This window comes from Eschrichtius robustus, chromosome 1, assembly GCF_028021215.1.
Source record: "Eschrichtius robustus isolate mEscRob2 chromosome 1, mEscRob2.pri, whole genome shotgun sequence".
Taxonomy (NCBI): domain Eukaryota; kingdom Metazoa; phylum Chordata; class Mammalia; order Artiodactyla; family Eschrichtiidae; genus Eschrichtius; species Eschrichtius robustus.
The window spans coordinates 21030373-21102461 of NC_090824.1; positions in this window are offsets into that span (position 1 = coordinate 21030373).

Genomic DNA, 72089 nt, shown 5'->3' on the forward strand with positions numbered 1-72089 from the left:
TAGAGAATGTTCCATGTGCACTTGAATGTGTATTCTGCTGCTTTCAGATGGAATGCTCTATAAATAATCTGTCCCATGTTTTGCTTCCTCAGGATCTTCCATGAGATGTCTCGGCCATAAAGCAGGCAACCAGACATCAAATCCATGAAGCCAAAATTTCTGTTCTTTATAAGCCACCCAGTCTATGGCATTCTGTTATAGTAGCTCAAATGCACTAAGATACTAGCCCTAAGTTGTATATATATGTTTCCATTTATGTGCAAGAGAATTAACTGTCTTATTTGTGTCACTGTAATTCGTATTTTCCATCAATTACAAGCCATGCTAATGTTTTTAAAATGTAAAATGACAGAGTAAATGATAGGAAAAAATCATAGTAATGATATGGATTTACTGCTTCTTGCCACTTTGAGCAAATCCCTGCATGAGACATGAACTTTGGCTTGAGCTACCTAGAATTGTATGTGGTTTCTGCATTTGGCCTAAAGTCTGAGTTAACTGAGAGTTTGTTACATTTGAATTCTCATGGAATTAAAAAGGTCAACTTCTTTGTCACCCAAAGCTGAAACAGTTTAAGCAGAATGCCTTGAAGAAATACTTTGAACAGAAGATAAAACTGTGGCCCCGGGCTCGGGGAGAAGGTGGCGGAAGAGTAAGACACGGAGATCACCTTCCTTCCCACAGATACAGGAGAAATACATCTACACGTGGAACTGCTCCTACAGAACACCCACTGAACGCTGGCAGAAAACGTCCGACCTCCAAAAAGGCAAGAAACTCCCCCCGTACTTGGGTAGGGCAAAAGAAAAAAGAAATAACAGAGACAAAAGGATAGGGACGGGACCTGCACAAGTGGGAGGGAGCCGTGAAGGAGGAAAGATTTCCACGCACTAGGAAGCCCCTTCAAGGGCAGAGACTGCGGGTGGCAGAGGGGGGAAGCTTCGGAGCCACGGAGGAGAGCGCAGCCACAGGGGTGCGGAGGGCAAAGCGGAGAGATTCCCGCACAGAGGATCCGTGCCGACCAGCACTCACCAGCCCGAGAGGCTTGTCTGTTCACCCGCCGGGGCGGGCGGGGCTGGGAGCTGAGGCTCGGGCTACGGTCGGATCGCAGGGAGAGGACTGGGGTTGGCGGCGTGAACACAGCCTGAAGGGGTTAGTGCACCACAGCTAGCCGGGAGGGAGTCCGGGAAAAAGTCTGCAGCTGCCGAAGAGGCAAGAGACTTTTTCTTGCCTCTTTGTTTCACGGCACGCGAGGAGAGGGGATTCAGAGCGCCGCCTAAACGAACTCCAGAGACGGGCACGAGCCGCGGCTATCAGCGCGGACCCCAGAGACGGGCGTGAGACACTGGGGCTGCTGCTGCCGCCTCCAAAAAGCCTGTGAGTGAGCACAGGTCACTCTCCACACCGCCCCTCCCGGGAGCCTGTGCAGCCTGCCACTGCCAGGGTCCCGTGATCTGGGGACAACTTCCCCGGGAGAACGCACTGCGCGCCTCAGGCTGGTGCAACGTCACGCCGGCCTCTGACGCCGCAGGCTCGCCCCGCCTCCTCCGTACCCCTCCCTCCCCCTGGCCTGAGTGAACCAGAGCCCCCGAAGCAGCTGCTCCTTTAACCCCGTCCTTTCTGGGCGGGGAACAGACGCCCTCAGGCGACCTACACGCAGAGGCGGGTCCAAATCCAAAGCTGAACCCTGGGAGCTGTGCAAACAGAGAAGAGAAGGGGAAATCTCTCCCAGCAGCCTCAGAAGCAGCAGATTAAAACTCCACAAACAACTTGATGTGCCTGCATCTGTTGAATACCTGAATAGACAACGAATCATCCCAAATTCAGGAGGTGGACTTTGGGAGCACGATATATTAATTTTTCCCCTTTTCCTTTTTTTTGTGAGTGTATATGTATATGCTTCTGGGTGAGATTTTGTCTGTATAGCTTTGCTTTATAATAGCTTTATTTTACTTCACTATATTATAGCCTCTTTCTTTCTTTCTTTCTATTTTTTCCCCCTTTTACTCTGAGCCGTGTGGATGAAAGACTCTTGGTGCTCCAGCCAGGCATCAGGGCCGTGCCTCTGAGGTGGGAGAGCCAACTTCAGGACACTGGTCCACAAGAGACCTCCCAGCTCCACGTAATACCAAATGGCGAAAATCTCTCAGAGATCTCCATCTCAACATCAAGACCCAGCTTCACTCAACGACCGGCAAGCTACAGTGCTGGACACCCTATGCCAAACAACTAGCAAGACAGGAACACAGCCCCATCCATTAGCAGAGAGGCTGCCTAAAATCATAATAAGGCCACAGACATCCCAAAATACACCACCAGACGTGGATGTGCCCACCAGAAAGACAAGATCCAGCCTCATCCACCAGAGCTCAGGCACTAGTTCCCTCCACCAGGAAGCCTACACAACCCACTGAACCAACCTTAGCCACTGGGGACAGATACCAAAAACAACGGGAACTACGAACCTGCAGCCTGTGAAAAGGAGACCCCAAACACAGTAAGATAAGCAAAATGAGATGACAGAAAAACACACAGCAGATGAAGGAGCAGGGTCAAAACACACCAGACCTAACAAATGAAGAGAAAATTGGTAGTCTACCTGAAAAAGAATTCATAATAATGATAGTAAGGATGATCCAAAATCTTGGAAATAGAATAGACAAAATGCAAGAAACATTTAACAAGGACGTAGAAGAACTAAAGAGGAACCAAGCAATGATGAAAAACACAATAAATGAAATTAAAAATACTCTAGATGGGATCAATAGCAGAATAACTGAGGCAGAAGAAAGGATAACTGACCTGGAAGATAAAATGGTGGAAATAACTACTGCAGAGCAGGATAAAGAAAAAAGAATGAAAAGAACTGAGGACAGTCTCAGAGACCTCTGGGACAACATTAAACGCACCAACATTTGAATTATAGGGGTCCCAGAAGAAGAAGAGAAAAAGAAAGGGACTGAGAAAATATTTGAAGAGATTATAGTTGAAAACTTCCCTAATATGGGAAAGGAAATAGTTAATCAAGTCCTGGAAGCACAGAGAGTCCCATACAGGATAAACCCAAGGAGAAACACGCCAAGACACATATTAATCAAACTGTCAAAAATTAAATATAAGGAAAACATATTAAAGGCAGCAAGGGAAAAACAACAAATAACACACAAGGGAATCCCCATAAGGTTAACATCTGATCTTTCAGCAGAAACCCTGCAAGCCAGAAGGGAGTGGCAGGATATACTTAAAGTGATGAAGGAGAAAAACCTACAACCAAGGTTACTCTACCCAGCAAGGATCTCATTCAGATTCGATGGAGAAATTAAAACCTTTACAGACAAGCAAAAGCTGAGAGAGTTCAGCACCACCAAACCAGCTTTACAACAAATGCTAAAGGAACTTCTCTAGGCAAGAAACACAAGAGAAGGAAAACACCTACCCCAAACAACCCCAAAACATTTAAGAAAATGGGAATAGGAACATACATATCGATAATTACCTTGAATGTAAATGGATTAAATGCTCCCACCAAAAGACACAGGCTGGCTGAATGGATACAAAAACAAGGCCCATATATATGCTGTCTACAAGAGACCCATTTCAGACCTAGAGACACATACAGACTGAAAGTGAGGGGATGGAAAAAGATATTCCATGCAAATGGAAATCAAAAGAAAGCTGGAGTAGCAATTCTCATATCAGACAAAATAGACTTTAAAATAAAGACTATTACAAGAGACAAAGAAGGACACTATATAATGATCAAGGGATCGATCCAAGAGGAAGCTATAACAATTGTAAATATTTATGCACCCAACATAGGAGCACCTCAATACATAAGGCAAATACTAACAGCCATAAAAGGGGAAATCAACAGCAACACAATCATAGTAGGGGACTTTAACACCCCACTTTCACCAATGGACAGGTCATCCAAAATGAAAATAAATAAGGAAACACAAGCTTTAAATGATACATTAAACAAGATGGACTTAATTGATATTTATAGGACATTCCACCCAAAAACAACAGAATACACATTTTTCTCACGTGCTCATGGAACATTCTCCAGGATAGATCATACCTTGGGTCACAAATCAAGCCTTGGTAAATTTAAGAAAATTGAAATCGTATCAAGTATCTTTTCCGACCACAACGCTATGAGACTAGGTATCAATTACAGGAAAAGATCTGTAAAAAATACAAACACATGGAGGCTACACAATACACTGCTTAATAACGAAGTGATCACTGAAGAAATCAAAGGGGAAATCAAAAAATACCTAGAAACAAATGACAATGGAGATACGACGACCCAAAACCTATGGGACGCAGCAAAAGCAGTGCTAAGAGGGAAGTTTATAGCAATACAAGCCTACCTCAAGAAACAGGAAACATCTCGAATAAACAACCTAACCTTGCACCTAAAGCAATTAGAGAAAGAAGAACAAAAAAACCCCAAAGCCAGCAGAAGGAAAGAAATTATAAAGATCAGGTCAGAAATAAAGGAAAAAGAAATGAAGGAAACAATAGCAAAAATCAATGAAACTAAAAGCTGGTTCTTTGAGAAGATAAACAAAATTGATAAACCATTAGCCAGACTCATCAAGAGAAAAAGGGAGAAGACTCAAATCAATAGAATTAGAAATGAAAAAGGAGAAGTAACCACTGACACTGCAGAAATACAAAAGATCATGAGAGATTACTACAAGCAACTCCATGCCAATAAAATGGACAACCTGGAAGAAATGGACAGATTCTTAGAAATGCACAAACTGCCGAGACTGAACCAGGAAGAAATGGAAAATATGAACAGACCAATCACAAGCACTGAAATTGAAACTGTGATTAAAAACCTTCCAACAAACAAAAGCCCAGGACCAGATGGCTTCACAGGTGAATTCTATCAAACATTTAGAGAAGAGCTAACACCTATCCTTCTCAAACTCTTCCAAAATATTGCAGAGGGAGGAACACTCCCAAACTCATTCTACGAGGCCACCATCACCCTGATACCAAAACCAGACAAAGATGTCACAAAGAAAGAAAACTACAGGCCAATATCACTGATGAACATAGATGCAAAAATCCTCAACAAAATACTAGCAAACAGAATCCAACAGCACATTAAAAGGATCATACACCATGATCAAGTGGGGTTTATCCCAGGAATGCAAGGATTCTTCAATATACGCCAATCAATAAATGTGATACACCATATTAACAAATTGAAGGAGAAAAACCATATGATCATCTCAATAGATGCAGAGAAAGCTTTCGACAAAATTCAACACCCATTTATGATAAAAGCCCTGCAGAACGTAGGCATAGAGGGAACTTTCCTCAACATAATGAAGGCCATATATGACAAACCCACAGCCAACATTGTCCTCAATGGTGAAAAACTGAAACCATTTCCACTAAGATCAGGAACAAGACAAGGTTGCCCACTCTCACCACTATTATTCAACATAGTTTTGGAAGTGTTAGCCACAGCAATCAGAGAAGACAAAGAAATAAAAGGAATCCAAATCGGAAAAGAAGAAGTAAAGCTGTCACTGTTTGCAGATGACATGATACTATACATAGAGAATCCTAAAGATGCTACCAGAAAACTCCTAGAGCTAATCAATGAATTTGGTAAAGTAGCAGGATACAAAATTAATGCACAGAAATCTCTTGCATTTCTATACACTAATGACGAAAAATCTGAAAGTGAAATTAAGAAAACACTCCCGTTTACCATTGCAACAAAAAGAATAAAATATCTAGGAATAAAACTACCTAAGGAGACAAAAGACCTGTATGCAGAAATCTATAAGACACTGATGAAAGAAATTAAAGATGACACAAACAGATGGAGAGATATACCATGTTCCTGGATTGGAAGAATCAACATTGTGAAAATGACTCTACTACCCAAAGCAATCTACAGATTCAATGCAATCCCTATCAAACTACCACTGGCATTTTTCACAGAACTAGAACAAAAAATTTCACAATTTGTATGGAAACACAAAAGACCCCGAATAGCCAAAGCAATCTTGAGAACGAAAAATGGAGCTGGGGGAATCAGGCTCCCTGACTTCAGACTATACTACAAAGCTACAGTAATCAAGACAGTTTGGTACTGGCACAAAAGCAGAAATATAGATCAATGGAACAGGATAGAAAGCCCAGAGATAAACCCACACACATATGGTCACCTTATCTTTGATAAAGGAGGCAAGCATATACAGTGGAGAAAAGACAGCCTCTTCAATAAGTGGTGCTGGGAAAATTGGACAGATACACGTAAAAGTATGAAATTAGAACACTCCCTGACACCATGCACAAAAATAAACTCAAAGTGGATTAAAGACCTAAGTGTAAGGCCAGACACTATCAAACTCTTAGAGGAAAACATAGGCAGAACACTCTATGACATACATCACAGCAAGATTCTTTTTGACCCAGCTCCCAGAGAAATGGAAATAAGAACACAAATAAACAAATGGGACCTAATGAAACTTAAAAGCTTTTGCACAGCAAAGGAAACCATAAACAAGACCAAAAGACAACCATCAGAATGGGAGAAAATATTTGCAAATGAAGCAACTGACAAAGGATTAATCTCCAAGATTTACAAGCAGCTCATGCAGCTCAATAACAAAAAAACAAACAACCCAATCCAAAAATGGGCAGAAGACCTAAATAGACATTTCTCCAAAGAACATATACAGATGGCCTACAGACACATGAAAGAATGCTCAACATCATTAATCATTAGAGAAATGCAAATCAAAACTACAATGAGATATCATCTCACACCGGTCAGAATGGCCATCATCAAAAAATCTACAAACAATAAATGCTGGAGAGGGTGTGGAGGAAAGGGAACACTCTTGCACTGTTGGTGGGAATGTAAATTGATACAGCCACTATGGAGAACAGTATGGAGGTTCCTGAAAAAACTACAAATAGAACTACCATACGACCCAGCAATCCCACTACTGGGCATATACCCTGAGAAAACCATAGGTCAAAAAGAGTCATGTACCAAAATGTTCATTGCAGCTCTATTTACAATAGCCAGGACATGGAAGCAACCTAAATGTCCATCGACAGATGAATGGATAAAGAAGATGTGGCACATATATACAATGGAATATTACTCAGCCATAAAAAGAAATGCAATGGAGGTATTTGTAATGAGGTGGATGGAGTTAGAGTCTGTCATACAGAGTGAAGTAAGTCAGAAAGAGAAAAACAAATACAGTATGCTAACACATATATACGGAATCTAAGAAAAAAAAAAAAAAAAAAGGCTATGAAGAACCTAGTGGCAAGACGGGAATAAAGACACAGACCTACTAGAGAATGGACTTGAGGATATGGGGAGGGGGTGGGGTGAGATGTGACAGGGTAAGAGAGTGTCATGGACATATATACACTACCAAATGTGAAATAGATAACTAGTGGGAAGCAGCCGCATAGCACAGGGAGATCAGCTCAGTGCTTTGTGACCACCTAGAGGGGTGGGATGGGGAGGGTGGGAGGGAGGGAGATGCAAGAGGGAAGAGAAATGGGAACATATTGTATATGTATAACTGATTCACTTTGTTATAAAGCAGAAGCTAACACACCATTGTAAGGCAATTATACTTCAATAAAGATGTTAAAAAAATAAAAAAAACAAAAACAAAAACAAAAACAAACAAACAAAGAAAAAGAACATTAACATTCTCAGAAAAATCTTGTATGAACTCACTTCCACATTATATTAACATGTATTGGTTTACCAATAGTATGTGGAATATTTGCATTTCGGAATCATCCATTGTATCACAGAAACTGTAGTGTATTTCTTGACTTGTTCAGCAGCTGCTACATGAATAGCAATATACTGAGTACTGTGTAGGGTACAAAGATGCATAAAAGGGAGATCCTCTAACCACAAAAAAAAAAAAAAAAAAAGAGTCATGTACCAAAATGTTCATTGCAGCTCTATTTACAATAGCCAGGACATGGAAGCAACCTAAATGTCTATCGACAGATGAATGGATAAAGAAGATGTGGCACATATATACAATGGAATATTACTCAGCCATAAAAAGAAATGAAATGGAGGTATTTGTAATGAGGTGGATGGAGTTAGAGTCTGTCATACAGAGTAAAGTAAGTCAGAAAGAGAAAAACAAATACAGTATGCTAACACATATATACGGAATCTAAGGGAAAAAGAAAAAAAAAAAAAGGCCATGAAGAACCTAGTGGCAAGACGGGAATAAAGACACAGACCTACTAGAGAATGGACTTGAGGATATGGGGAGGGGGTGGGGTGAGATGTGACAGGGTAAGAGAGTGTCATGGACATATATACACTAACAAATGTAAAATAGATAACTAGTGGGAAGCAGCCGCATAGCACAGGGAGATCAGCTTGGTGCTTTGTGACCACCTAGAGGGGTGGGATGGGGAGGGTGGGAGGGAGGGAGATGCAAGAGGGAAGAGATATGGGAACATATTGTATGTGTATAACTGATTCACTTTGTTATAAAGCAGAAGCTACCACACCATTGTAAGGCAATTATACTTCAATAAAGATGTTTAAAAAAAAAAAAAAAAAAAAACTGTGGCCCCAAGATTTTCCAGCATTTTCTGTTAAGAATTCTTTGCCAGACAGCAGAAGCCATCTAAATTATAAAGATCAGATTAAAGAAATTGCCTTACCAATAATGCAACCCATTATTGCAGATGATATAATAGTCATAGCACTGTTCACCTTAGATGCACATAGTAGGCTTGCACTTCTCCATTCTTTGTGAAGTTAGGTGGCCTTGAGTTACTTTGGCCAGTGCAATGCGAGTGTAATTAACATATGTCATTTCTGACATAATCATTAAAACCAGTCAGTGGTTCAGTATATTTCCTTCCTTCTCCAATGATCCTGGAAGCATGTGTTAAAAAGCAACTCTGCTGGCCCAGGTCCCTAAGTTACTATTATGATAAGAGTTTCCTGCCAAACCTTTACTTTTCTAGGCTACTGATTTTAGGCTTATCAGCATCAATCAGCATAAGACAGGAATGGACATCTTCAGGAGCCATTACATGAAGGTGCAGCGGAATGGGTAAAGCTCAGATACTAATAAATCAAAGACCAGAGTAATTTACTTTAAAAACTATGTAGAGGGATAATCTGGCTATGGTTTACATGAAACAAATTGAAAGCCTACTAATTGTTTTTTCAAGGAAACTGCAAGCTTGACTTAAAAACCTGTCAGTATTCTATTTCCAATGGCATCCCTGGGCCCTCTCACCTGCACCAGCAGGAATTGGGATTTGCAAGCTGTGTAGATCTAAGAGACCGAATGTCTAATATCCACCCCAGATACAGTCAGGAAGAATGATATATAATGAAGGATCCCAAAAAGACACGGCCAGGGACTACAAAGATCCCTTCCAGAAAGCAGGATGAGAGTCTTCCAGAGAGGCTTATAAATCAGTTCTCAGAAAAAGGAATGGCTATTACTTTGGCCTAATGACCTGGTGATTGCTATGTACAACCTTTTATCCTCTTTTCTGAATAGAAATTTTTATGTTTGTGATTCTGTCCCTGTCCCACCATGGCATGTTGTGAGTGTGGGGGGCAAGTACCTCTTTTACTAGTTTCCAGAGCAGTAAGAGCCATATCTAAATAATCTCAAAAGGATTATATATCAGAGACCCCAGACTTTGAGATAGATGAGTGGTAAGATTAAGGTGTAGGTTTCTTTGGGGAAGGTGATGAGCAGCTCCAGGAGCAGGAAGAAGGGTTTGTAAGGCTATTTAGGAGCCAATGGGATGAACTGTGTCAAAGACACCAACTTGTCCCACAATATGTTATCTTCTGTTGTAATAAAAACTTTTAGCTAAGCTTGTACTTACCTAGAATGGAGACTTGAAGACTATAGAATATATTTTAGCTTCCCTTACAGCTATGGTAAGATTTGTGACAATGGAATATAAGTGGATTTCATGCAGCAGGATCTAGGAACTTTCATTAAAAGACAGTGGGTACTACTCTTTCCCACCTTCTTTTTTGTCCCTTTCTACATCAGTGTGCTTGGATACGGATACCATGATCTTGAACCATGAAGACAGAGACCAAATCCTAGGGATGATACAATGATAACCTAGGGAGTCTGGTCTGAATATTATGGAACAGAGCCATCATACTGGCCATGGACTGCTTACTTCCAGGCTTCATAAATGTCAGCAAAAAATCAACTTCTCTTATTTAAGCTAAATATTCTTTTAGGGTTTTCTGTCAGTTAAACCTAATCTTTTTGTAACATTTAATGACATTATGATTATAGAAGTCATTGCTATAGTAGAAGTTGTTCAATGCATGTGTTGAGTATATAAGGAAGGAAAAAAAGTGTTGCTGCTTGTATGCCTGACTTATCTTCTCTATAAGTAAAAAAATGTCTCATTAACATGATTACTCAAATTTCTACCAAATTCTGAATCTTCACCTGCTTGGCTTAACACTCTTCTACTCCCCCTTACACACAGATGCCTCAGAGTCTCCCCCACAAGAATTCAAGAAGTTCCTAGTGTTGGAAATACCTCCCATGAGCTCAGGACGAAGTCTGTCATTGTTCTTTCCATTTAATCCCATCCATTAAGAGGCCCAGTAACTGTGTCTACTCTCAGCACCCTTTCAGGACACTGTTCTACTGAATATAGCTACCCTCTAGCTTCTTTACCTCTCATTGTTAACCTCTATCTCATGGTAGCTCAGAAACAGTCTGTTGTTTTGTGGTATGTTGCAACACTTGACTCTGGTGTCAAAGAAAAATTTCACCAGTTAATACAGGCAAAGAGACTTTACTCAAGACTATTGCAATAAGAGTCAAGACACCTGAAACTAACAACATTGTAAATCAACTATACTCCAATAAAATTAAAATATTTTTTAGAAGGCTATTGCAATAAGAGTCAAAACCATTACAATAGGGTGTTAAGATTGAGTTCAACTTTGCTGAAACAAAAGATAGGAGAGTTTAAGTGCTGAGGTGAGCTAGTGGAAAAGTACTAGAGCACACTGGTGAGAAGGTTGATCGATGTGATTATGCCATCTGTGTTAGCTACTTGGCACTTATCTAAGTTAGGCTCCCACCCTCCAGCAGAGACTGGGAGATAGGGATAACATCTTTCTTGATAAAGACATTTCAAAGGGTTGGCTCCCAAGTCCTTAAGAAAGATACCCCATGGTTGTAAAACTGGCAAGAGACTGAGGGAAGATTTCTCTCTCAAAGGGGCAGAGAAAATTTTATAATTACATGTTTTCTAAAGTAAATTTCTAAGAAAAGTTAGGTCAGGGACCTAGAGTCAGGAAGAAACCTGACTGGCTGAGGAGAATGTTAAGTCCCTTCAGTCACTAGATTGGTTAGAAGAGTCCATATAACTACTTCCACTAAAAACTGGCAATGTATTTAGCCAAGGATACGTAAGTTTACAGAACATAAGTGGTCATATATAGTAGGAACAAGAGTTGCACATTGCAGAGGAGTTACTTTTGACTCCTCAGATCCCTTTGGGGGGTGGGAGAAGGGGGAGAAGACAGGTGGCACAGTTAATGGTGACACTGTTCCTACACATTAAGATTTTATCAAATCTAAGAAGAGGAACTTTGTGCTATAGGCTATAGCCCTTTTTAAAAGTAGCAGCTACATTATTATTCAGGAAGAATTTATACATCTAACTTATGCCTCAGTAAGAGATATTTATAAACATTTGGAACCATTAGGCTCCTAAGCCAAATACAGTGTCCATAATACTACGTATCCTACACCCCAGGAAGGAACGAACACTGTCAGGGCCCAGCCATCTCAGAATGGCATTGTGGACTCTGGATTTCAAATCATACTAAAAATTCCTTTCCAAACATGCCTTCACATCTCACCTGCTATGTTCTTTTGACATCTCACAAAAAAAGTAATTCTTAACTCTAGTAGTAAAATGCAAATCTCTCAACACTGGATCGCCCATGTAAACGAATACTTGGAGATGGGAGGGGAACTCCCTACTTTGCTCCAGGCCCCTAAATACAATCCAGCTGAATTGGTCAGCTAAAATATGTTTAAGAATCGCAGAATATCTGTGGCTTACATACAAGCATTCATTGATTCTGCCTTTGTGGATTGGCTAGAGTTTTGCTGATTTAGTTTGAGCTCGATTCTAGGATATGAGTTCAGTTCAGGCCAGCTCCACAAAACCTGTCTCACACCCCTTGGATGAAAGGCTAGCCAAGGCATTTCTTTTCACAGAGAGAAGCAGGAACGCAAAGGGACAGTCCAAACTTACTGGCATATTCCAAGCCTCAATTCAACTCCCATTTTCTAAGTTCCCATCAAGTAAGTCACATAGCCAAGGCCAACAGCAAGGGGGAAGGAAATGTACTCTTTCCACAGAGGTCAGGGAAAGGGAATGAGTATTTCTCAACAATAATCCAATTTACAATAGAAGCCAAGGACCCCAGTTGTATCTGAATTTTCTTCAAGGAGACAAACTAAGGTCCAGTAAAAGCTTTGCTGAGGCACCTCAAGTTGTAGATAGTGAGTTCCAATATTATCCTCTCTCATCCTACCCTACCTGGAGTAATCACTAGATTCAAAGGAGAATGAGATCTCTAAGAGTTTAGGGATTTGCCTATTATGAATATGAAAGACTCTGCCATAAATTCCTTCTTTCCAGAGACCAAAAGACAGGCCAAGAGGCATTATTTATGCCTTCCATGTCTGAGGGCTGGCTAATGTAGAGAAATAACACTGAAGATCACACAGGAAGAATTAACCACCCACCACTCCTGAACACAGGCCAACAGTCTGGATTAGATTAACATTCTTTATTGCTACTGCTTAGACTTTTCTCACAAATGCTAATGAAGTAATTTCAGAAGGCTGGAAGGTGATTGTTGGCACAGTGTAGGTAAACCTTATTTAGGGATGTGGTAAACAGAAACTAGATTTTCAGATTTGCAGACTCAATACTTGATGAATTGAAAGCAAAGTGCCTGGCTACTGGTTCTCTTCGGCCCACCTTTTAAGCAACCCTCTTCTGTCACCTCATTTATTTACTGTGAGAATTCCAGCAAATGTGATCTCTCTTCTGTTCATTTACTCATGCTGTTTGAATTGATGTCTCAGATGTGCTTCTGTGCCTGCTCTTCCCTTTAGCTCAAATCAAACTTTATTTCTTCAAAGCCAGAAGCTTCCACAGAGAGCTAAGCAACCATTTCTAAGCATCTAGAGAATTGTGTGTTTTTGTGCTGTAAAATTTGGGGAAGGGAGTTTAATTGGAACTGAAGGACTTTCAACTCAAAAAGTCCTATTCAGTTAGAACTTCACTCTTATGTTTCCTTTTGGAATATAAGCAGTAACGCTGAGCCAAACTCACTCTAATTGCAGTGACGTCTTTAGTTATAAGAATTCAAACTACCCACGACTTGGTTAATTGGAATTTAGGCTAAACTTAATATCAAGCAATATTTGCAAGTGGCAAGATCAGAAGTCTGTATTAAATTTTTTCAAAAATCCACTGGGAGCCTTAAGGTTAAGGCAGATTAAAATCTTATCCTTGTCAGCCTCTGGATCTGTTCCTACAAACAAGAGCTTAAATGATTCAGCTCTATACAAATGTTAACAGTTTATATATAAATGCATTTACAATAATATGCACTGGCAATATTTTTTCAAATATCCTGAAGTTGGATATATCTCCAGCAATAATTTCTCCTAGTTACTGTGGATACCACAAGCAACTTTCTCCAAAGACTCACTGATGAGGAGTATGCCCTTCAAGATGTTAAAAGATATTTACTTTCTCACTGATTGATGGTCTTTACCACTTATTTCTACCACCAGTTCATTCAAGGTTCTGACAGCTTCCCAACCAACATAAGAATTTCAACATCAAGCATGGTAGTCTTCCTTGAAAACTTTTATGCCACCTCTGCACAATATAATCTACACCCTTTCTCAGCCATTGTGAGTCACATCTGTACATGAGATAATCAAGTAACAGTCCAGTTAAATGAATGCTAAAGTGGAGCGAACTAGTGTAGTACATCAGCAGTGAAATCAAATGCAGAGACGTACAGCACTTAACAATGGCTCCTATTCTCCTGGCGTACAGGCTTGGAAAAATATACATTATAGTTAGAGTCTTTAATACTAAAATGGGAAATTATATATACATATATATGCACACATGTATATATCTCCCATATACTATTTCCAAATTAAACTTTATACCCCATAACTGATCCAGGGCAGTGGTAATCAAAGTGTGTTCTCACGAACTCCATCTGGTCTCCTAAACCGTGAAGATCAAAAGGTTAAGTGCCTCCTATTCCCTTGTGTCCCACCCATTGTTCCAGCCACTGCCCAGGGACCACTTTTATAAAGCCTTCAATCAGCTTCATACAGGCATTCTAGAAGTCTAGATTCTACACCCACATGATATAACTCTTGCTTTGCTTCAAGAATTGGGAAACTGCCAGGAACCTGCTACACATACCTGAGCAGCCCAGGAGTGCAGGTGAGCCGATTCCTTTGGAGCCACTGTTGACCAGTGAGGATGGAAACATTGGCTAAATGTTTGTTTCCCAGATAGACAGTTTTGAAATGCATTTCATAAGAGTCCTCAGGAGGTCCTGCAGAATCTGACACCAATCACCCATAGCAATGATCAGCTCAAAAACATCCTTGTATTGTCTTCCCTGCTTTCCCTGTTTTACCTTCCCACCCTGTTCGCCAAGATGGCTTCCTAAATAAACTCCTGCATGGAAGCCTGGGTCTTGGGCTCCGCTTTAAGAACACAGGCTAAGAGGTAAGCCTTTGGAATGAAGCCAAATATTGAAGACAGACCTAATGATATTCACCGCACTGCACTTGTCTAGGCAGCAACAAACCTTTTAGGATGGTTTTCAAATATTAAGAGATAAAACAAAAGTAGCATTTTTTGAGCCTCTCAATTCAATTAGATTTTCACTATTTAAGGTTTCACTTTGTAACAGATATTCTGTAGCAATTTGATAATATTTTATTCAGAATCAAATCTTTCTCTAAAAGGGTAGACTTGTAACATTATGCAGAATGCTAAAAGAATGTAACCCTGGCATCCATTTACCCCTTTTCTAACTGAACCCCATCCAGTAATTTGGAGATGATGTGCTCATATCCAGGACTACATTTCTGTCTTCTATGTAGCTAAGTGGAGCTGTGTGGCCAATTCTGGCAGGTTCTGGCCAATCAGATGAAAGTGGAAGAGTGTAGGACTTCCAGGAGTTCTCTTGAAAGGGAAGGGAAGACGGGCTTCTCAGACTTCCTTGCCTTTCCTCTTGATGCTTGTCTGTAAAATGACTCCGGACATCTGGTCAACACAAGCAATTCAAACTATGAGGTGACTTTAAGAAAGGAAGGCAAGGGCATTCTCTGGTGGTCCAGTGGTTAGGACTCCCCACTCTCACTACAGAGGGCCCGGGTCCAGTCCCTGATTGGGGAACTAAGATCCCACAAGCCGCGGGGGGCAGCCAAAAAACCCAAAAAAGGTGAGGTAAGAAATGCAGGAAGAGAAGTTTGAAGAACTCTGGGTCCCTGATGACCATGGCATTGCCATACTAGCTCCAAATTGCCCACCTTCAGATTTCTGTTTATATAAGGAAAAATAGTCTGTCTTTTAAAGTAATCATTATTTGGGTTTAATCTGTCACATGTAGCCAAAAATAATCCTAACTTATAAAACCCTGCATATAGAAATTACAGGCAAGTGTTCATTAAGGTTGTGGTTCTCACTAAGGGTGATACTGTCCCAAGGATCATTTGGAAATGTCTGGACATTTTGGTTGTTACAACTTGAGTACTGCTACTGGCGTCTAGTAGGTAGAGGTTACTGGTGATGCTAGCCATTCTATAGTGCACACAACAGTCCTCACAACAGAATCATCTGGCCCAAAATGTCAACAGTGCCAAAGTTGAGAAATTATGCATGAACTAAGCCAATTTACTCCCTCCTCTTAATACAGAATGAGTAGTCCATACAAGAAGTTGCCCAAGTAGTCTTGGATAAAGCCCCTTTATTCCTCTGGTTAGCTTTATTTGGAGTGAAAAAAGTTACACCATGTAGCAGGGTTTAAGGTTTCCAATATCATAAAGAACATATTCCCCTGCCTTTTTAACTTTAGAAAGATCTCAATGACAGAGCAAAGTGAGAATTTGATTTTAGGGCAGCTGGATGAAATACCAGATATAACCCAATTCCACCCACTTCACTGTTTTCTTCCTATAGCTGAAGACATTTGCCACTGTGGGAGGTGAGGTAACACATATTCAATTATTCTCCTTGCACTTCATTTAAACTTAAAGATATTTTCTGTTCACTTTCTTGTTAAAAAGAAATGAGAGATGTTCATCATAAGGGCATTTAGAAATTACTATTATTGAGCAAAGGGAAGAAAATTACAGCCATTCATAATCCCAACAGACCCAGAAAAACTACTAACTCTGCAATGTATAGGCTTCTAGATCTTTTCTATACACATATATTCATACATTAATGAGACCATATCAACCTATTCTTTATAACCAGCCCTTTTCCCCCTACTTAGAAGTATCACACTTTTATATCAATAATTATCCATCTATCTTTCAAAAGCCCAGAGCCCACCCGCCACCTTTTAGAAGGACAAAAATGACCTGTCACATTTTTAAATGTGAGAGTTACACACAGATTTACTCCGTTTCAAGGATGCCTCCCTGAAACTATGGGGAGTTCTCCTTACACACCAGCAATCAAGGCCATTCTTCCAATATTGTTTGTAGCATCTCTTATTGCCTTGAAAATTATACAATCTATCCATTTATCTCCCTCAAACACGCAGTCACAAGCACATGTGCATAATATCTTCCTAGATAAATATAAAACATGAAATTTTCTCTAATACCTTTCTCAGTGAAGCCTGGGAGAAGACATGCCTTAAAATATATAAGTAAAGCTCCAACTAGCAAGATAACATCCCAGTTTGCTACCAATTTAAAGAGTAAATTGAAAGCTGTTAACAGAGACAGCTTAGGAGAGGAGCTGCCTAGCCTGGAGAAACAGGAGGCTAGGAATATAACTGGCACTTAGCACACTGAAATGCTTCTTAAAGAAGAGAAAATCATAAGGTTCAAAACCTGTAATTTTGTGAACTAACATCAACCTCCAAAATATTTTGCATGAACTCACCAGGGGATGGTCATTGCAGTAAGAGAACTTCAGCTGGTCTGAACACTGCCCAACGAGCCGCTCAGATTTGCCTTCACTGGACTATAGTGACGAGCTACACCTATGTGTTCAGACAGTAAGTAGAGAGGATTTGAGTGGGTTCTGAGTTTACCTGAATGTGTTTAGTGAAGAAAGAATTGGGCTTACTCAAGCTCGAGTCTAGCCTACTAGCAAAGACTTAAAGCCAATATTGAATCATTTTGTTTTTTTCTATTTTGAAAGATATTAGCATCTATTTCCCTAAATGCCTGTGACCGATCACAGTTTATTCATGTGGAACAAGCACTTGTGACTTGTGAATTATGGTTTCACTTTCTGATGTGAACAAGGCCACAGACTTCTCTGGAATACGGTCTCTTCAACACCAGAGTAATGCTCTAGTCTACTAATCCTGAATGCAGAGGCATGTGTTATTTTTATGATTAACAGTACAAGATATACTAAAAGTGGTTGATTGAACAAAACCAATTTGCATTTAGATATAGGGAAAAAGTTGTGCTTCATTAGAAAGCTATGCATTGTCTCTAACATACTTTTCAATGTCATCTGATTCTATGGGAGCTATTTTACATCTAAGTTGTAGATAACTGATATCAATGGAAAATTGTGTATAAGCATGAAAATGAATCTTTTGGTGGAAGAACAACTTTTCCCTACCCCCATGGAAAAGATAGTTTTGACCCTTGAGCTGGAATGGGTTAACTGAGCAGGGCTGAGTTACCCAAACCCTGCACATTCCAAACAAAGACCTGTCTTTAGGACTGGCTCTTGGTCAGTTCCAGGGAGATAATCTCTGGGCCTTTTGAACATTCTTCCTGATAAGAATGTTCTGTGCACTTTTTTAATGCTTTGGGCCACTCTATACTAGATAAGTTTATCCTAATGGTGTGATATATGGTGAAAGCCTTTTTTGTTCTGGGGGGTGGGCTAGAGTCTGAATAGCTGAGGTCAGTTACATGGGCACTACATGTTTACATGACTGACACCCCTATAAAATCCATGGACACCAACAGTCAGGTGTGCTTCACTTCACACCTGTTGTCACATCATTACTGGAAGAATTAAATGCATCCCCGTGTGACACCACTGAGAGGAGACACCTGGTAGCTTATGGCTGGTTTCTCCTGGACTTTGCCCTATATGTCTATTACTTTGCCAATTTTAAAATGTGTCCTTTTGCTGTAATAATCCATAACTATGGGGTAGAGTCCTGTGAGTCTTCTACCAAATCACTGAGACTGAGGCGGGTCTTAGGACTCCCAACCTACCTCCATTTGCATATTCTTTTCAATACTCCATATTTGTGTGCCTGTTCCTAGGATTTTCCTTTGAACCAGTTATAACATCATCCTGATTCTCTCATTACATAAAATCTTTAACATGTGTTCATTTTAAAGCTATAAATTATGATTTTACCTTTAAAAAAGGTTTAGTAGAGCAAAATTTCTTTAAATAAATATCTGCTCTAGGAGAGGTTCCTAATAAGTATAAAAAGATATCCCTCCCTCTCACAACTTTGCAACCAGTATGTTAAAGCAAGTCTAAGACTAAACTCCTCTGTGTACTATATAAACACTTATTAGCAAGTGGCAACAAATGAGAGTTAGACCACATTTTCAGTAGCTAAGCTCTCCTGACTAGCAGGCTCATGAGAGGCTCTCCGGAAGCAGACTCAGTAAGACTCTGATGAAGAGTCAGTCTTTAGGAAGCCTGGGTGACAAGGTTCTCCATGAAATAAATGGTCACAGGATCCCAAAAAGTCACACTGATACTCCACTGTCATGTTTGCTCATTCAAGCAATTGCCAAATTCTTATACCTCATTCATGCAATTGCCATGGGGAATATACACTCTTCCTAAGCCACCATCCACATTTAACACCTTTATTTCACTGATGAAAAGTTATTTCTAACACTACTTATGCTAATAATAAACAACCTCTCTTGTGTAAATTTTCATACATGAGTGCTAAGGTACCATCTCTGAAGCTGTTGATTTCTGACTGGGGTACTTCATATGATGTGCTGTTCAACCACCTCTGAAGTGTGGATTCCTGAATAAGGTACTGTAAACAACAACTTACCTTAGGGAGTAAATTAGAGTTAACCTGCATACACAAACATGTATCGCACTGTTAATACTAAAATAGTCTTAAAATAAATTCTACACAAATAAAATAGGAGTGTTAGGAAGAACACAAATTCAGAACGATCATTATCTTCCTTTCGTTTCATCTTCCTTTAGGCACACTTTATTTCTTAAATAATTACTAATCAAAAAATCTTTTAGAGCATCTACTACATATGAATAGGATTGTGTAGGCAATTGACTGATTTGAACAGGATTAAGTCTTGATCTCTTCAAGTAGAATAGGAAAAAAACTTACCAAATGTCCTAGCATGTAGTACTGACTTTATAAATATTATATTTAATTTTCACAATAACCTTGAAAGCTTAGTCTTATCTCTTATCAACGGTGATAAAACCCAAGTCAGGAAGGTAACAAATTGCCACACAGTGAAACCGAGATTGTAACCAGAATGAACACCTCTTATACCCCATGCTCTTGTTCCTAGAGCACAGTAAGTCTCCCTCTTTCCTCTCAAGTGACCTTGGGCAAACACAAATACATAAGCATCAGTTCCTAGACAATTTCATTATGAAGACAACATTCAACAAGTGACTTTTATGGCAGCCACTATGTTAACTATTGTATATTCCTTATTTTCTCAATTTCCAAAAAGCTTTGATACAGTAATAAAGTTAGGAAGATTAAGTGGAAGATAAAGTAAGATTTGAACTAAACTTTTTCACATACTTTCTATATTCTGCTGTCTAGTTGACAATTATTGTTACTTTTATTTTTTCCCATTACTTATCATTAGGTATAAGGGTGGGTGGGGTAAGAAATACAAGATTGTGCTCTGGATTGATCTAAATTAAATCCATAAGGAATGTTATATTTTGTCCGAGCATTAAATATTGAATATTTACACATGTGAAAAGCAGAAAGTATTAAAGTCTCAGAATTATAAAAAAATACTGAATTGATTAGCATGAATGGAGCTAGACTTTCTAAAGGAAAAATATGCAAATTCATGTGGAAAATACTGATTCAATAAACAGTTATTGAGTAGCACCCATAGTTCCAGGTACTGGAGGCACAGCAAATGAACAGAATGTACAAAAATACCAGACCCCTCAATGTGCTTACAATCTAGAAATGCCAATTCAAATAAGTGAGGAGAGGGTGGATTATTCAATAAATGTGCTGGAACAAGTAGTTGCTAATGTGGGGTAAATATTAAGTCAAATCTCTACCTCACATAAAATACATTTTAGGCAGATTAAGAAAGTAAAACTTTAAAATTTAGAAAAAAAAATATTCTGTTACAGAATATTTTCATGATATTGGATGGGGAGATTAAACTATTCACATAAACCTCAAAACAGAAAAATATTGACAATAAATTTATGAAAATAAGTCTTTTGTATGGTAAAACAAAAGACAGCACAATGTGTGGGCATATCAGCAGGATGATCTCATGAACTGTGGTCATAGGTCAGAAAAATTCATGAGCTATTAAAGACTCAAATTTTAAGCCTCACAAGTGTTGTGGTCCAAAGAATAAAAGATCACATTAATTAAGAAGGACTTTTGCACGAAGAAAGTACAGTTACATATCCTAGAATCCCATTATTTCAAACAACTTAGGTGTTATATGAGTATATATCTTGACCCCAGATACATATATTTTTAATGTTGTCAACCTGTATAGGGATTGTAGATTTCTGTATATAGACAGAAAGTTAGGTAATATGAACAATTAGACCAACATCCTTCAAGTTCACGGGTGGGACATTGTAATTAAAAATGGGGCTTACTATGATTTGGTGCAGGGAAGGGAATCACACTGCCCTGTGCTGCTCCTAATCTCCTGCCCAAACAAAATCTCTGGGAGAAAGTAATCTCAGTTTACCATATGGTGTCTTCCTTCATTAGTGAATAGAAAGCCCCAGTTGAGATGGGGTTTATCTTTTGTTTAAGTACATACACATTTTAACTCTGGGAAGATAACAGAATTTAGGCAAGTGAATCAAAACCATAGTATTAATATGGAATCTGTGTATATTTTGTAATTTATGTACTTCTAAATTTTAAGAGACTTTGTCCTATAAGTGATAGTCCTGCTCTTCCAATTTAAAATGCAAAGTTGACTTAGAATTTTAAATTGATAATCTAAGTTTATTTTTCGAAGAAAGAATTTTAGGTTCACCATATTGTAAGTGTAAACTGCTATATACATTGGAGGATTTTTAAATTTTTCAACAAACGTTTTAGATTTACAAAAAGTTATATAGTACAGAGAATTCCCACGTGTCCCACATTATTTCCCCTATGGTTAACCTCTTACATTAATCTTGTACATTTGTCAAAACCAATGACCCAGTAGACCCACTATTGGTACGTTATTATTAACCACAGTTCATAATTTATTTGTATTTCACTAGTTTGTACCCAACATCCTTTTTATGTTCCAGGACGCCATTCAGGGATTACATGTAGTCATGTCTTATTAAGTAACTCTAGACGGTGGGCATTTCTCAGGTTTTTGTTTTTGATGACTGTAACAGTTTTGAGCAGTACTGGTCAGGTGTTTTCTACAGTGTCCCTCAACTGGGATTTATCTGATGTTTTCCTCATGATTAGACCCAGAGTGTGGGTTTAGGAAGACCACAAAGTAAAGTGTCATTCTCATCACATCATACTATCAAAATGACTTGTCACTGGTGTTAACCTTGATCTCCTGGCTGAGAATGTTTATTCAGGTTTCTCCAATGCAAAGCCTCTCTCTCCACAGGTACTTTCTCTTCACTCCCTTGCCCACCCGGGCCCCCTTTTCCAAATGATACTCTTTGAAACGAAGTCGCTATGTGCAGCCCACATTTAAAGACTGAGGAATTAGGCTCCACCGTCTTTATGGGCAAATAGCTGTATAAATCATTTGGGATTTTTCTGCATGGCAGATTTGTCTGTTCTCCCTACTTACACTTGTATTTGATTATTTAGTTCAGTGTGGAATCCTGGATGTTTATTTTTTACCTCAGGTTATAATCCAATGCTACTTTGTTTTGCTGCACAAATTGTTCCAGTTTTAGGCGTTGGGAGCTCTTTCAGTTAGATCCTGTGATCCTTTGATGGCCACTGGCTTGTGCACATGTATGTATGTCTTAATAAGCATGTCCCTACTTTCTGGCACTAGCAGAGTCTGCAGGTTCATTCTGTATATGTCATGTCTGGTCCTAGAATCAGCCATTACTCCAAAGATTCATGGTTCTTTTTATCAGATAATGGTATTAGAAATGAACATGTGAGCACTGACTGTGTTTATTGCTACTGGGGCATAAGAATTATCTAAGCACTTAGAAATGTTTTGTTTCTTAGTTCAAACAACTACATAATAAAGTAGTACTTATATTAAATATGTTTAGTTTACAAATACACTTCAAAATGTTTGAAAAAGTTTAACTTAGTTGTAAATAGGACTAAGCATTATTCAAAAGCTCTATAAAAGTGATTAAGAATTACTAGACATAAATGTATTGATGAAATTTTTACACTAACCGTAAAGCCCAAGAAGGAACTCAGTTCTTTAGCTTTAATTTTACAAAATTATCAGTTTACAACCCCCAAAAACTTCAAAACAGTCTTGTTCTGTAGAAAAAAAGCAAACTGAAAAGCACTTTAAAACACAATTCACGTAACTGAGAAACACTCCCCGTCTGAAATATTTCTAGAACTGCTGTACGTCAATTTTAAAAAAGACAAACACGCTGATACAGGAACGAAGAATGGGGAAGTACAGCACATTCACAGAATGAGAAACCTGAATGCCCAACAAATACGTGAAAAGATGTTGACCTTCACTAGCATGTTAGTTTCTATGGCTTTTAAAAACTACTACGAAATTAGTGGCTTAAAACAACACAAGTTTCTTACCTTACAATTCAATAGAAGGAAGTCTGACAGGGATCTCACGGGGTCAAAATCAAGATGGCTGCAGGGCACACTGCTTCCTAGAGGTTCTCCTTAACCTTTTCCAGTTTTTAGTGGCCACTTGATTCCTAGGCTGGTTCCCTTCTCTCTTCAAAGCCAGCAATGCCGGGGCAAGACCTCCTCACACAGCCACCTCTCTGCTTCTCCTCTCCTGCCTTCTCCTCCTTTTAAGAACGCTTGTGATTAAATTGGATCCACCTGGATAATCCCAGCTGCTCTCAATGTCAGCTGATAACCAAAGTAATTTCACCTGCCACCTTCATACCCCTTTGCTACACAATTTAATAAATATGGATTCTGGTGATTAGAACATGGACATCTGGGGAGGGGGGTCCATATTCTGCTTACCACAATTAGCAATCATGGGAACTAAATTAAAACAAGGCCAAGTTTTCTCATAACCTGCCAAATGGAGTGTAAATCAGTTTAACCACTTTGAGCAGTCTTGAAATTTGAAAATTCAATCATATTTCTAGATAGAGAAACTCAAGCAAGTGGTATCAAGGTGTCTATTATCATGTTCATTCTTTTGAATAGCAAAAAGTTTTAAAACAAGCTAATTTCCCAATAAGCAAAGAATGGGTAAACTGTGATGTTTTACCATATCACAATATATCATGTAAAGATTGAAATGCATAAAACAGAGCTACATATACATATCAATATGGGTATGTCATAAACATAGTATAAATTAGTAACACATGCAGAAAATTACATGATTTATGTAACTGTTTAAATACACCACACATTTATCTGTGTAGTTTACTATATAATATGTGGAGCCTTTTAAGGAAAAGAATACAAAATTACAAGTGAAAACTATAACTTAGATACACAAATATTTATTTAGATTGAAAAAAGAAATCACAACTAATTACTCAAGTCACTTTTTTTCTGAGATACTTGTAGGCAATATATCAGAAATGCTTTCAAATTGCCACCTGGCTTCCCCTTCTCCTCCAAAGCATTTAGAGAGCCAAGTTTGGGGGGAGGAGGACTCTGGTACTTCATTTCATTGGCTTCAAGAAAAATCCATCTTTTTACTTATATATGATGTATAAGTATAAACCCATGGATATCTATTGAAGCTGTAACATTATCCTTCTTTAAAATAAATGAATATTTTCATTTAATAATGAATGAAAGAATAGGTAGATAAATACAATATTCAAACCACTGAATCACACATTTTCCTCATTACAGACTTGGCATCTTAAACTCAATAGTTTTATCCCCTATTCATTACCTTTCCAACACAGCCAGCTCTCCCTCTTGAATCCCTCTTTACTGACACCCCTTCCTTCAGAGCACCTGGATTATTGTTCAGCTTCCCAACTGATCTCTCTGTTTCCATCCTTGCTCCCAACTTATATTCTGGACAGAGCAGCCCAGATATTCTTTCAGACTGTAGATCATATTGTATCACTTCTGTTTGCCCAACTTTCCAATGGCTTCACATTTCACGTAGAATAAACTCCAAGCTTTTACAATGACTATGTTGCTGTCCCAGTGTTCACACTTCAAGCATGTGGTACTTGAAGCCTTCCCTAGTCAGCTATGTGGCTCATTCCTTCACTTACTGGGGCCTCCCATAAAATGTCAATTATGAGAGATGCGTCTCCAGACCAAACCACTTTATTCAAAACATCTCAGCACTACCTCCATCTTTCAGCCTCCTTCCTCTTCCTTGTTTTCCTTATTATTACCTATCACCACCTAACATATATTTTGTTGTTGATTATCTGTCTCTCCCAAAAGAATATAAGCTACAGGAGAGCAGGGACTCCTCGTTAGCTGAAGAAGCCCCATACACATAACAAGCACTCTATAAATATTGATTGCGTGTGAACATATTCAGTGACTAAATGAATAATCCAAGTTGATGTAAGTGTGTTAAGGTTGTTAAAAGAGGGCTTTGAGGAAAGAGAGATTTCCAGATATGCAAGGAAAGGGAAAAGAGAAAGGAAAGCAGCAGATAATGTGATTTACCTGTAAGGGAGAGATGAAGAGAAATAGAAGATCACTAAGTAAAGGCAGCAAGAGACATACAGTACTTGGAAGACAAGCAGACAAAGGAAATGAGTGTAGCTTGGTTTCTCTGGGGTGTCAAGTTTGCATAAAGAAACAAGTCTTAAAATCCTTTCAGGGTTGGCTAAAAATAGGTTGTGCGGCATCTTAAGTGCCGAGATAAGAAATACATATTTATTCAATTGTCAAAGGTTGATGTTGAAGATATCTTAAAAAGACAATCATACAGAGACATGCTTCAGAAGCATTAATATACAGTTGTGTGAAAGTGATAGTGAAGCCATGAAAATCAGAGTTGAGTTGGGAAATTATTTAGGGCAAGAAGTCATAAAGTCTTCAATTATCTATAACTTGAAGAGAGACTCAGCAGAGGTAAAGTATACACAATTAGTCATGTTAACCCTGGCTACATGGGTAGGAAAAGGTGTTAAAACCTGAACTTTGGGGAACATATCTATTTTAATTAGAGACGAGAGATTAGCAGGCCAGTGAGATGAGGAAAACGTGCTTTTTAATGTATTTACCATGAAATTTTTGTGTGTGATCATTATACTGCAGAATATTAAGTAACTAATATATGCAAAAGGTGCAAGTAAGCTCTTTGAAGGCAGGGACCATAGACATTACACTTTCTTTGAAATTTTAACCAACATAAATCCTAGCATATTAATATACACACAAGGTTTAGTCAATTAACGTTCAATTAACCTTTTTCAAGTGAATGACTGGCTGGATTAATAGTTTGGAATGAAATGGGAAATAAAGCTGTTTCTGTCATTAAGATCTAGTTTGGAATGAAATACACCTATCCCAGGAGCATGCAATAATCTAGTATAGGCTTAAAGATGGAAACAAAACAGCAGCAAGCAGTTTTGTTTCATTGTTTAAAAAAAAAAAAATAGTGGGGAGAGGGAAGGTTAATAGTATGATTTCTATTTAGTATGGCATGAAGTAATTCAAATAGCTTAACAGTGATACAGGGTATTAGAATAGAGGCCTGGTCTGAAAGGACTTGAGAAAATTATAAAACTGCCAAGCTAGAAAAACAGTAAAATATAAAGAGTGCTTAATGCTTTATTTCCTGAATATCCTTGTGTTTTCATGGAATATTTCTTTCTACAGTAATCAGTGTATTTGGTGGAATGTGTCTTACTTGAAAATGCAGATGTTGTACTGCTGGCAACTCAGCCTCAACTGGCCTTGTGGTAGGTTATGCTATCATTAAAAAAGGAACTGGTTGTAAAAATAAGTCTTCATCTCCATAGAAGAATTTATTGCTTCAATAAAGGGAAAGGCCCCCAAGGTTCACTGACTCTGCTTTACTGAAGAAAGAGAAAGGAAAGCTTAGGGATTTTTCTGTATCATATGATGAGTTCATTGTAGCAAATGGGAATGGAGGTGGTGAATTGCTGAAGATATCAAAGGAAGTTCAGCCTAAGGGGAAAAATAGAGGATGGACATTTAGGTTGTTGAAATAAAAATGAACCTCATTTGGGAAGGTGCAAGCGAGAAGTAATTTGAGTCTATTTTACGCTATAGGATCTTAACTGGATGTTTCTACTGCTCCAGTAAAGCACTTATTGAAACGGCCTCTTTGGGCAGTATGTTACTTCCTGTTGCTGGTGAAACAAATGACCACATATTAGTAGCTTAAAACAACACAGATTTATTATCTTCCAGTCCCGGATGTCAGAAGTCCAACCTGGGTTTTGCTGGGCTAAAATCAGCATTGGCTAGAGTGTGTTCCTTCTGAAGCTCCAGGGGAGAGTTCATTCCCTTGCCTTTTCTAGTTTCTAGAGGCTGCCTGCATTCCTTGACTGAAGCTCCTTCCTCCACCTTCAAAATACAACAATGGCAGAACGGTCTCTCCCATATCAAATGACTAAGACACTGATTCTCCTGCCTCCTTCCTCCACATATAAATATCCTTGTAATTACTTTGAGTTAAACAAATTATATAAAATAATCTCCCCACCTCAAGATCCTGAACGTAATCACATCTGCAAGGTCCCTTTTGTCATGTAAGGTACCATATTCACAGGTCCCTTGGTTTACAGTGTGGATATTTGGGGGGAGAGCATTATTATCACTACCACAGAGAGGTAATATTTTTTTATTTGAATATGTATGTTCTACAGTAAACAGATTCATAAACAGTTGAGCATTGTGAAACTTTCCAGGTATGAATGATCCTTTTAAAGTGTGTCTGTGTTATTTCTGCTTTGTGTCTCATCAGCAGTAATAAAGATGACAAGTAGCAGTGATAATTTTACTTACTCAAAAGGCAAGAGAGAAGACATTTTAGTCCTTTTATACATTCCAAAGCTATTGAAAAGTCATCAAGACAAAGACCTTACTATATCCCTAAATACAAAGCTGCATAAGAAGAGATGTGTAGTGGAAGGGGTAACATTTTACCTGGTCTCATGTTTTACTATCATCACTCTTCATGAAAAGAGTGGCGGTGGGGGAATCTCAGAGAAGCAGAACTGCAAGAAGAGAGACAAGATGAAACCACTCACATTGTTGAAAGGAGATGGAATACTAGTAAAATCACTGCAGCATCAACAAGGAGAGAAGGTTTGAGCACAATAATTAAACTTGGCAGGGTGCATAGTGTATAGCAGCATGTGTCCACAAGGAAACAGGGTAATAGGACTGCAGATGGATGCTTAGTTGGGAGGGAGGACGAAAGTAGGTGGCATTGAAAGAATGGAGGGGAATTTGTGAATGGATCACTTAAAATAGAATACCAAGTATGGTTCCAGGCCCTTAACGGTTGTTAAATTGATAGATGAGACAACCAATGATGATGGTCTTTTGATCAGTGAAATGTCCAGACTCTTGAGTTGCAGAGTGTACCCAAGCTCTCAGGTGAGAACCAGGATGTGTTAATAAAAGGAGCACATATAATGAGAGAAGATGGGAGTGTGAAGGGGAAAGAAACTCAGAAGAGACAGCAACATCCATTTTGTTAATCTGGGACCTAAGAGAATATAATCAGCACAAAAGAAACACAATTTCAACATGAAAGGCATGTGGTGTTAGTAATATCATAAAAAGAAATTAAAGTAGGAAAATTAATGCTTCAAGAGGCAACCTGATAGTGATGTCTCAGATCTTCACACAGAAGGCTCTGTGTTTGAAGTAGTCTCAGTTAAAACACTCATTGTAGATTATTTGGCAGGATCAGTGTGGGCTGAGAAAGCCGACTAAGGGCAGAATAAAAAATGTGACATAATAGAAACATTATCTGACATAAAACCAAAACAAACAAAAAATGTTTTGTTTTATTTAAATGGCCCATGGCCCATGAGCAGCAAGGGAAGGCAAAATAACAGAAAAAATGTTTCTGTTCTCTATAAAACTGAAGGGACTTGAACATGTTTTTGTCTGAGAAGCTTTGCTGGTATCATAATATAAATGTGCTCAAGTCTTCATTCCACAAAAGCCAAAGGAGGAGAAAATGCGTTTACCCCAATTAGCGTCCATACGCCTGTGGAGCAGTAAGGAAACCTGAGAAGACAAAGCCAGGGGCCTGAGTTCCGGACTGTCACTGTAGCTCACAATCTATGTGTTTGTATCACAAAGTTTATGGGTTTCTTTTTTGTGTTTGGTTTGTTGGATTGCTAAATTTTTAATTATAAAATAATATTTCTATGTTTGCTCATTAAACAAAAATTCAAGTAAAAGTCTTTAAAACATTCCTTTCCACATTATTTCCAAACTCTCCAATCTAATACCATCCTCCCCAAAAGTAAACATTGATAAGACTATAGAGTGTTTCCTTTCAGATAATTGCTGGCATATTTATGAATATGAAATACATATACAAGCACAGGCGTACCTTGTTTTATTGAACTTTGCTCTATTCGCTTTGCTGATACTGTGTTTTTTTACAAATTTAAGGTTTGTGGCACCCCTGCATTGAGTTAAGTCTACTGGCACCATTTTTCCAACAGCATTTGCTTACGTCGTGTCTCTGTGTCACATTTTGGTAATTATAGCAATACTTCAAACTTTTTCATTATTATTATATTTGTTATGGTGATCTGTGATCAGTGATCTTTGATGTTACTACTACGATTCACTGAAGACTGAGGTGACAGCATTGTTTAGCAATAAAGTATTTTTTAATTAAGGTTTTTTTAGACATGATGCTATTGCACACTCGATAGGCTATAGTATAGTGTAAACATAATTTTACATGCCCTGGGAAACGAAAAAATTCATGTGATTCCTTTTATTGTGATATTTACTTTATTTCAGTGGTCTGAAATCAAACTCACAATGTCTCTGAGGTGTGTCCATAATTAGGATGATTTTTAATGGACTTATGCATATTGTTCTCCTTTCATTTTATTTGACAATGTATTAAATACCTTTTCATCTCTGTCTTTCTGTCTTAAGCCTTTGTATAGTACTCTGCAGTACCATAAATCATTTAGCTATTTCTCTCTTGACAAACATTATTTAGATTTTTCTAGTATTTTGTCATTATACAAAAAGTGCTTGCTATGAATGTACACACACACACACACTATTTTTTTCCTTGAAGGGAAAATTGCTGGAAGTAGAGTTGTTACTTCAAAGGCTGTGTGCATTTTCTTCTCCTTAAAAAAATGTTTCTCAAATCACTTTCTGAAATAACAGTAGCTGTTTACATTTCTGCCAGATGAGAACGAGCGTACCTGTCCACCCAAGTTCTTATGAGCACTGATTATCATCCATAATTTAAATTTTTCAAGAATGATGGGTAAAACATTGCTATATCATTGGAGTTTTAATTTGTAATTGCATAACTAGTAATGAGGTTTAGCATCTTTTAAATGTTGATTGACAGTTTGCCTTTTGTTTTCTGAAAATGGCTCGCTATTTTACTGATTTTTTTCTACTTATTAGTATTTCTTTAAAATTATTATTAATGGACAGTTTCTTTCTGCTCAGGCTGATACCATAGACTGGGTGGCTTATAAACAACAGATATTTATTTCTCACAGTTCTGGAGGCTGGAAGTCTGAGATCAGGGTGCCAGCACAGTTGGATGAGGGTCCTCTTTGGGTCTTAGACTTCTCACTGTATCCTTCCATGGTAGAAGGGTAGAACTAGCTCTCTGGGGCCTCTTTTAAAAGGGCACTAATGAGGACTCCATCCTCAGGACTTAATCACCTCCCAAAGGCTCTGTATTCTAAATTCATCTTCTTGGGCATTAATTTTCAACACATGCATTTTGGGGAGGACACTAACATTCAGATCATAGTAAGGAGAAATCTTAGTATATCATAAATATGAAATACTGATATTTGTTACAATTATTTTATTCATTCTGTCACATTTTAAAGATACTCCCTTCCATATTTACCCTGCTTGCTGTTTTATTTTAAATTAGTATTGCATATTGTATTTCATCAAATATTTTCTCAGCATCCATCAATTAATGATATAGATTTTCTCATTTAATCTGTTACCATTATACCAATCTTTTCTTCCTGAGATAAACCCACCTATTCTAGTTATGACTGCTGAAAAACAAACAATGCCAAACATAGTGGCAAAAAACCAACACGTGTGTTATTATACTCACCAATTCTGTAGGCTGAAAGTCTGGGCAGGACTCGGTCGGGCAATTCCTGTGCTCCTTGTGGCATCAGCTGAGCGGTACTCAGCTGGCAGATAGGCTAGTCAGGAGGTTCCAAAAATGTTTCACTCCAAGTCTAGGGCGATGAAGGCTGAACTGAATTGGGACTATTAATTGTGTACCCGCATACGTTCTCTCCGTCACGATAGTTTCAGAGTTGTTGGGATTTCTTGCATAGCAACTGGCTTCCCGCAGAGAAAATATCCCAAGAGAAGTAGGAGCTTCTTGCCTTTTTATGACTTAGCCCTGAAAGTAATACAGCTTTACTTTTGCCATATACTGTTTTTACCAACAGTCACAAGCTCCTCCCACCTCTCTACACTTTAATTCCAGGAAGGAGACACAAAGCCCAGCTCCGCATTGGAAGAAGTATCAAAGAATATGCAGACATTTTAAAACCTTCCATACTACCTAATCATGACATAATTTTATTCTACTATTAGAGTCATTTTGCTTCTACTTCATAAAATATTTTTGCATCAATGTTCCTTTGTAAGAATAGCACTTGAGCTGCTAGCCCTGTGGCATTATGACCATAAAAGCTGCATAAGGGGGGGCTTCCCTGGTGGCGCAGTGGTTAGGGGTCTGCCTGCCAATGCAGAGGACACGGGTTTGAACCCTGGTCTGGGAAGATCCCACATGCCGCGGAGCAACTAGGCCCGTGAGCCACAACTACTGAGCCTGCGCGTCTGGAGCCTGTGCTCCGCAACGGGGAGAGGCCGCGGCAGTGAGAGGCCCGCGCACCGCAATGAAGAGTGGCCCCCGCTCACCGCAACTAGAGAAAGCCCTCGCACAGAAACGAAGACCCAACACAGCCATAAATTAATTAATTAATTAATTAATTAATTTTAAAAAAAAAAAGCTGCATAAGGACCCAGGAAGAGGTCAAAATGATCCAAGGTCATAAGGCCCTGGCTTCCATGGCAGTTGTCTCACCTCCTAACAGCATCAGTTGCCTCCTTTCCTCCAGGAGCAAATATTGTGTTTCGACATGCCTTCATCACCCCCACCTTCGTAGAAGCTGCAGCGGCTCTAGCACTCAGATCTGACCTGGCCACATTCACAGAAGCTCTAAGCACCCCACTAACTGCCAGAAAAACCACAAGTATGGAGGACTTAAAGGCTCAATAGAGAGGATTTTAACTAATGAGAGATAGGAGCTGGGAAAGACTGGGAAGGTATATGAGTTGCCCTTCCTCCCCGTGAAGGACTGCTCCCAGACACAGTAGCTTCAGTCAGCCAGTCTAAGAGCATCCAGTGCAATCAAGCAAACAGCAGTATTGTTTCTGGACTGTACTGAGGTGGGGCAAGCCTAGTAGCACGCCACCTTGAATTTGCTTTATCTCTTTCCCACTTCTCCCTTTATCCTTTGTTTCCCTGGTATTATATTCTCAATACAGCACTAGCACATAAGTTTTGGCTTAGGCTCTTACTTCTAGAGTATTCAAACTGAGACACAGAATTATACTATTATTATAAAAGTATGTGAGTAGTTTTACATTTTTTATTTGCTCTGGAACAGTTTGCATAAAATAGAAATAGCTTATCTACAATTTAAAATTTTTGAGGGAGTGCAAAAATTGGTCTTCTTGGGTTTTAAACTTCTTATTGATTCAATGTTTTGCAATTTATATTTTTCTAGAAAATTGTCCTGAGCATTTCTATAAGCAACTAGTTACCTGTTAAGTACATACTTTTTGATAAACTTCTGGGGAAAAAATAACTAATATTTATCTACACTTCATCATGAGTGAGTTTATCAGGTAAGACAAGTCAACTAGTCACTGTGGGTTTTGGTTTAGTCATCTGTAAGGTGAGAAATTTGGACAAGAATATTATTCTTTTCCTCCTGGCTCCAAAATCATTAATGCTGTATGATGTTGGTTCTACCTTATGAGAGAAGTAACACTAGAGATCTGGATATTTTATGCCACAATTTAACCATCTCTGAGAACTAGAGAAGATAATTCATTTGTCAAATGCTTAATGTTCTCAAAAGAAAAGACAAAATTGAAGCAGATTGTCAGTTAGAGAAGACAGTGCACTTCTAAGGGACATATATCAGAATCTTCACCATCAGATTCTAGTATCATTCTTGATGTGGCAACACTCGCCTTTTAGAATCACTGCCATCGGGGGATATTAGGACCATTGGAAGTCTCTTTGGAGATGTGATTTTACAAAGAAAAGTATTTGGAAACCATAATTTATTAATGATAATAATGAGAAAGGAGAGGAGGAATAGGTGGAAGGGAAGAAGGAACTGTTATTAGTAAGAAGTATCTACTATTAAGGTTGGACTATAGTATTAACTTATTTAATTCAAAAATAACCCCCATGATATAGATACTACATGAGATTATCTTTTTAGGATCCCTTCAAGTTTTTAAATTCTAACAATACACATTTCAAGAAGTAGAAGAATAAAAGCAAGTTTCCACCACCAAACTTGAAACAAATTATCAGATGTATATATATTCTTTATCAATATTAAAAGAAGGAAACAGTGTTAATCATATGTTAAAACTTTCAACCAAATACAGTGCAGACTGTATTTAGGGAAAAGGCTTTAAAAAATCATCAAGAATGGAGAGAAAAAGACCAGAAATGAAAGTCATCAGAAAGACTGTTAAAAATAAAGGTGTAAATCTATGTAATTTAAAAGCAAACAAAAAAATTATAATTTTAAAATTATAATACTAATATCAAGGTAGATTGAAAATAAAATCATTTAAAGGACACAAAGAAAGAACATTCCATTGTAAAAAGTTTGATGCAGAAAAAAAAAAATCTGTATAAACCTTTACACACAGCATGAAAGAAAACAGAAAGAAGCACAACTAAACTGTTAAAAATACAAAGGGAAATTGACAAAACCATAACAGAGAGGACCTAGCCTAATTATCAAAGTCTTTTTATATTGTTTTAGAAAACAAGTACATTGATGATATGAATAATATAGCCTCAAACCAAGGCCATCTAACTGCCAAAAATTAAAGATAAAGAGCAAATTTAAAAGCAGTCAGATAAAAAGACATATTATATAGGAAATGTAAAGGGCCAGGTATGAAGTTTGAAGTGTAAAGTAGTACAATATTGACTCTAAATTGACTTTAATAATTTTAGAATGTGTATTGTTAGCAGGGTTTCTCAGCTTGACAGAATTGACATTTTGAGTGGGATACTTCTTTGTTTTGGGGGTCTCTCCAATGCATTGTTGGCTTCTTAGCATTATCCCTGGCCTCTATCAACTAGATGCCAATAGCAGCCCCCCACTCTGCTAATTTATAACGACCAAAAATGTCTTCAGACATTGACAAATGTCCCCTGTGGGGGCAAAATCATCCCTGATTGAAAAGTTCTGCCCTAGAGCCATCATTAATAAAATAATAGGTGGTGTAGAACCCCATAGACAAATAATATGGGCTATTAAAAAATGCCAAACAACTCCAACAAAGTCTGGAAAGAAGCAACAGTTGGTCAAAACATAAAAGAAAAAATTGAGATCGAGTAGCAAAATACTACATTTAAATTAAAATACCAGTAATTACATTACATATAAGTAAAATCACATGTCAATTAAAAGTCAGAAATTGTTAGAATTATATATTGGTAAAAATCAAGATCCAGCTATATGCTCTCTACATGAAAAGCACTTTAAATATAAAAAGCCAAATAATTTGAAAATAAAAGAATGGAAAAAGATACCCCATGAAAACAGCAAGCATAAGAAAGCTGGAGTGGCTATGTTAATATTAAACAAAGTAGACTTCAAGGTACAGAATAATGGATGAAGAACATTTAAAATGATAAAAGGGATAACAAATGATTGATAATAACCCAAAATATGTATGCACTGAATAAGACAAAACTCTATGATGACAGAGCTCATAGACCTAATAACACAAAATTCATCAACTGTAAACTCTATAATTACCATTTCTACCTTAATCAGTACCGTATCCTCTCACACTGCTTTGCACATAGTAAATGGCCATCAATATGTCATTAAATTTTAATGTATCATAATTGATTTAACATTCTTCTTCAGATTTAAGTTTTTCCAATTTTAAATGGGTTTGCTCTGAACGACTCCAGAGTTCATGGGATATATTTCCTCAAACCTTTGTCCTTGATAAGTAGGCCATTTTCACGATCTTTTATAAATATGTTATTTTGGTCATGGAGCCTGTACTGCTTACTTTGGTGCATATCTTTTGAAGGAAAGAAGCCACAAAGTTCTTAATTGTTTTGGATTGCTCAGCTGCACTCTATTTTTTCCTTATGTTCCTTAAACATAACGTGCAGGACAGAAATATTCCTAAGAACATTACTTATAAGCTAACAAAATTGAATCCTATTTTCTTTTAATATATTAAATAGAAAGGCATTCAGAAAGCTGGAGAGAGCCTTTCATTCCCCACATATATAAATAAAAATATAAATGTATGAATAAAAAAATGGGAGAGAGTTAGATGTAAGATTGTTTTCTCTATGTTACCATGACATCCCAGTAATGGTAAGAGTACATTATGGCACTCAATAAAGCATTAGAGAAAGAGCACTGGTCTTGGCATTGGAAAACTCAGATTTCTGTTAGTTTGCAAACTGGGGAGTTCCCCAGGTGAAATTCCAAACTGGCCCCCCATACACAGAGGGCAAGGAGAAACTGAAGAAAGTGGCAGACCACTCCAGATTGGTAGGTGGCAGGTTTAATAATCAAAGGAACTTACTACATATGAGGCTTGTCATAGATGGCCCCAAGAGGAGTAGATCTCCATACACACTCACCAGAATCTTAAAAGTTTATATAGAGGCCTTAACAGGGTTTAGTCACATATCCAATCCAGATGGTCTCAACAATACAGTGTTCTCTCAAGGATGCATCCTTGAAAGTGTCTCCCACTGTGGGAACACTGGGCAGCGCGCACATTCCGAGGACAGGGGAGGGCGTGTGGAGCCTTTGACTGCCTGGGTCTACTTCTCAGGTCAACTGGCAGTCATGTCCTCTCCATGACCCACTCCAAAAGTTTCAGCCCACCTCTGCCATTATTAGCTTTGGAATTTTGAGAAATTCCCTAAATATCACTAATTTTACATTTCCTATTTTAAAAATTGACAGGATAACTTATTTCTGAGGTCTATTGTGAGGACCAAAAATGAGTTTCTGGGTATAAATATACTTTGTGAATTTTTATCAAATTATAAAATATCTTTATGGGATTTATTTTATTTTGATTTAAAAATCAGAAGGGCATTAGAGTCTGTATAATTTAGGATTACTCTTATGTACACATAACAGGAAACTCAACTAACAAAGGCTTTAAAAAAAAATGGGTTTTCTTGTCCTCATATACCACCTGCCCCTGAGTAGGCAGTTGCTGGTGTTGTTTCAGGAGCTCTGTGATGTCCCGTAGGACTAAGGCGATTTCTCTATACTCCTTTATCCTCCACAGGCTTGCTCTCAGCCTTGTGCTTGTAAGGGAAGGCTGAAAAATTGCTGCCTCACCTCCAAAAAATCACATCACTGTTCAGGGAGAAAGGGGAAAATGGTGATGCCAGCCATCTCTAACCCTTCTATCAGGAAAGCAAAAGCCTTCCTCGTAACCCAGTGGTCCCCAACCTTTTTGGCACCAGGGACCGGTTTTGTGGAAGACAATTTGTCCACAGATTGGGGGACCGGGGGCGGGGGGTTCAGGCAGTAATGCCAGCGATGGGGAGCGGCAAATGAAGCTTAACTCACCCACCCGCCGCTCACCTCCTGCTGTGCGTCCTGGTTCCCAACAGGCCGCAGCCTGGTACCGGTCCATGGCCTGGGGATGGGGGACCCTGTCGTAACCCCTTTAGCCGATAATGAATTAGGTCTCACTTATCACAACAGTGTCACACATCCATCTCTAGATGCATCTGCTGGGAAAGTGGGAAAGATCAAGCGTCATCTAGTGACTGCACCTGGGCCCATTTCCAGCTCATTCAAAACTGAGATTCTGTTAGCAAAGATGAAGGGGGAGCGGCTACTGGAGAGCAACAGTGTCTGCACAGATCTTCAAGATGAGAAAACATCTCTCTCTTCAGGCCCTTACCCATTCTTAAACCAAACATCCCCATCCATTAAAAAATGTTTGTTTGTTTTTTAACTTGGATAAATTTTGAGCTTCAGTTCAGACCGCTCTTTCCAGCTCACCTCTTTATATCATCAGGACTACTTGAAAAACCTGGATATTATTTAGAATCTTTACATTTTCAGTCAGTTGGTCTTCAAGTACCAAATGGATTCACTACTTTTTGGCATGAATGCACCCATTGGATCTTTTTACGGTAGATATTCTAATGTAATATCTAGGTAAGAAGTAGAATAAAATTCAAAACCTAAAAACGATGACAACCATACATAGTAATGTCATCTTGTAACGTTTCTGAAAAATTCTTTCTCAGAATAATACTAAGGCAAACTTTATTAAAATTAGAAACATGGAAAGCTTTACACTACGCCCCAGGAGGCCTTGAGGCCACCCCTACGTCCAGCCACTGCCACCCCACTTCCATATCTTCATATGGCCCAGACTGACCAGTGTCTTTTATTATTAACTCTATCCTGGGTATTGAGCTAACATATGCTATCAGTTTACCTCTCGCAACCTCAAGAACATGGAAAAATACACAATACTTATTTTAGGCAAAAGGAAACATTTTAAAAAATGAAGTCTTATAGAAAATTCAATTAAAGTTCAAGCAACTTTAATCAATAAAAGTTATAAAGCCAAGAAGAATTCTTACCCATGTCTTCCTGAATCCAAATGGTATTTCCTTGCTACATGCATTCATAGGAGGGAGGTATATAAGATATATAGTTCCATATTTCATGATTTTTACATTCATATTGTCTTAAATACCTCAAGAAGGTTTCCATTTACAAAAATGCCATTGTATCTAAAGTTGATTGCATGAAAAGAGGTTAAAATGTCTTTGAAGTCAGAAAAACTTAAATTGTAAAGGCAATACTTGTGACTATTAACACTTACTTACCAAGACTGATATTTTTATTTATAGAATTCATTATTGCACAAACCAGGATAATAAGAACGTTGAAGAATATTTGACATTACTAGAGATTTTATGAAACCTTAAGAAATATTCTCAAACCTCAATAGCTATGCTTATATTGTGAGAATTGTGTTTTGTAAGTGAGTTTAAGTGAATATTTTATCCAGGAAGGCTAGTCAATAGCCAGATTTCTAAAATCCCAAAGATTGAATACCTCCAGAACAGCTACGACTTCATTTTACAGTCCTTTTTTGCTCATAGTCTAAAAGCTCTGAACAATAACAATACATTTTCAAATGTGACAAGTACAGTAAAATCCATTAAAAAAAAAAAGCAGAAGTAAGCAAAACTGATTTCAGATGTAACTCAAAGGTGACTTGCATAGCTAGCGAAAGGTCAAAAAAAAAAACATTTAATACAAAAATCCAAGACAAGATATACTGCAACCAGCTTGTATTGGAGACTGCTCAATTTAGCCAACTTGGCTTTGCCATATCTCTTACTGGCCAAGTCTGGAATTTTCCACTCCAGCATACCTTCCCCAGTTTACCCCACTCTCTGACTGTGGTAGGACAGATGCAGAGGGTAGAGCAGAGTGGAGTGGATGAGGTTCATCTATGAGACATTTATACGCTAAGGGAGACTCTAAAGTGGGAGCCAGTGGAGGTAAGAAGCAATCTGAAAATGGAAGTAATTAAAAAATGATGCTGTTTTCACTGAAAACCATTCAGAGAAATAAAATGGTGTAAAAGCTTCCACTTTTTAACTAAGGTGAAGTTTGCAAATAGAGAACTACTAAAATATTTACATCTTTAAGTGCATGTGGATAGATTTTTTCCTTTTGCCTCTGTCCCCAGAGAAGGAGAGAATATTCTGGAAGCACACTAATACAGATGATTTCAATTTCCTAAGGCCACCCTGAAAATAACACCAGAGGAGGAATGGGGTAGAAAAATATGGTCAAAAGTCATCCCTCTTCTGCCCAAACTGTGTAGAAAAGAGACTTGTTATGGCCCTTGAAACAGAAAGATTTCTTTGCTACTGTTTATCACATCAGTGTAGTCAGAAAGTAATATCTCATAAATAAAGCCAATTTGCCATGCTTTGGCACTAAAAAATTACTTGGTCCTGTACACCTCAAATTAAATAGAAAATATATATTGCTTCTTAGAATGATCTTAAGATGATCTGACTGTTCATCAGGCCTTTTAACCAATATATTTATTAGCAGTTGCTTTAAGTAGAATTACTAATAAATATCTATTTTTTAGCAATATAGCATGTGTTAATTGTATTTGTCCATATCTTACTTTTACATTTATATCCTTAAAAGAAGATTTTCATTCTCTTCTAAATAAGAGGAGCAATCAGCCCAGAATTCTGTCTCACTTCTCTAGAAAACTGATTCTGTGCCCATGAGTGAGAGCCTGAACAATACTGTGTGAGCAGTGACAGGTCCAAAGAATCAAATTTGATCCTCGTGGGACTGTCAGAGCCATCCTCATCCTGACCCTCTTTAAAACGGAATCTTTCCTTCAAAGCCGCCGATAGACAAGTACAAAAATATCAAGCTTTGCCATTCTTCTGCCTCATGTGACATATTCAGAAAAGATAGCACAGAAGTCACTGTTTGTATTTCCTAACACTGTGTTGTAGGTACTGCTAGGATGTCATCTACTGATGTCATATTTCAAAGGAAAGTCATCAGCAGCAAAGCATGACTCTACATTCTGCCTCATAAATGACCCCCTTGTTTCTCCTATTTGCCAGACATTCTCTAATGACTTTTCTACCTAATGATCTTCCAACAAGTAACAGTATACCAAAAAATTTCAAAGATAAAGTTTCTGATCATGACCAATTTTCTTTGCTCTTGAATGGACTTCCTCAGAAGCCATGGTTGCAATCCGGTATCATGTAGGCCTTGCTGATATTTATCATGCAAATAGCATTTTGACATCTTTCTCTTGCAGTTTTTATACTCATCTTAAATTCTCTATATGAAAACTCCTTTACTTTCCAGCAATCTCTTTGTATCTGCTTTTTGTTCTCCTGCAGAAGTACTCCTTTGAGGGGTTGCTTTGGCAGAAGTCTCTGTTGGATTATATTGAGTACCAGTAATCTCATCTCTACCATTTGCATGTGGACAGCCTCAGGTGTCTAAATACAAGTTGATCCCGTGTTAAGAAAACTATGAGTTGTTTAGAGCACACCATTCTTGGTTATCTGATTGTAGCTTTTCATTGCCTTTGAGCTGTTTTACAACACTATAAATTGTAGACAAGGAGTAACAATGCAGAATAATCTTGTCTATAGAAATGCAAATAAATTCCCTCTGGGGGAAGTTAAATTGAAGTTCCTTTTCCACTTGTGGAAAGAAGACAAACAGTTTTCTTCTGTTTGTAAATTTATTTCACCATTGCTTTATTTCATATAAATTTGTACATCTTTGACTTTTTTGAACATCTGTCTGATTCCCTCATTAAAAGAGTTAAATAAAATCTCTAACTTGTGTTCATTTTATACCTGTATGTGACTCAAGATTTTACCTTAAAAAAAATTCTTAAACACTAGGATTCACAGTCCAACCAACACTGTGCATCTTGAAGCCATAGACTACAAAGAGACGAAGGGGAATATACTTATCTAAAATTTATTACACTTGGTCTATGTGTATGAAAATGACTGAAACCCTTTTTAAATTTTTATATATAATTTACAAAGTGCTCAGAAGTGCCAATAATTCAAGATGCTGTCAATTAAAGAAGGTAAAATTTAAAAGTTTGAAACATTAAAACAATGAAAATGAACTATTTAACTCTGTCTACCATTTTCTTTTCTTCCTTTTTATATTCTTTGACCTACAAGACTTTTTTTTTTTTTTTTAATTATTAAGGATAAAAAAAGGGCCAAAGGTTCTTTTGATGGTATTTAGAAAGAAAGGCTAGATAGAGGAATTTCACTGGGTCTATAGCTTTTCAAGAAAGCATTGCATTTGGCTCTTCTAATTCCTTACTGGGTGAGCTGAATGTGATGAACATGGGTTCCATCTTGGGATCCTGGGCACATGGAAGGCAGAATGACAGAGGTCTGTGCCTCCAGCTTCAGACTGTGAGTTCAGATTCTGGCTGCATGATTTACTAAATGTGTCAGTGTTGTCAAGTCATGTAACTCCTCTGAGTATCAGGTAGCTCGTGTATAAAACTATAATATTAATAACAATAATGATATTGCTTTACAGATTTATCTGAGGTTTAAGTGAGAAAATACCTATGAAGCGCCAAGAATAAGGCCTGTCATGTGGTAGCCACTCAATAAACACTATTATTATTATTATTTGATGTGCTACCAAAGAGTCACTTTTTAATTTGTTCCTAAGCACCAACATTGCCAACTAGATTCAAGAACTACCTAATGTAAAGAATGTCCCCATCAGGTACTTGCAAAAACAGAAGGAAGATGTTTTACAAATATAAAATCAAGAAATAAAGCATCTATGACAAAAAATATTAAATTACTTAAAATACTCTCATAAACTGAATGTCAGGTGGACATGTAAATTGATCAATATGGTACACTTCTGTAGCAACTACTCTTATAATTGAAGACATCTCACCTAAACAGTAGACTTGACTTGTGTTAATTCAGGAAATCAATCTAAATATAACTTCCTCTTCCTAAACTTCTTTTTATTCAAAAATAATATGTACCCTGCACTGGGTTTAATCTTCATTGCACTTAAATAGAAAAAAATCTCTCTCTCTCTCTCCATATACATATATATATATACACACATATATATATATTTTATATCCACCATTGCAAGCAGAACATCTGCCTCTTAGAACATTAAAAACTTCAAGGAATACCTTAGTTTTGCAGATAGGACACAAGATCTAATTAACTGCATTATTTGGGGTCAGTAATGAATTCACTCTATTTTAGTAGCCTCAGTGGTAATAAGAATTCTAAGATGGTCAATTCCTTTTATACAACCATGTAGTAAAGATAAATGAGACAAAAGTATGAAAAAACAAAACCCACAATCAATTTGGAAGATAGTGTGCTATATAAATCCAAGTAGGCACTACTCTGAAGAATACAAATTTAAGCACTTCAGATGCAGTAACTAGATTGTTGATACAAACAAAACTCCTTTTCCACCTGTTTTTTCTTCCTCTGCACTTTCCAGGTGTTGCTGTATAATTTTTCTCATAACCAGGCAATTACATCCAGTGAATTGTGTGGTTAGTCAGCTAACCATCTGCTTTCCAAGAGCAGTCCCATGCTGTGTTCACAATTTTCTTGATTCAAACCATAAAGAGGATTTAGAAATCTCACGTGCAATATTTGAGGCATTCTTTATTCTGGAATAATGAACTATAAGAACAGAAAGATTCAACCAGCTTTCCTTGACTTGCCTGTAATGTCCTTAGGGCATTGGAGACCAAGGTTTGGGAGGCAAGGAAAGGAGCAATAATGATCACTTAATATGTAAATATAAATAAATATATATGACTATTTTAATGTTTTTCTTGATTGCACTTCCTCCCAACACCCCAAACTATGAACAAGCTGTAAATGTATGCCTCCAGACACCCAGACAAAGACAGCAATCTTAATTAGCCAAATTAAAACAGTAAGACACATCCGATTATCCCTTTTTAGTCTAAACCAGCTTCTAAAATGACAACTGATGTGAAAATAATTAAAACAAGATAGACTGGCAAAAGAGGAGAAATAATGTATTTAGATTTTGAAGAGAAGTAATTAGTTTTGGCAGGTTATTTATTTATGTAAATTGAAAAATTAGCTCTACTAGTCAGAGGCGATACATTCAAGTGTCTGCATTTCTGGTGCAACATGGGAGAAGAAAAGTTATAATGAAAAGCAACAAGATGAATTTCAAGCAAGGAAATACTCTTTAAATTGTTAGTTTTTTTTCAAGGGAAGACAGATTCTCAAAGAAAATAGAATTCATAAAATCTTTCTCAATAGTTCAGTATAACTATGGAGGAAAAACAATCTTACTAATTTCTAAGATCGCTTTTCCTCAATACGGATATAGATTTTTAAAATTTAAACAGCTGTCTTTGCTTTTGTCATTCTGTGTTACATTCATAAGTTATTCTTCCTTCAAATTGTCGTTTTTATACAGCTCTACTTCTTCATTTCAGCTGCTTCATTTCCAGTGAAAATCTAGACCAGTCCTCACTTCATCCTGAACTTGTTATATGCCATGCATATGCTTCTCTTGCTTGGGTTCACTCACACACATAATTTCAACCATCACAGATAAATTGATGACTCCTAAATCCATGAGTCAAGCACAGTCATCCACACTTAAATACATATCCACTACACTGTACTTAAATATACTGCTCTTCTTGTGTGCTTCAATGTATCCATCACTCCTTCAGAAACTATGCAGTGCTCTGATAGAAGAATGAACAGAATACATTGGAGACACAAAGAAGAGAATGAATGGTAAATTCTACCTCTTTTAGAGTGCAGGTGGGGAGGAGCCATGATTAAAGAAAAGGTTTCTTCAAAAACAGCTTATCTTCTTTCCCTCCATGCTCTAATAACAGCAGCTACCTTAATAAAAGAGAAGCTGTTTCAGATAAATGAAAATAAAGTATACTTGCCAGCCTCAATTAACTGCACTAGTGAGATGAGGCCACACACATATACACACATTCCCGTACACACATGTAGGTAACTAAGAAGAAACTAGTACAGTTGACCACTGACAAACATGGGGGTTAGGGGCTCAGACCCTCTGCGTGGTGGAAAATTCAAGTATAGCTTTGTAGTCAGCCCTCCACATCTGCAGCTCTGCATCCATGAATTCAAGCAACCAGCGGATTGTATATTATGACTGCACTTTTTTTTTAAATCCACATATAAGTGGACCTCTATAGTTCAAACCTGTGTTGTTCAGCAGTCAACTTTAATTAAAATGAACCCACTCCTTTCCTAACCAAGACTGTAATTAATTATTGATGCATGATTTCCCATCTTTATATCTAATATATATACAGAAGTTTTAATATAAATGATGTTATTGAGAATGCTTGGCATTCTATTATTTATGTATGCAAATTGGCATGTCCATTTACAGTCTCAGCATAATTCAATAAATGTATTGGTTTCAAAATTTCCTTAAACAGTACTTTCAGAAATCTCACATCTACGGTTTTCTTCTATGCAATGGGGAGAGCTTGAAGAAAATGAACTAAAGGAATAAGAAAGAGCTGTGATCTGATACTTATAGAGAAACAATGTATTTACCACAGGGTCTCCTCTTTCTCTTCACACAGGAGAGCTATATTTTCCAGCCTTCTTGGAGTTAGATTGATACCATGGTTCTGAAATTTCATTAATGGGAATATGAGCAAGAAAGGCAGTTAAAAGTTGGTGTGTGTCCTTCATGCTATCCCTCTCTGGTAGCAAAGACTTTCTGCATGGTAGTGTTGTAGGACTGAAGTAGCCCAGACCCTGAGCCATAATTTGAGGAAAACACCTGACCTATAATGTAAATGAGAAATAAACCACTTTCCCCATAAGCCACTGAGATTTGGAGATTTATTTGTTACTATAGCACAACTTAGCCTAGCCTGACAAACATAATATTATAAGAAACTGTTTGACCAACCTTTCTTCCTAAGTGAAATGAAGAAGCAATATCAAAAACTATTGATGTCTTATCAATTGTACACAGTTAATATGAATGAAAATACTGTATAGAGTTAATATTTAAGAACTAGGGCTTCAGGACAAATGGCTTGAGTTCAAATTCTGACTGTCTTTTATTAGGTGAATGATGTTGGGCAAGTGGCTTACCCTCTCTGTGCTTTAATAACCTTATCTGTAAAATGGGGATATTATCACTATCTACCTCATACATTGCCATAAAGACTAAATGAAATAATTCCTGTAAAGAATCTTCTATAGTCCCCAGCACATAGTAAGCCCTATTGATAAATATTTACTATTGTTATTGCTACATTTAGATGGAATACTTACACAGTTCTGAAGGAACATGCTTTCCAAATTTAAACTACTATTCAGACAATTGGCTAATATGTGTTGGTGTCCTTTACAATAGCCTCTATAGAGGATAGCTGAGGTGTATAATCATGTGACAAGAGATAGATGTTTCTTTTGCTGAGTCATGAATCTTTCTGACAGTGTCTGACCACACAGCTGCAGAGACTTTACCTGGGCAGCCATGTAATGCACTAGATACATGGCGAGATCCCTCTAATGACAATGAAGTTTTATGGACACTGGCAATGCCGATTTACAGCCTCAGTAAACCAGTTTACAATTCTACTGATGCCTCTTAATTTGTGTATTTATGACAATGGAATGGCTCATGATGACAGGGAAGGGCAAAAGAAACAATTCAAGTTGCCACAAGGCTAATCTACTAAGAGCTTATGAATATAACATTTTCTTAAATTCTATAATGCACTCATGCAATTATATTCATATGCAAAAGAGATGTATCCTGATTTCCAATTCAAAGAATCTCAGAGTCTGTATACACAAATGATCACACTAACATATGTTTTAAACTGGACAGATATTTAAATGTCTGGATTTTTGAACAACTACTGCCAAATAGTTCATGATATTTTTAAGATACTCCTGGACAAGAGAATCAAGTGTACGTGTATTAGAACGTACCTCAGCAGAAAGGAAACCATTTGTTCAAGGCAGCTTGAACGTGTTCCCCTATTCTTTTCTATATATACCTAGATAATACCCATTTTCCTAATTTTTGGTTAAAATTATAACCCCATATAAGAGCTCACAGTCCTATTAATAAACACAGCGTCCTTCTTTGACCCTGAGCTTAGCAACACTTGATCTGAAATATTCCCATATTAGTAACAGTGATGATGATGATGATGATGATGAAAAGATTAATAATGAGTAAAGTTTATTAAATGTTTACTATTTGCCAGATGATCCGTTAAGCTTTTACACGTCACCTTCATTTAATCCTGATAATAACCCTGAAATAAAATATTATTATCATCTTATGGAGAAGAGAAATATGGTTTAGAGAGATTAATAAACATACTGAGATAATACAACTAAAGGTCAGGTAGAGGTGTGATTTGAACCCAGGATTCTAGCTCTAATCTCTGCCTACTTAACCACTACAATACACAACCTCCCATTTCCTCTATCTTCCATTTTCCTTCTGTTTTAACATATTTTTTGATGCATAATAGTTGTGACATGTCTACATTATACAAAGGGCTTATGAATTATATCTTCATGAACATACTATTTCTTAATTCAAGTAATAGCTCTTTCACTATGCTCAGTAAAAAAAACAAAAAGAAAAATGCAGGTCACATCTCCTTGCCTCAGTTTTCTCATCTGTCAAATAGATGAATAATGCCTTCCTTACTTATGGTTTTTTTTTCATTTTATAAATAAATATTAATCAACAGCATACCATAGATTGGCTAGAGGTGGAATAATTATCAGTATTGAAAATTATCCCAAAGTAAAAGATAAACCATCATTAATTTAACGAGTATTTGTCCAATAACATCTATCACTGTTTTGATACTGGGGTAACAGAAGTTAGGATGAGGGTAGGACTAATGGAAATGGATAGTAACAAATGACGACTGGAGATTTTATAAGGGAAGATTGGTTTCATCTATAAAATTAATTAAAACAGTGGTCTCTGAACTTGTCTGATCATAATGACTGGATCTGAGAATTCAGATCCTTGGGTAGTAAGGTCCTAGGCTTTTGTGTTTTTGTTGATTCCAATGATTCTCAATTGATTCCAGTGGCATGCACTAATGTTTGCGATTCACTGGGCTGAAGGAGTCTATAGGGTCATTCCAACACTAATACTCTACGCATTTTTGATTCATCATTTATTTTGATTCTACTGCAGACAAAGGGAAAGGAAAATCTCAAGGATAACTATGAGCTGCCTAGTGACATCTCTGTGAAATGTCTTCAGCTTGCAGTTTTCTCTGGAAGTTAATCATGGAGATAGGCTTTTAGCATTTTTTAATCTTAGTTTCTATTTCTGATGTTTTATATTTGTGTTTTAAATCCAGCACCTCTATTCTTAATTCTAAGTTACACCCACAACCTTATCCTGCTGTGATGCAGTTTTAATAATGCTGATTAAGAATAGAGACAGAAAGTCAACAGTGCATGTATGGGGATGATTCATAGCATTTGTTTTACAATGACCTGGTGAGGAACACACACACACGCACACAATTTATTATAACTCCCACAACCTCCATTACCAGCTGCACCCCTAATATATACAGTCATAATAAGTGTAGACCATCGTAGACCCCCTTCCTACCAACATGTATCATTAACTACCAATCTGGAATAAATTCAGCTTCATTATTATTGACCTTATACATGATTGAGCACAATAATGCATAGGAAAGTATTTGGTAAACTGAAAGGCATCACATGACATACATTACTCTTATCTTTAATTAGTGTGCATTAAAACTTTATTGCTTGCACCAAGTTTTACAATTTTGAAGCTTTAAAGCTCTGGGAAAAACAATTGTAAAAACCCTTATAGAGGTAAGGACTATCTTTTCAAGGACAATTATACAATAAACAGTTTTAGAGTATCTCCTTTCTGGGTAGAGAGCAGATTTGTTTATTGTCCAGGGTAGTAAGATGTCTCCCTCCAGCACAAAAATGGGGCAGATTTGCTAACAGTCCTTTATAAACCTGAGGGCTCACTAAGCTTAGGGTTCCTCATCTGGGATATGAACCCACTGTGTGTTTACCATTGATCTTGGACCACCTCTTTGTTGCCTCTGTGGAAATTGGAGGGGGTAGGAAGCAAAATTGCTGTGAGTAATTAAGTCCCCTGTCTGTGACCCAGGAATCCTGTGTCTTCTGCCAGCATCCATGAAATTGTGACAAGCTAAATTTTAGTTTGTAAGCAGGGTAAATCTCAGACCTTTCACAGGGTCTTGACAGGGTGTAGGTGTATAATCCTCTTATAGAACAGAAATGGATATCTGGCAAAAATAGAAAATAATGCAATCTGCCATAAAGGTTGACTTCCTAAAACTATTTTTTAAAAATCAGTTTAAGTCAACAGGGCAGGGAAAGACAGTCCTCTGTCTTTCCCTTCCTCTCCCTCTTACGCTTCCTCACTTTCTTTCTCCTCTCTTTCTCGTTTCCCCTCTTTCTCCCATCCTCCCTTCTCTCTGCTCTTGGCACTAAATTTTCTATGCTGGTTAAAGTTTGTTCTACAGTTCTCATATCTGTCTACATTAGCATGCTCACTGTTCCAGGGACAGCACGTCCCTGAAAATCTCTGCTGGATATAAAACTTTCAAGCATAACTAATATAACAGCAAAATGAATTTTATTTAAATGAACAATACATTTCTTGGCCTTCATGGGTCAAGGTTAGTGGAGGGAACTGTCTTTGTTTACAATCATTTGTCATCCATCCACAAAAACCTAGTTAGCTTACAATGCCTGTGTGTACACAGGAATGCCTTTCTTTTTGATAGCATATTGTCTTTGGAAAACAAACCAGAAAAATCACAGAGATGACAATTTATAGTTCAGATCAACTGCCTTAGTTTGTTATTATAAATAGAAGGCATAGTAAAGTGATTACTAAATTAATAGTTTTTAACATTTTAAGTAAATCAGAAATATAATGAAGACGAACAGCAGTCCACTGGTCAGAGGAACTCAGTGGGAATTGAGGACCTCAGTGGAAATTGACCCCAAGTTCTGGGGTTATTGACTAAACCATTGCTGACTGCCTGATTGGGCACACTTCTCTCCTGGCACATAAATTTACTACACCAGGCTGCCTCCCTGATAAATATCATTGCTTTCTCCATCTCTTGCCCCTGCAAAGGAGAGTGCTGTTTCCTTATAAATCTTCTTCCCCCACATTTTCTGTCAGGGGAAACCAAAGCTATTGGGTGTCATATACCAATCCCATCACTCCATAAAACTGTCAGAGGAGCAGCAAATTACTACCAATCCCTACATTTCACTATTTTCCATTCATTCATCCATCCATCACTCAACTGCATCCTGAGCCCCTCCAGGGCACCAGGCATTGTGCTGGCTCAGACAAACAGGTGATCCAAATATGAAAACCAAGAAATTACACTCTCGGAAATTTTAAAGTGATATTATAAAGAAATGTGTAGAAGAATAGAAAAGACATAAAACAGTCATTTCTGAGGCAGTTTAGGAAGTTTTCGCAAAAAAAAATGGCAATTGGTCTGTCTACTGGAGAACAGTTGGGCATTTCCTTAGATGAATAAAAGCATTCTAGAGAGAACAGCAGGCCAAGGTCCTTATATCCCCATGGAAGGAGTTGGAATGTAATTTTGCAGGCAACTGGCAATCAGTAGTCAAGAGTGGCTTTTGGAACTGGAAAATTACATGATCCTATTTACTTATTAGAAGATCATTCTAGTGACAGTATGGTGAGTGTTGGGAGGAGCTAAACAGAAGCCTGTGCAAGTTTTCAAAAGTTAGACAATAATCAGGAGAATGTCATACTTGAAAGGTATTGTGAAGTAGAGTTCCTATGACTGCAATTTACTGTGGAGCGTGAGAGTAAAGATTCAAAAGTGGCTTTGTGTGTGGAGGAAAGTGAAAATACAAGGAATTCAGTGGCTTTTATGCCAATATTTGTTGAGAATGCTATACTTCAGTAAAAAAAACACTTAGTTGGCAAATATAGTTGGGTATGTGAGTATGGGGCTCAGAAAAAAATTCGGATTTGGAGATGTAATGTGGAATTGTGAATCATATGTAAAGAAGTTATATCCCCTCATCTGTTGATGGACACCTAGGTTGTTTCCATATCTTGTCTATTGTAAATAATGCTGCAATGAACATAGGAATGCAGATATCTCTGAGATCCTGTTTTTATTTCCTTTGGATATATACCCAGAAGTGGGATTGCTGGATCATATGATAGTTATTTTTCTAAAGTTTTGAGGTACCGCCACACTATTTTTCATAGTAACTGCACCAATTTACATTCTCACCAACAGCGCACAAGATAGCCAAGATCTGGAAACTACCTAAGTGTCCATCAACAGATGGATCGATAAAGAAGATGTGATTCTTTACACACACACACACACACACACACACACACACACAGAGTTGAGTATTATTCAGCCATGAGAAAGAAGGAAATCCTGCCATTTGCAACAGCATGGATGGACTCTGGGGGCATTGTGCTAAGTGAAATAGGCCAAACAGAGAAAGACAAATACACGTAGTATCACTTATATGTGGAATCTAAATTTAAAAAAAGAAAAACCTCATAGAAACAGAGAGTGGAAAAGTGGTTTCCAGGAGCTAGGGGGTGGGGGAAATAGGAAGAAGTTGGTAAAAGGGTACAAACTCGCAAACTTTTAGCTATGAGATAAATAAGTTCTGAGCATTTAATGTAAAACATGGTGACTATAGTTAATAACACTGTATTGTACAATTGAAATTTGCTAAGAGAGTATAAGTTAAGTGTTCGCACCAAAAAAATAAATAAATGGGTGATGGATGTGTTAATTAACTAGACGGGGGAATTCTTTCACAATGTATACAAATATCAAATCACCATGATGTACATTTTAAATATCTTATAATTTTATATGTCAATTATACTTCAATAAATCTGAAATTTTAAAAAGTAATAAAGGAGATTATTAAATTATTGGTTTAAATAATGTTCTTTAGGGAAATAGCAGAGATTTGGAACAATATAGAGCCCAGGATGGACTTCTAGAGAATGAAGACGTAGTGAGAGGGCAGAGGAGGAGGTAGGACAAATTAAATAGAAAATATCAGTGGTTATGAATGTAGAAAAGAGCATCCAAAAAACCAAAGAAAAGAAGAGCATCAAAATGTTGACTAAAATAGTCAAGTAGTATATGTCATTGGCTTGCCAATTTTGGGGTCACTCATGACATTAATAAAAGGAATTTCAGGAGAGTGATAGGGAAAGTAGCCAAGGCTTCTAGGCGGAGAAGCAAATGGGAGTCAAGAGAGTAGAGACATTAAACACCAACTGTATTGCAGGCTACCACATGTGTGATGCGACCTGCACAGGCTGATGTGGTCTGTGGGTGAAAATCAATAATCACCTGTGTCCGCAGCTGCTCTTGTTCCCACCATCTACTTCAGCACCACAATTAGGGCCCATTTCTGGCATGGGGGAAGGAGAAGAGAGAGAATGGGAGGAGGACCATTTAGTATGTATTTCATACTCATAAGACTTCCAAGTTGGGTTTTGTTGTTGCCCCTGAATGAAGATTTACTACAATCCAGGAGGGACACTAACAGGACTGAAAGAAAAGGATACTGTAAAACTCTTTCCAAATACTGGGCCCCATTATCACTGTAATCTATGAATTATCGCTTTTTATAAAAATATTATTTTTTTATAAAAATTAACTTGCAGATGTCAGAATTAGTTTTACATTATTATTAACATTCTAAAAATTATTATTTGTATTTTACAACTTTTGAAATTATGTTTTAGCATTTTTTTTTTTAGCAAAGGGAAAACTGAATGGGTCTCTCTCACCTCTGAGAGGTCCTGACCCCAAGTTTCTGGTAATTTCTTCCTCCTTGGATGTTTCCATGCATCTCTACAGCTTTTCTGCATTTATGGGCCTGTCTGCTACGTGTACCAAATGACTGGATTTTATTCTCTCTTCTCTTATTTTTTCTCCTCTTCAGCTGAGCTCCTTGGGTCATGACCACTGCTTCCTCCAAGCAATGGTGACTGACACTTCGACCAAAATTTTCACCAGATACTCATCTGTCTTTCCAATTTGTAGCATCTTATCTTCTCCTTCTGAGCTCCAGTGTGGCTCTAAAGTGTCCCAACTGGAAAGCGTGAGAGTTGGGAAGGATATCGCTCTCCCTCCTTGAGTTTCATTCTATTAGAAAAATAGCAAATATTCCTCTACCCTCCTCCCGCATCCATCCACATTTACTATAGGATTCAGACATGGAGCCCGGAAGGTTGGGCTGACAGGCAAATCCTAGTGACAAACACCATAGCATACTCAATATTGCCTTGCCCTCCGAGAACTGAGGTTTTCTTATTGGGCCAAAAAGCTTTTATGGTTTGTCCCTTCTCTTGGTATAAGTCCTCTTCCAAATGGCTTCTTGAATTCTTGGAATCACTCACCTCTGAGGCCAGTGCTACTCTACTGGCATCATTAATGACCTTTAATCTCCCTATGCAGTTCACTATAATAATCATAGCAGTTAAGATTTATTGACCTCTTGTTATGTATCCAGAATCGCATAAGTGATTTAATTGGCTTATTTCATTTAATTCTCACCAAAAAATTCATCAAATATTAATATCTCTATTTTAACAGAGGAGAACATTGAGTTTTGGAAAGTTATATAAGTTTGCTAGCAACACATAAAACCAGGCCTTGAACCAGGGCCCACATCTGCTGGGCTCCAAAGCCCACGCTCTCATCACCATGTCATTCTCTAAGTGCCTTCAAGGCAAGTGCTCTGTCTGCCTCATTCTCCATTCCACCTGCAATTCCTAGTACCGGAAATGGCACAGAGTGGGTGGGGTGTCAATTAATATTTGTTGAATGAATGAATAACAATGGAAAATAAATCTCTCCCTGCTGCACCGTTCATAATTGACTTTGAAGTTTTCTTTGGGATGCAAGCCCAGACATATTTATGAACCTCCAGCCAATCAATTATTTAGCCTTATTCTGCTGGGTTTTGTGAAAGAAACAAAGGAGAAACACAACCCCTAACCTCTTAAGGTCTACTAGTTTATAGGAAAAACACAAACAAATAAAACCTTTATGCATAGCCAGAGCTTCCCAAACCTCAACCAGAAGCTAGAAGTCAGGGAATCCTGAGATGTAATCAGTAGAGGTAGACAGAGCAGGGCAGAACTTTGCTGAGAATGGGTCTGGGGAGAGAACCTTTAAGAACAGTCAGCACACTGCCATAAAGTATTCACTGCACAATGACTAAAGAGCTCTAGTTCAAATGCTTGGGTTTTTTTTTTTTTTTTTTTGGACTCTAGAGAATAGTTTACCCAGGCCAAACTATCAACTTTTGAAGTTCTGGTGGGTGTGTAATGAGCTTATAATGGAGATCTCCTCAGTCTAGTAATCAAGACACTGCCAGTGCTCCCAGCCATGCTGGTAGTGGCTACGGAGATCAAAACATACTCACACAATGTGCTGAATATCTTCAGTTTGCTCCTGCAGCTCCACTCTCTGCATTCCTCCATCCTGCCCTGGGAGGCTCGGAGGCTGGGAGGCTGATCTCTGTGGATCAGGAGCCTCACTTATCACTGACTTCTGGTTGCTTCTGCTGATGGGCAGCACCTGTAGGAGTTGAAGGGTGAGATTGAGGAGAGTAAATTCAGGGCATATATTACCCCGGATCTCTCTCTTCTGTGTCTACTTTAGTTGAACTTCTCCCCTTTGCGTAGAGTTCTCTCTCTCTCTCTCTCAATATCTCCCTACCTCTCTCGCAGCTGGTAACTACCCCTTCAGGGGGAGTGTGTGTGTTGCCCCATTCCTCTCTCCTGAGTACTTCCCCATCCTGTACTGCTTCCTTATACTCTGTCCATATCTTTGCAAATAGCCCCATTAGTAAACATTTACCAAAAGACTCAATTTGAGTTATATACATCTGTTTCCTGCTAAGACCCTGCCTGCCTGACAAACCAATATGACAAACACATGCTTCATTGAGAGAATGTAAAAGAAACAGTCTGCCCATAGGAAATGAAAATAGACTTTTAGAAGCTTAAGAAGCCACCCCTTTAAGAAGCTGTATAATTTGAGTAATTAAGGCATAAAGTCATAGAAGCTGTTAGATTCTAGATACATCTTCATGAGTAGAGTTGTACCACGTGTAAACCAGAAAAGAAATTGAGCCATTCTCTCTCCCTGGTCCTGGAATCTTGTGCTTTATCCTTTCTTATTTTCTGAGACAGGGGAAAAGTCTTCATTTTTTGCAACTGCCACTACAATCATATAGCGAAAGAACTGATGAAAAATGTATGCACATACTGCTCCACAATCTCCTAAATTGTTTAATAGAAATCACGAGCCATTTGTTACACACAAGCACTCTCTTAAGAGCACCCCGGGGAGTTATTCATAGGAATGTTGTGGCCAGGTGAAGGCTTACAACATCTTATTGAGGTGTAAATTGGAATGTGTGAGATATGCAGTTTGGGGTAGCCAAAAATATGGGGACTAGGGGATTACCCTAGTAAATCACCAAGAAATAGAAGAAATGCTATAAAAATTATGGCCAAGTCAAGGGATATCCACTCTCCTCCAGGGTGCAGCTTTTAAATTTTGCCCTGCAAATTCAGCAATTATTAATGTATTCTTTGATATGTTTATACATAATTATTTCTTTATTGCACAATCCATGTATTTTACACTTAACCAGATGTTTTCCCCATCCAAAGAGACAGCTGTCTTCTACCTTTTCCTTTCCATGATGCAATGGAATTCAGCCAGGTGAGCAAGAAAAGGTCTGTACTTTCATCCTTATACGACTGTGCTCCCCACACCATAGGCAAGAGCTGCACATTTACTATTTCCACATCTTAATTGAAACAACTTCTATCTGGAGAAGTTTTAAGAAAAGTACATTTAGGTGACACGTGTGTAAACATTGAGACTGCTTTGAATGGGCAACGGTTTTCATGGGGTGGGAGGTGGGGTCAGGAGGTGTTTTGTTCCAGCCATAGTAAAGACAACTTAAAGATAACAACCTGAATTGATTGCTAGTCATGGACTAGATATCTCTGAAGAATTTTCTAAAGCATTTCAATCGTTCAAAACTCTGTTAAAATATCAATAACAAGTCACCATGTAGGAGAATAGAGGCAACACAGCCTCAGATTCGTTGAAGTTGGAAAATTAGAGTTTACTGAGTTTGATTTATTAAGATCAAATTTGTTTCTTTATGACATTATAACCATAGACATGACAAACTTCATGAAGACTAATGTCATTTAACTATGTCATATCTTAAATCCTAAGGTATGAAAATTTATCTTCAATTTTAACATGTTTTAAATACTTTAAACTTCAGGGAGACATGGTCCCTATTTTATCTCTACTTTATAGTGTCACTTAGGCTAAGTGACTTGGCTAGGAACACACAGGCAGTAAGTGTCAGGGACAAAATTCAAAACCAAGCTTTCCAAACCTAAATTGTGTCTCATTTCACCATGTAGGCAATTTCTCATTTATGTCGAAGTGCTTATCTTCTTGATCTATACTTTGGAGAAGTCATGCCATCAATACAGATATAAGTTCAACACAATTATAGGCAAATAGAACCTCATGAATCTTTAGGACATTACTGAAATGTGCAGTTTGAGTGAGATGTAAAGGGCTATCATTTCATTCTTTGTCTTCTCTGTTCGTTTTCTCACACAACTCAAAATAAATTCTTTTGGTCTAAGTCTACTCTTTGAAATAAAATAAAATATGTGTCCTGTGCTTTAATCTTGGGGGGGAAATAATAAAATAAGAACATGGAATATAAAGCCCAGATGCATACTATTCACTGTTTCAAAAGTTCAGTTGCTCTCTTAGCTACTGTCCTCACCACATTGAAATGCCTTCTACAAAGATGGATGGTTCATCATGAAGTCATCTATTGCCTGCTATGGCTTATCATTATGATTCCCCTGGGTAAAATGCATTCATAAAGTGCATCTTTCCTCTCATTCTTCCTGGCAAATGTGTAAGTAGGTAGCTGCCTACTTGCCACTAGAGTATGATCTTATTCTACCGTCTCTGAGCTCCAGGAGAACCCAGGAATCTCAACATTACAATAGGCATTGAGCGAAGGCAACAAAGCAGCCGAGGTGTTAGGGGAAGGAGAAGAGAAGGAAGGGCCACTTTAAGATGGACAGCTCACATCTGAAAACTTTAGCAGTCCAATGAGAATTTAAGTCCAACGATGCTTCTTCTGCTTTCTTTCCAGGAGTGGTAAAAGAACAGGGAGGGTTGGGCCTCTCATAACCAAAGGAAACTGGTATCAAAATTGAAAAAGATTGATGCATCAAGAGGGAACACAATAATGTGATCCAGTCAAATGTTCAGTCCTACTTCAAGGTTTTAGTAACTCAGATTTGAAGCAGTTTCTAGGGAATGTGTTACTTTACTTATGGATGAAAGCCATACTAAAGACAAAGGATAAACAAAAAACATAAGGCAAATTTTTAATCAAAAGCCAAGACCCTCATATGGGGATATAGGTTCGCAAACAAGTAGTGGAAAAGAAAAGTCAGTGGCCTTTTTGAAATAAGAACATATTAAGGCCAGATTTTGTTTTCTTTTTTCCTTCCTGCTTGTAGAGACAGCAGGAAATTGTTCTTTAACCTCCAGTGCTAAGGGTTCTTAATAATTCTCAGGACTTTAGAAAATAAAAATTCAACCCAAATCCAAAAGAAAATGGACAAATGCCCTGACATTTAAAGTGTTTGGGGGCATCCATTGACAAATCACACTTAAAATATTAATAAATAACTGCCACTCTAAAGAATATTGGAGGACATCAAAGCTGGAAAATGGCATACAGGCTTGTGTGTATAAATATATACAGCATAGACATGAAAAATGGATGGACATGGATACTATCCAAGAAACCGTGAGAATATAGACTCTTAGCAGTATCCCTTACTCCTAAAGCATTTCTGAAACCCGCAGCAAATGATGATTCAAGAAGCTCCAAAGAAGTGTTATTGGTTCCAAGCCATACATCCAGCAGGTGTCAATAAGCCAGGGAAATAAGCAGAATCCTGTCTCTGCTTCAGTATCTTTCCTTTCTAACCACTAGCTTCTTAAATACAGCAAGCTTAAGTTTTCCCCTACCATGGTGTTTGCTTTTCAGGCGAATATAGTTTGAGAAGTATAACAGAGGTGTAAAAAATAGAAATAAAGAAGGAACCACGTCACTATCCAAAATGGAATCCATATATTTCAACATATTCTTGGAGTTGCTTTCTAGTTGATAAGACTATATTATCAAAGTCAAGCTCAAAGGAAAAGTATTTTATAAGCATTTCTTCCTTGTCTATACCACTTGTAATTATTAAAGGAGCATTTATGCATTTTTTCTGTCCTAAAAGTAATTCATGTTCATTTTTTTTTAATTTGGAAAATACTATACAATCTAATGCAAGAAATAATGCAATGTATAATTGCAATGGTTACCACTGTTGATATGTGTAGTGCTTCCTTCCAGTGTATTTTTTGCATATATATTTAATCAGTATATTGTGCTTCACCAGCTTGGAAGTTTACAATCCTTTTAACATGACGAAATAACCCAGCCACCCAACCTAGAGACTTGGGACTCATTTCAGATTCTTCACTTTTCCCTACACAACTCACATTCAATATATCATCAAATACTGTAGATTCTATTGCCTTTCAACCTATTATATGTCATTTTATCTCTCTCTAGCCACAATGCTACCAACTTAACTCAATCTATATCATCTCTTACCTTGGCTATGGAACTAGATCTAATTTATATCTCTACTTAGTCTAACATTTCAACTCATTTTTTACATTACTTCTAAAATTATTATTTTTAGTGCATCAAGGTTTGTATTACTCTCCTGCTTTGAAATATTTCGGTGGTTTTCCATTTTCCTGAAAAGTGTCAAGCTCCTTAATGTGGTATATACAGCAATCCATCTTCTGGCCCCTCCTACCAGTCTTTACTCTGGCTTCATTCCCTCCTTTCTACTTTCCTATATGTTCCAGACATTCTGAGCTGCTTCTGTTTATCCAAACTACCAGGGTAATTTATGCCTTGCTTAATGCTTTTGTTCACTCTATTCCTCTACTGCGGATACCCTCATCATCGTTTCCTTTCTGAAAACTTCTCTTGCTCTACCCATCACTTTCCAGGTAGCATAATCACATCTCCTTTATGTCCCACACTATTTGATACTTCTATCTATATAGCTCTGCCTTCACCTTCTATATGTTTTTCTCCTCCTAAAACTATACTCTTCTTGGTGTCAGAACCCTTATCTTATTCATCTTTGTGCTCCCAGGATCTACAGTTCAAATCCCAGTACAAAATAGATGTTCAAATATGAATAATGATGAATAATGAATAATAGGGAAGAGTAGTACTCTGCTTTGTTGGTAAATACCAACCAAAAACCAAACAGTTGAACAAGCATGTTCTTCCCATTCCATATCATCTTCATTTCTCCACATTTCTTATTTTTGACTTTGTTGAACAACCACAAATGAAGGACAAATTCAGCCTATTTAAAATCCCCATGGAATGACAATTCATAAAATTCTATAAAGAGATGAAACTCAGCAAACACCACAAAGCCATTATGAGAAAATTGTCATGCACTAAATCTGCTCAGGACTGTGGGGTGCTTAACTGATGGTCACATTTGTTTTGGGATGTTTGCCTAGAAATGTTCTTTTAATATATGTACTAAATAAGATGTATAATTTAGCCCCTTCTGTGTAGCTTGCTGGCCAGCTGCCGGTTCTGAGTTTCTACTCTGCCTCTCTCTTTTCTTCCTCCCTTGATCTCTCACCATCTCTCCCTTGGGTTTGACTCAGCACCAAAGTTACCTGCTGGCCTAGTAAAAACAATCTCATTAAAAAGCCATCACAGTTCTGCCTGATGGCTTCATTTCTCCCCCAATGGCTCAGCTTACATCTTCCTTTGGAATAAGTAGAGAGCAAGTTCTCTCCAGGATGACTTTGTCCAGCTGTACTATATGCATACTGACAGATTGCAGGAAAAAAGATTGGCAATTCTTGCCTTTATGGGGTTGATGAAAAAAGGGACTTCCTCTGGTATTCCTCTACTTATCACCATGGGATTTGTTAAAGTTCTACTTTCCTTTGGAAGCTATGATGGTCAGTGTTCAAGCTTGCTTTTCTTTCTCTTCTGCAGCCTCAAGAAAAACTCAACAAGCTGAGAATCAGAAGACCTTGTTTCAAGACAGACAATTGGAAAACTATTTGCTGTTTAATGAGTAGCATAACTTACTTGCCTTATCTTTAAAAATACATGAATATTATAAAAGAATCACTGCCAACCCATTTGGTAGTGTATAAACACACACACACACACACACACACACAATCATTTGACCTCCTTATGAGACCAATATGCCAGAATAGTTCCAAACACCATTCTCATTCTTCTTTCTAGTTGAGGATGTGTGCATTCCTTGAGTCTGGCAACTATGAAAGTCCCTTAGCCTTTTCTCCCATATGACCCACTATAATCCAAGTTCCATAAAAGTGATGAGCTTGGAAGATTAGTCATATCCCAGGTTTAGGATAACTTCTGGGGAAAAATTCTTTACAACTCTGCCAACTCAATCCTTTATCTAGTTAAGAGAATTGGGCTCAAACTCTGGAAATCTACCAAGGCTGGCTATAATAATGATATAAAGTAAATATCAGCTTAATATTTAATAAAACTAATATTATTAACTGTCACTTATGGTAAAAACACATTACGCTTTACATAATTTAATCCTTGCAGCAACTCTACGAAGAAAACTACTATTTTCAGCATCTTGCAGTGGATGAAACTGAATCATAGTAGGTGTGAGATTTTGGCTATGTTACTTTGCTTCTGCAAGTTCCAGAGCTAGAACCCAAGCCTGCGTTTATCTCCCTCAAAGCCCATTCTCCTAACCACAGCAGCTTCTCTTATCCACACCTAAGCCATATCTGGCTTTAACAACCAGGAGTACAGGGATAAAGACAGATGCTTCTATCAGAAACTGTCTTGTAATGAACGGTATCAACTCAGTGCCTATTACAGTACTTGTTTCCCTTATGTTTCTCCAGGATGGTGAATCTTCACCTCCATCTCTCCTCACTGGATTGTGGCACAGCCTTGGCTTGCCATGATTTCTTTCCCAGCAGCCAACCTTGTACACTGTGCCACTGCATGCTGTCTGGCTGTACCATGGAGAGAAGGCTGTGCAGAGCATGGCATCTGACAAAATGCAGGTCATTTCTCTGAATAAGCATTATTCATTTCTGTTGATTAAATTCAGAGGCAGCAGCCTGAGCTTCTCCCACTGGGCTGCTAAGAGGAACTGCAGAGCTTGCGGAGACATTTTAAAAATCAAAATACTATGCTCAATTCTCCCATGTTGAGAAGGGCATGTCAATGCATCTTAGGAAGACCTCATGGGGCAGAAGTTTTGTAAACACACTCCAGTGGTCCCTGTGTCCTAATTTAAAATGTTTCTGTTCTGTTTTATACCAGGTACTTGCTTTTTTTTAACCCCCTGAACCAAACTCATGGTTTGTATTCACTAGAGAAGGGAGGGAAAACATGGCCATTTAATATTTATTCTTCCTTGAATAATAGTCTCAATCTTAAAGTCTCCTCAAGTTGGAGAAGGGGCAGGGTAAAGAAAAATTCTCCAAGATATATTCGACTACATTTATAAAATATTGTTCTGTTACCCACTAAACCTATTTGTGTCCCTTGCATTTCCATATGAAATTTAGAATCAGCTCCTCAATTTCTGGAAAAAAAAAAAAAAAGGATGCATTGAATCTGCAGATCAGATGAGGAATAATGTCATTCTTAAGATGGTATCTACTAATCTAGGAACAAGGGATGTATTTCCATTTGTTTACATCTTTTTTTAATTTAATTCAACAGTGTTTTGCAGATTTTTGTGTAAAAGTTTTGCAGCCTATTTAATTTATTCATACTTTAATCTATTGGATGCTGTCATAAAGAAAACTGTTTTCTTAATTTCATTTTCAGAATGTTCATGGCTAGTGAATAGAAATGCTATAAATTTTTGTATTGTATATTGAACTTGTATCCTGAAAGCTTGTTGAAATTGTTTACTAATTCTAGTCACTTTTCATGGATTCTTTAGAATTTTCTGTATACAAAATTATCATCTAAAAACAGAGGTAGTTTTACTTCATTTCCAGTCTAGATGCCTTTTATCTCTTTGTCTTACCTAATTGTTATCTGAGAATAGGGATGGTTTTAACTCTCCATTTCTAATCTGTATGACTTTTGTTTCTTTTTCTTGTCTAGTCGCCCCCACTAGAATATCCAGTGCAATGTTAAATGGAAGTGATGAGAATAGGCATCCTTTTCTTGAAGGAAAAGCATTCAGCCCCCTCACCATTAAGTATTATGTTAGCTGTGCATTTTCCTAGAAGTTCTCTTCTATTCCTAGGTCACTGAGTGTTTTCTGTTTTTAGGTTTGTTTTTTTGGTTTTCTTTTTTCTCATGAAAGAGGGTTTGATTTTATCAAATGATTTTTCTACATCTATTATCATATGGTTTGTGTCCTTTATTCTATTAATATAGTGTATTACACTGATTTTCACATGTTAAAACAACTGCATTCTTGTATAAATCTCACTTGGTCATTTTCTATCATCCTTTTTATATGTTGTTGGATTCACTTTACTACCATTTTGTTGAGGATTTTGTGCTGATATTTATAAGGGATATTGGCCTTTAGCTTTCTTTTTTTTTTTTATAATGTCTTTGGTTTTGGTATCAAAGCAATTATTCTCTTCTTTGCTATTGCTATTTTCCAGAAGAGTTTGTGAAGGATTGGCATTGTTTATTCTTTAAATATTTGGTAAAAATTATCAGTGAATTCCAGACTTTTCTTTCTAGAAAGGTTTCAATGTACTAATTTTTTAAAATTTGTTTTGAGGCTATTCAGATTTTCTGTTTCTTCTTGAATTTTAGTAGTGTATATTTTTCTAGGAATTGGTCCCTTTCATCTAAATTACCTAACACACTGGCATTCAGTTGTTCATAGTGTTCTCATAATCATATTTATATGATTCAGTACTGATGCTCTTTTTTAATTCCTAATTTTAGTAACTTGAGTCTTCTGTAAATTTTTCTTGGTCAATCCAGCTAAAAGATTGTCAGTTTTGTTGATCTTTTCAAAGAACTAAATTTGGGTTTTGTTGACTTTTTTCTATTGTTTTTCTACTCTCTATTTCATTTATTTCCACTCTAGTCTTTATTATTTCCTTCATTCTTTTTACTTTGGCTTGGTGTTCTCTTTTTTATTGTTTCTTAAGGTTATGTTATTGGTTTGAGGACTTTCTAACTTTTTAATGCAAGCATTTATTTATTGCTACAAATTTTCCTCTGAGCACTGCTTTAGCTGCACTGCATAAGTTTTGGTATCTTGTATTATCATTTTCTTGTGTCTCAAAGCATTTTTCATTCACTTTTTCTATTTCTCCTTTGACCCATTTGTCATTTAGGTTATTTATGAAAGTGTTGTTTCATTTCCACATATTTGTGAATTTTCCAAATTTACTTCCATTTTTAATCTCTAAATTTAGTCCATTATAGTTAGAGAACACACTTTATATGATTTCAATCCTTTTAAATTTATTTTGGCTTGTTTTATGGCATAATATATGGTCTACTCTAGTGAATATCTCATGTGCACTTGAGAAAAATGTGTATTCTGTTATTGCCTTTGGACGGAGTATTCTTTATATGTCTGTTAGACCTAGATGGCCTATACTATTTTCACAACTTTTATTTACTTGTTGGTCTACTGGCTGGCTGTTCTGTTTATTGTTGGAAATAGAGTATTGAATTCTACAACTATTATCATTGAACTGTATATTTTCCCTTCGATTTTGTCAGTTTTTGCTTCATGTATTCTGAGACTTCACTGTTAGGTTCATATATGTTTAATATTATGTCCTCCTGATAGATTGACCCTTTTGTAATTTTAAATGTCATTCTATCTTCAATAATAATTTTTACTTTAAGTCTTTTTAATCTAATATTAGTAACTCACTTTTGTTCTCCTGGTTTACTATTTGCATGGTATATCTTTTCCCATCCTTTTATTTTCAATCTATTTTTCTCATTGAATCTAAAGCATATCTTTTATAGACAGCTTGTTGTTGAATCATGTTTGTTTTAACACACTTCACCAATCTCTGCCTTACGTTTCTCATTCCTCATATTTTCCTCTGAACATTTTTGGCCAGTTTCTTATTTGCCTCAATTGCTCTAGCCATTCCAGCCATCTACAGTATTAAATAATTGCTGCTAACATGTTTCTTGACAAATGTCCTGGGGATAGGGCTTTCCTCATTGAGTGAGCTCTGAGTCAGGTCAAATAAAGACAGACTCTACAAATAAAGAAAAGATGGAAAGCTGCCAAATAGATCAAATAGTAACAATTCTCTGAGGATAGAGCTTTTTGAGGAGCTCCAAATCCATTCTGCTCTCTCCAGTGACTACAAATCTGCTGACTTTCACATCTATTATGATTCTGAGGTTATTTTTCAAGGCTACTAGGGGTAGCTTTTTACTTCCAACCCCCTTTTTTTCTGGGGAAGACTTGACCAACACTCATCCAAGTCGCCATGACACACACTAACATTTATCAAGTTCTAAATAAGGAATTGTTACCCCCCCAAAAAAAAACTACCTGCTTATATATTATGCTCACTCAAGCTCCCTTGAAAGTGTCTTTGCCATCTCCAGTCAAATTAGATTAGCTAAATTCGATCTTATTTGTAAGCTGCATAAATTTAAAATTTTATGGACATAAGTTTGTGTCCATAGTCTTCTTAGTAACTTGCACTCTAATTATTATGTGAGTAACACACTTTAAGATTATAAACTAGCAGAAACTAACACACCATTTTAAAGCAATTATACTCCAATAAAAATGTTAAAAAAAAAAAAGGGTCATGTATCACAATGTTCATTGCAGCTCTATTTACAATAGCCAGGACATGGAAGCAACCTAAGTGTCCATCGACAGATGAATGGATAAAGAAGATGTGACACATATATACAATGGAATATTACTCAGCCATAAAAAGAAACGAAATTGTGTTATTTGTAGTGAGGTGGATGGACCTAGAGTCTGTCATACACAGTGAAGTAAGTCAGAAAGAGAAAAACAAATACCGTCTGCTAACACATATATATGGAAACTAAAAAAAAAGAAAATGGTTCTGAAGAACCTAGGGGCAGGACAGGAATAAAGATGCAGACATAGAGAATGGACTTGAGGACACAGGGAGGGGGAAGGGTAAACTGGGATGAAGTGAGAGAGTGGCATGGACATATATATACTACCAAATGTAAAATAGATAGCTAGTGGGAAGCAGCCACATAGCACAGGGAGATCAGCTCGGTGCTTTGTGACCACCTAGAGGGGTGGGATAGGGAGGGTGGGAGGGAGACGCAAGAGGGAGGAGATATGGGGATATACGTGTATGTATAGCTGATTCACTTTGCTATAAAGCAGAAACGAACACACCCTTGTAAAGCAATTATACTCCAATAAAGATGTTAAACAAACAAACAAAAAAGATTATAAACTGTTTTTCCTGAATTTCCAGTTCTTAAAGGTTAGGGAATAACACTATATCCTAGAAAAAAGTATATGTTATGCTCTCCCTTTAAAAATGAATAACTAGGGGCTTCCCTGGCGGTCCAGTGCTTAAGACTTTGCCTTCCAATGCAGGGAGTGCGGGTTTGATCCCTGGTCGGGGAACTAAGATCCCACATGTCTCGTGGCCAAACAGTCAAAACATAAAACAGAAGCAATACTGAAACAAATTCAATAAAGACTTGAAAAAAATACATTTAAAAAAATGAATAACTATCATTTAGTCTATGTATGAGTATAGTTCTTTGTACGTCTATACTTTCTTCCAATTTCATTGTTAAATGACCTATTATCATCTGATGTTAAGAAGTTTGGGAAACGGTGTTATAATAGTATCTTAAAACACCACTAGTATGTTAAAACTGGCTCAGCCTTTCTTAAAGTATACTTAAATTTAAAACTTAAGGATAATAAATGGGTGCTTATTCTTAGTTGATACTTGTACAAGGTGCATAACTTTTGTAATGAACAATAATAGGATCTATGACCTTTAGTAGTGCATAGAGCCATCTGAAATAGAACTACATTCTCTAGCCTTCCTTGCTGCTAGTAACTATATGAATAAGGCCTAATCAATAATTTATAAGTGGAAGTAATATGTGCAACTTCTAGGTAATAACATTACTGGGATGTGAAAGGAGGGTTAATATAATCATCCTTACTCCTTCCCACTAAGTGGAATATAATATATATCATGGAGAGCTAACAGACAAATAGATTATGAGATTACCTGGAGAATATAAGCCACACATGCTTCAGAGTCATAAAATCCATGTTCCTGACACCATGAAGTCACCATAACCACCCCCAGGCAACTGCCAATTTCAAGACTTTTACATGACAGAGAAATTATTCTGTCTTATTAAGGCCACTGTCATTTGGGGTTTGAGACACTCCCAGCTGAATCTAATGTTATCTGATGGTACAGTTTGCAAAGCTTAATACTTACTTTCCTGAGCTTAGTGAAGCTATTACATACATCGTAGAAATTCAGTTAAGTTACTCATTGAGGATTGGTACTGCTTAGCCAGAACATGCTTGCAGGAAAATCTCTGTAACGTGATAAAATGAATATTCTGAGATAGAATTATTTCATAAACACTAAGGTACACTCACACTTACGCCAGTTAATTTCTTATAAAATTGAAACTGACCTTCACTGTGCCTTCAATCAGTTTTGTAAGGGTGTGAATATTCATGCATTAAGAATTTGTGTCTCTTTTGCCTGGTAATATTATTTGTCCCTGTTCCATATTACTTTTTCATTATATTGATAGAAGCCAACAATCACAGTCTCTGAAATGTCTCTCCTGATTTCCCTAGGCAGAATTCTCCACCATATATCTGTATTCCCATAGTATTTTATAAAGAACTTCTATCATTTCAGGTAATGCATTATAATTATCTTTGGTGTTTATGCATCTGTCTTGTTTACTATGCTCTAAACATCTCAAAAGAAGCGACAGTGTTCTATCCATCTTGTGTTTTCCATACCTCACACAGAGCATATAGTAGGCTCTATTAGTTTTCTATTTTTGTGTAACTATTTGCCACAAAGTTAGTGGCTTAAAACAATACTCATTTATTGTCTTGCACTTTTCATGGCTCCGAAATACAGATGGGTCTGACCAAGCTCTTTGTTTATGGTCTCACAGTCCAGAATCAAGTGGTCGATTAGGCTGAGCTCCGACCCTCAGGAGCTGAGGATGGTTCTCCTTCCAAGCTCATTTAGGTTGCTGTCAGAATTCAGTTTCTTACATTTGTAGAACTGGTAGGTTGTCATTTTCTTGCTGGTTATAAGCAGGGGACCCTGAATTTCTAGAGGCCCCTGAATTTCTTGTCATGTGGCCCCTTGTGTCCATGAGCCAGCTATAGTGTGTTGAATTCTTCTCATGCTTTGACTCTCTCTGCTTTCCCTTTCTATCACCAGCTAGAAACAAAGCTTTTCTATTTTAAAGAGCTCATGTAAATAGATTAGGCCCACCCAGATATCTCCCTTCTGCTATATACTGTAAAATAATCATAATATCTCATCATTTTCACAGGTTCCACCCACACTCAAAAGGGAGGAGGTTATACAGATGGAGGAGCATTGGGGATAATTCTTAGAATTCTGCCTACCAGGTAGACATAAAAAATGTATCTAATAAGAAAATGACCCTTAATATGTTGAATTTTCTTAGCAAATAGAAATTTAAAATGTAAATGTTTTAAACTTTGTGTTAACATTTTATTCTCAAAGATCCATAAGCACATGGACACAATTTCCTTTTACAGTATGTTCAGTATTCAATAATCAAAGCCTTAGGAGCTTGAGTGACATGCCATTACTAATCTGATCAATAAATAAAGAAGAAATAAAACATATTATAACTTAAAAAATAAAACTAAGAAGGAACAAAGCTACAGATAAAACATATGGGGTTCTATCAACACATTCCTAGGGAATTAGATGCTTACTCACTCTACATGCAAAAACCAAAGGGCTACATGACCTTTCTAGGACAAATAAGAGCTTCTCCAAGGAGACCTTCTGTCTCTGCCTCTACAGAGAGCAGCTGGTATCTTTAGTAAATAAACCACCCAATCACAATGGCAAAACTGTGTGTAGAGAAAAAACAAAAAACAGTAAACAGTGGTGGTGAATTATGTAAATGAATTATGATTAGGGAAAGGTAATTTGGATGTATCAAGATTTTATTTGCATCAGAGATCAATGGTATTTTGCAATGCAAGAACACAACTGCTTTGACACATACATGTATAAGCAGAGTAGAAGAGAGGTAATCTGCCTATCACAGAAAGTGAACTTAGACTTCTTTCTGTCAAGGTCTAACTAAATTCTCCTGCCACCCACTTTCATTTTTGTCTAAATTTCTGCACAGCTGAATCTTTGGCTTTGTTCCATTTTCCTGACATTCTCAGATAAGAAATAAGTGTTATTTAACCCACAAGCATCCTCCAACCCAAGGCACTCTTACTCCTAGACTTTCGTTTTGCCTCTAAATCAAAGTTCCTCTAGTCACCATGAACATGTTTCCAGAGATAACATACTTGCTACTACACTGGTCCAGAGCCTAAGGACCAGTCACACGTGGAAACAACTCACTCACATAGTCACCTTCACCCCAGATTCTATAGGTTCTACTTCCCATATCTAAATGCTGCCCACATTCCAGGGTTCTGCTGAGATGACTCAGAATTCCCATTTAAAATCACCATTATGGCTGTCCTGACTTTTGGACATTAGGTCTAGCTGTGTGTTGGCCTACTCTCAACCATAATCTGCTAATTCCAAACTCATTCATCCTTTTCTTTCTAACCTATTTTTTTAAATGGCACTCAAGTCTCAGAATATTACACTTGCCTTTCCAGTCCAAAATAGGAATATAGGTAGTGTCACAATTCATACAATCTTTCAAGAATTTCTCCAGCTAATTCATTTATGGGCTACTTGTATGTAGTCTGCTCCCTTTTCCAGAAACATAGAATTCTTAAAATATGGGGGAAAAATAATCTCCAGTAATATTAAGAATTTTAGCTAAAAAATATACCTATACACATGTATATAAAACATTAAATGTGTATTTTACAAATCTATAAAATCAATTTACCTTACCCATAAGAGAAACCTGAGTGTGTGTGCTGTTTCCTAACAGAATTCCATGGAAGGTGTCATTGTCAGTCTTATACATTGAACATATCCTCATCAGAGTACATGATTCCCTTCTTTCCCTCACACAAAGTGTACCCAGAATCCTGAAAGCAGCGAGACCACCTCTCTGAAGAATTGTCCCCTCTACTTATTTTCTGCCACCAGCTCTTTGGCTGCTTGGGCTGCAATCAGCTGAGATTGCTACCTCCCAAGATTCCAGGAGTCTTGCCACCGTAAGTTGCAGCTCAATCAGCTTTTTTAATGTTTGCCAGTTCCATGCAGAAAAGGTTAATTTGTGGTTTTGTAGATGCCACCATTTTCCCAATTTTCCTGGATTGACCAGAAATTCATTGCATCTTCCCATTCTGGTGCCTAGGTCCCAGTCAATCCTCCAAAAGATTCTATATTCACTCAGTCCTTCAATTCCCTTCCTTTTTCTAGAGTTTTCTTATACAACTGTCAGGTTCCATATCTAAAGTATATTTTGATTTTGCTTAATGTCTGCCAAGAACAGCCACGTCAAAAAAAAAAAAAAAAGTGGACGGCTTAGACATCTTCATCTGATCAACAGGTATTGTTGCTATGTTAAGTCACAAGTTCGATTTTTAGCCTTAGTCACTAGTAACTATAACTTATGATCATTTAACAACTTTGCCAAAACTCACATAGGTTGGAGCCATGAACCAGTCCCTGAGTTAAACACACTGTTCCTTTCATGGATATCCACAGTCATCACTGTAGCATATTCTAATTATTGTAATGACTCAGGACTCAGAAATGTGAAATAAAATGCTCAGGTCTATTAGAGAATTTTGTCTGGCACCTGGATGAGAATACACTTCTTGAAATCTTTTTCCTCAAGGCTCCTATCATTTCGCACTGGAGACTGTCATTTGGAGACTTTTTGATATTCTATTTTCTCTTTAATATTATTTATTCCTATTACTTAGACCCTTTCAGATCACCCTCAAACAATTTTTCTACCATAATATTTCTAATTCATCTGAGGGTTAAAGGATGGTTTTCACTCATTTCAGCCACATGTAATTTCTCCTCGCTCTGTTAATTATTTCTTTGATAATAATGATACATCTTAATGTGTGAAAGATGCTCACTGTAAGTTAATAAAAAATTGCTTGCATTTATTTTCATATTCCAAATATGTTTCCTCTGTTTGGTCTTCAGGAGCCAGCAAAGAAAATTTTATTTTAGTCACATCCAACTAACTAACTAGTGGAATCCAAAGGGAGAAATGGAGATTCTGCTTCTTTATTTTTCAAATTTAGCCTGATTGTGTAAAATAGAAAATACCTGGTTTGAGAAATACAAAGATATGAGTGGTTGAATGGAGATATCAACCTCATCCATTCATCTGGGTTAGAATTTTTTAGATAAAACTGAAGTAAAAACACTTTCCAAATAATGTATTTTTATGCATGAGAACAAAAAGAACATGTATTTCTTAGAACCAGATGGCAAAGTTCAAAAGTGCATAGAGTATTGGTAAATCCCTAAGCTTCAAGCTTAGCTCAGTTGTGAAAAAGTACAGAATGTTCTGAAATCAAATATGAATAGAAAAAATGAGAAACTGAACAAAGTTTCAATAAGTTATGTGAGCTTCTACTGAACTGAAGAATAGACTCAGCATTTCTAGAATACATTACGTACTCAAATATTGGTGAAAATAATTCACAGCCATAAAACCTATTAAGCCTTTCACTTACAAGGGCATCCTAGGGACAGCTTTTAAAAAAGAAAATATCAAATGCTTCATTTTATAAAAAAGTACTGTTGCAAGATTAGCAATAAATTCTGAATCAAAAATCCACCTTTGGTTATCAATAGTTGGAAATGAATTTTAGTTTTTACCCCACATACTCAGCCTAACCAATATGTTTACATCATTACATCTTTTTTATAATTAATAAAGATAAATCTAAGAGGGGGTTGCACATATTTCTCTCAAGCTGTTGAAAGTTAAAAATTGGCTCAAATTTTAAAAAAGCATGTCTGTAGGTGTCCATGAGAGTCTGTACATGCATAAGAAAAACATTTGGCTTTGTAAAATTTCATAAATGAGAGTTTATGAATTTCTAATTTTAAAAACTACAGCAAAAATAAAATCCTGGAAGTGATTAAATAAAATTTGAAAGCAGCCAAACTTTGTTACACAAAATTTATGTAATTAATGTCATAATCTTTATAGATATAAGAATGTCTCTGAGACCATCTATTCTTCATTTGGACCAAATTCTTCATGCCAGGAGATTTAGTTTCTAAGTTCACATGCATTAGAGGTAGCATACTGAAATGGTAGTGAGGTTGTTAGACACAGGCATACTAAAAAAACCATGGCTAAAAATCAGAGTTTAAAATTGAGGGAAATGTCAGAGAATATATAAAAAGCAAGTACAGAACACTTCTCTGCATCCAGTAGTGGCTGAATAATATTCCACTATAGAACAACCTGTAGATGACATCTATAAATTCTGAATATAATACAAACTGGAGATTAAAGAGAAGAAGATATATTTTGGTTGAGAGTCTATAACTAGAGTAGGGGATTTGTAAGAAATGAGTTCCTATTTTCACAGCTTTTATCATTAGTCTCAGACAGTGAAATATCTACAGTAAGCAGAACAGTGGAAAACTGGAATCTTTCTGGTCTGGGGAAAATAGAAGACTGAATCTGGGGAAACTATGACCACTAGTCATAGAGAGGGAATCCCAGAAAAGAAAGACATGGAGAGAAGATTCCCAATTCTATCTACCCACCTCTTTGGCTGGAACCTAAATCACACATTTGTGGAACAGACTGAAAGCCAAGACTGAATCAAGAAGAAACAGACAATTTGAGCAGACCAATCACTAGTAGTGAAATTGAATTTGTAATTAAAAAAAAAAAAAATACTCCCAGCAAACAAAAGTCCAGGACCAGACAGCTTCACAGGAGAATTCTACCAGACATATAAAGAAGGGATAATACCTATCCTTCTGAAGCCATTCCAAAGAACTGAAAAGGATGAAACACTCCCAAATTCATTCTACGAGGCCACTATTACCCTGATATCAAAACCAGACAAAGACACTACAAAAAAAAGAGAACAATATAGGCCAATATCTTTGATAAATATAGATGCAAAAATCCTTAACAAAATATTAGCAAACCTAATCCAAATACATAAAATGGATCATACACCGTGATCAAATTGGATTTAGCCCATGGATGCAAGGATGGCTCAAAATTTGCAAATCAATCACTGTGACATAGCACATTAACAAAAGGAAGCATAAGAATTACATGATCTTCTCAACAGAGGCAGAAAAAGCATTTCATAAAATTCAACATTCATTCATGATAAAACTCTCATCAAAATGGGTATAGAGGGAACATATCTCAACATAATAAAGACCATTTATGACAAACCAACAGCTAACTTCATGCTCAGTGGTGAAAAGCTGAAATCTTTCCTCTAAATTCAGGAACAAGACAAGGATGCCCACTCTCAGCACTTCTATTTAACATAGTATTGGAAGTCCTAGCCACAGAAATCAGACAAATATAAGAAATAAAAGGCATCCAAATTGGAAGGGAGGATGTAAAACTGTCACTATTTGCAGATGACATGATACTTTATATCCTCTCCACCCAAAAGCTGTTAGAACTAATAAATGAATTCAGTAAAGTAGTAGGATACAAGATTAACATATAGAAATCTGTTGCTTTTCTATACACTAATAATTATCAGGAAGAGAAAGGAAAAAAAAATCCTGTTTAAAATAGCATGAAAAATAATAAAACACCTAGGAACAAATTTAACCAAGGAGGTGAAAGACCTATACTCTGAAAACTATAAAACAC